This window comes from Choloepus didactylus, chromosome 25 (assembly GCF_015220235.1).
Source record: "Choloepus didactylus isolate mChoDid1 chromosome 25, mChoDid1.pri, whole genome shotgun sequence".
In the NCBI taxonomy this organism is placed as follows: domain Eukaryota; kingdom Metazoa; phylum Chordata; class Mammalia; order Pilosa; family Megalonychidae; genus Choloepus; species Choloepus didactylus.
The window spans coordinates 6996090-7068178 of record NC_051331.1 but is presented as its reverse complement, the minus strand read 5'-3'; the positions used below and the strand labels follow the sequence as shown (position 1 = coordinate 7068178).

At 40.4% G+C, this 72089-nt stretch overlaps 2 protein-coding genes across 6 annotated transcripts; one reads left to right on the top strand and one right to left on the bottom strand.

Moving 5' to 3' along the window:
- Window positions 1-22965: 22965 nt before the first annotated feature.
- Window positions 22966-50910, bottom strand: LOC119520522 (zinc finger protein 14-like). Of its 5 annotated transcripts, none has more exons than XR_005214190.1 (5): window positions 50812-50910; window positions 26955-27081; window positions 26346-26529; window positions 24154-25968; window positions 22966-23378 (listed from the first exon to the last, which is right to left on the bottom strand). XR_005214190.1 is itself a non-coding variant. In XM_037818439.1 (5 exons), exons 1-5 carry the CDS (start codon window positions 50812-50814, stop codon window positions 23374-23376), a joined length of 1617 nt encoding a protein of 538 aa, XP_037674367.1. In that variant the 5' UTR covers window positions 50815-50910; the 3' UTR covers window positions 22966-23373. The 5 variants fall into 5 exon arrangements, 4 of the variants coding, with proteins under 4 accessions (XP_037674367.1, XP_037674363.1, XP_037674364.1 ...); XM_037818439.1 differs by having other exon boundaries at window positions 24671-25968; XM_037818435.1 differs by having other exon boundaries at window positions 22966-25968.
- On the top strand, window positions 34065-35180 carry LOC119520525 (THUMP domain-containing protein 1-like). Its single transcript, XM_037818442.1, is given in 2 exon segments — window positions 34065-34242; window positions 34245-35180. Coding segments are annotated over 2 exon segments (885 nt in total). The 5' UTR covers window positions 34065-34076; the 3' UTR covers window positions 34964-35180.
- Window positions 50911-72089: the final 21179 nt, after the last annotated feature.

The window sequence follows — 72089 nt, the reverse complement described above, 5'->3', positions numbered from 1 at the left end:
GATGCTACAAAAAGGAAAACTACCAGCCAATCTCCCTAATGAATATAGATGCAAAAATCCTCAACCAAATACTTGCAAATCAAATCCAAAGACACATAAAAAAAATCATACACCATGACCAACTGGGGTTCATTCCAGGCATGCAAGGATGGTTCAACATAAGAAAATCAATCAACGTATTACAACACATTAAAAATTCAAAAGGGAAAAATCAAATGATCATCTCAATAGATGCTGAAAAAGCATTTGACAAAATCCAACATCCGTTTTTGATAAAAACACTTCAAAAGGTAGGAATTGAAGGAAACTTCCTCAATATGATAAAGAGCGTATACGAAAAACCCACAGCCAGCATAGTACTCAATGGTGAGAGACTGAAAGCCTTCCCTCTAAGATCAGGAACAAGACAAGGATGCCCGCTGTCACCACTGTTATTCAACATTGTGCTGGAAGTGCTAGCCAGGGCAATCCGGCAAGACAAAGAAATAAAAGGGATCCAAATTGGAAAAGAAGAAGTAAAACTGTCATTGTTTGCAGATGATATGATCTTATATCTGGAAAACCCTGAGAAATTGACGATACAGCTACTAGAGCTAATAAACAAATTTAGCAAAGTAGTGGCATACAAGATTAATGCACATAAGTCAGTAATGTTTCTATATGCTAAAAATGAACAAACTGAAGAGACACTCAAGAAAAAGATACCATTTTCAATAGTAACTAAAAAAATCAAGTACCTAGGAATAAACTTAACCAAAGATGTAAAAGACCTATACAAAGAAAACTACATAACTCTGCTAAAAGAAATAGAAGTGGACCTTAAAAGATGGAAAAATATTCCATGTTCATGGTTAGGAAGGCTAAATGTCATTAAGATGTCAATTCTACCCAAACTCATCTACAGATTCAATGCAATCCCAATCAAAATTCCAACAACCTACTTTGCAGACTTGGAAAAGCTAGTTATCAAATTTATTTGGAAAGGAAAGATGCCTCAAATTGCTAAAGACACTCTAAAAAAGAAAAACGAAGTGGGAGGACTTGCACACCCTGACTTTGAAGCTTATTATAAAGCCACAGTTGCCAAAACAGCATGGTACTGGCACAAAGATAGACATATAGATCAATGGAATCGAATTGAGAATTCAGAGATAGACCCTCAGATCTATGGCCGACTGATCTTTGATAAGGCCCCCAAAGTCACTGAAATGAGTCATAATGGTCTATTCAACAAATGGGGCTGGGAGAGTTGGCTATCCATATCCAAAAGAATGAAAGAGGACCCCTACCTCACACCCTACACAAAAATTAACTCAAAATGGATGCAAGATCTCAATATAAAAGAAAGTACCATAAAACTCCTAGAAGATAATGTAGGAAAACATCTTCAAGACCTTGTATTAGGCGGCCACTTCCTAGACTTTACACCCAAAGCACAAGCAACAAAAGAAAAAATAGATAAATGGGAACTCCTCAAGCTTAGAAGTTTCTGCACCTCAAAGGAATTTCTTAAAAAGGTGAAGAGGCAGCCAACTCAATGGGAAAAATTTTTGGAAACCATGTATCTGACAAAAGACTGATATCTTGCATATATAAAGAAATCCTACAACTCAATGACAATAGTAGAGACAGCCCAATTATAAAATGGGCAAAAGATATGAAAAGACAGTTCTCTGAAGAGGAAATACAAATGGCCAAGAAACACATGAAAAAATGTTCAGCTTCGCTAGCTATTAGAGAGATGCAAATTAAGACCACAATGAGATACCATCCAACACCTATTAGAGTGGCTGCCATTAAACAAACAGGAAACTACAAATGCTGGAGGGGATGTGGAGAAACTGGAACTCTTATTCATTGTTGGTGGGACTGTATAATGGTTCAGCCACTCTGGAAGTCGGTCTGGCAGTTCTTTAGAAAACTAGATATAGAGTTACCATTCGATCCAGCGATTGCACTGCTCGGTATATACCCAGAAGATCGGAAAGCAGTGACACGAACAGATATCTGCACGCCAATGTTCATAGCAGCATTATTCACAATTGCCAAGAGATGGAAACAACCCAAATGTCCTTCAACAGATGAGTGGATAAATAAAATGTGGTATATACACACGATGGAATACTACACGGCAGTAAGAAAAAAAAAAAAGTCTTCAACTGATTGGATTAAATCCATGTGATTACATTCTCTCATTGTGGAAGATACACCCTTCGTTGATGTAATCAGTCACAGCTGCAAACAATTGACTGATGATTTAATGAACCAGCCTTCTGGTTTATTAACCAGCCACAAATGTCCTTGCAGTAACGGTTAGGCCAGTGCTTGCTTGACCAGACAGCTGGGTACCATCACCTGGCCAAGTTGACACGTGAACCTAAGCATCACACTGGGTCATATGATAGTTCTATACTTAGTTTGCTGAGGAACAGCCAAACTGTCCTCCACAGTGGCTGCACCATTTTACAATGCCACTAGCAATGAATGAGTGTTCCCATTTCTCCACATCCTTTCCAACACTTGCAATTTTATGTTTTTTTTTTTTAATAGTAGCAATTCTACTGGGTGTGAATTGGTATCTCATTGTAGTTTTAATTTGCATTTCCCTAATAGTTGATGATGTCAAGCATCTTTTCCTGTGCTTTTTAGCCATTTGTATATACTCTCTGGAGAAATGTCAGTTCAAGTCCTTCACTCATTTTGTAATTGGGTTGTTTGGCTTTTGTTGTTAAGTTGAAGGATTTATTAAATATTCTGGGTATGAACCTTTATTGGATATGTGCTTTCCAAATATTTTTTCCCATTGAGTAGGTTATCATTTTACTTTCAAGATAAAGTCCATTGAGATTCAAAAGCTTTTTTTAATTTCAATGAGGGCCCATTTACCTATTTTTTTCTTTTGTTGCTTTTGCTTTGGGTGTAAAGTCCAAGAAACTACTGCCTAACACAAGATCCTGAAGTTGCTTCCCTATGTTTTCTTCTAGGAGTTTCACAGTCCTAGTTCTTATATTTAGGTCATTGATCCATTTTGAGTTAACTTTTATATGTGGTGTGAGATAGGGGCCCTCCTTCATTTTTTGCATAATGATATCCAGTTCTCCCAGCAACATTTGTTGAAGAGATTATTCTTTCCTAATTGAGTGGACTTGGCAGCTTTGTCAAAAATCAATTGGCTAGAGATGTGAGAATTTCTTTCTGACTCTCAATTCAACTCCATTAGTCTATATAATCTTTCCTTGTGTCGGTACCATGCTGTTTTGACCACTGTACCTTTTAATGAGTATTAAAGTCAGGAAGTGTGAATCCTCCAACTTAGTTCATCTTTTTCAAGATGGCTTCAGCTATTTGGGGACACTTACCCTTCCAAATAAATTTCATGATAAGCTTTCCCATTTCTGCAATGTAAGCTGTTGGAATTTTGATTGGGATTGCATTGAATCTGGAAAACATTTTGGGTAGAATTGATATCTTGACAGTATTTAATTTTCCAATCCATGAGAATGGAATATCCTGCCATTTATTTATGTCTTCTCTGATTTCTTTTAGCAAAGTTTTGTAGTTTACCATTTAACCTTTACATTCTTGGTTAAATTTATTCCTAAATATCTGATTTCTTAGTTGTTATTATAAATGGAATTTTTTTCTTGATTTCCTCCTGAGATTGCTTGTTACTAGTGTATAGAAATGCCCATTTTTATTTGCTGATCTTGTATCCCACCAATTTGCTGAATACATTCATTAGCTCTGGTAGTTTTGTTGTAGATTTTTCAAATCTATATATAGGATCATGCCATTTGCAAATTGTGAATATTTTACTTCCTTCCCAATTGGGATTTGTTTTTTCTTTTTCTTGACTAATTTCTCTGGCTAGAACTTCCATACAATATTGAATAACAGTGGTGTAGTAAGCATCCCTGTATGGTTTCAGATCTTAGAGAGAACCAGCTTTCAATCTTTCACCATTGAGTATGATGTTAGCAGGGGATTTTGATATATATCCTGTATTGTGTTGAGGAAGTTTCTTCTACTCCTATTTTTCTGTTTTCATCAACAAAGGATGCTGTATTTTTTCAAATGCCTTTTCTGCATCAATTGAGGTGATGTTTCCCCATTTATTTTATTAACGTGTATTATATTAATTGATTTTATTATCTTGAACCACCCTTGCAAACCTGGGATAAATCCCACATGAGCAATGTGTATAATTATTTTACTGTGCTTTTGGATTTGATTTGCAAATATTTTGTTGAGGATTTTTGCATCTATATTCTTTAGAAAGTTTGGTCTTTTTTTTGTGTAGTATCTTTATGTGGCTTTGCTATTATGTTGGCCTGACAGAATGAGGTAGTGGTCCTTCCTCTTTTTGCAAGACTTTGAACATGAAAGGTATTAATTTTTCTTGGAATGTTTGGTAGGATTCACCTGTGAAGCCATCTGCTCCTAGGCTTTTCTTTGTTGGGAGGTTTTTGATGACTGATTCAATCTCTTCTAATTGCTCTGTTGAGATCTATTTGTTCTAGTATCCGAGTAGGCTGTTCATGTGTTTCTAGGGATTTTTCTAGTTCATCTAGGATGTCTAATTTGTTGGCATATAGTTGTTCAGAGTATCTTCTTCTGATCTTGTTTATTTCTGAGGGGTCAGGAGAAATGTCCCTTTTTCATTTTTTGTCATTTATTTGTGCCTTCTATTTTTCTTTCTCATCTAGCTAAAGGTTTGTCAATTTTATTGTCTTTTCAAAGACCAACTTTTGGTTTTGTTAATGCTTTCAATTTTTATTCTTTATTTCATTTGTTTCTTCTCTAAACTTTGTAATTTCTTTCTTTCTGCTTGTTTTGGGTTTAGTTTGCTTTTCTTCCTAGTTCCTCCAGGTGTGCAGTTAGATCCTTGATTTTAGCTCTTCATTTTTAATGTAAGCATTTAGGGCTATAAATTTCCCTCAGCATTTCAGTAACTACATCCATAAGTTTTGATACGTAGTATTCTCATTTTTATTCATCTTAAGATACTTACTGATCTTCCTTGTAATTTCTTCTTTGAACCATCGATTAATATTGTGTTAACTTCCAAATATTTATTGATTTTCTAGCTCTCTGCCTGTTATTGATTTCCAGCTTCATTCTATTGTGGTCAGAGAAAATGCTTTGTATAATTTCAAACTTTTTTAATTTATTGAGACTTGTTTGGTGACCCAAAATGTGGACTCTCCCATAGAATGATCCATGTTCACTGAAGAATATATATCCTGCTGTTTTTTGATGCAATGTTTTGTATATATCTTTTAGGTCTAATTCATTTTTCATATTATTCTAGTTCTCTGTTTCCTTATTGATCTTTTGCCTAGATGCTCTATCTATTGACATGAGTCGTGTACTGAAGTTTCCAACTACCATTGTAGGGACATCTATTTTTACCTTTAGTTTTGCCAGTGTTTGCCTCTTGTATTTTGGGGCACTGGGGTTAGGTGCCAAAATGTTTTTGTTATTTCTCCTTGTTATATAATGTCTCAGTAACAGCTTTTGACTTAGTCTATTTTTTCTGATATATAATATAGTATAGCTACCCCAGATTTTTTTTGCTTACTATTTGCATGGGAGATCTTTGTCCATTCTTTCACTTTCAACCTATTTTGTCTTTGAGTCTAAGTTGAGTCTCTTATAAACAACATATAGTTGGACTGTGCTTTTTTAATCATTAACATTCAGTGTTGTTTCTGTAAGAGCAGCACTTCAGCCATTTTGTCCTTTGGTTTTTATATATCATAAAATTTTCTCTCTCCCTTTATTGCAGCCCTTTTTTCTGTGTAGTTGATCTTTTGTGATGTAAATGAATGACCCTTTCTCTTTTCTGTTTCTGTATATTTTTAAATACTTTATTTTGGTTATCTTGGTGTTTGTATTACACACCTTACATCTATAACCTACTAACTTGAAAAGATACCAACTTAGCTTAATAGCATACACATTCTCTGATCCCATATTCCCCAGTTTCCCCTTTATATTGCTTTTGTCCCACATTACCTCTTTATATTTTGCATGTCCATTATCAGGAAATATCACTTTTTCCTGTTCAAATCATATTCTGACTGTTATAGGAATTAAAGAGTAGAGTTACATATTGAGGTTGCAGAACTATCAGGAGAGCTTCACTTTTTCACACTAATCCAGGTCACTCTTTCCTTTTTCTTTCAACCTGAACAATTCCCTTTAGTTATTCTTGCAGAGCAGGTCTTTTGTTGACGAACTCGCTCAGTTTCTGTTTCTGTTTATCTGTGAATATTTTAAACTCTCCCTCATTTTTGAAGGACAGTTTTGCCAGATAAAAATTTTGGACTGTCAGTTTTTCTCTTTCATTACCTTTAATATATCATACCATTGTCTTCATGCCTCCATAGTTTCTGATGAGAAATCAGCATCTAATCTTATTGAGGACCCTGTATGTGATGAATCACTTTTCTCTTGCTGCTTTCATAATTCTCTCTTTATCTTTAGTATTTCACATTCTGATTAGTGTGTGTTTTGAAGAGCTATTCAGGTTTTTTCTAGTGTGTGTTTTGGAGAAGATCTATTCAGGTTTTTTCTATTTGGAGTTCATTGTGCTTCTTGAACATGTATATTTATGTCTTTCATAAGAGTTGAGACATTTTCAGACATTATTTCCTCAAATATACTTTCTGGCTTTTTCCCCTTCTCTTCTCCTTCTGAGATGCCCCTGATGTGTATGTCTGAATGCCTCCTGTTGTCACTCATTAGACACTAATCAATTTTTTCTATTCTCTATCTGTTCTTCTGACCATATGTCCATATGATTTCAATTGTCCTGTCCCCTAGCTCACTGATTCTGCTTCCTCTTCAAATCTGCTGCTGTATGCCTCTAATATATTTTTATTGTTAACTATAAACATTATTTTGCATTAATTATATTTTTCCACATCCCATCCGTTTTTAAGATCTTGTAATAGTGACATACATTTGATTTATTTCATGTAGAAACTTTCTTACATTTATACAATTAACCACCATCATTGCCCATTCTAGGACTCACTAAGTAGAAGAAAAGAAATAACGGGGATTAAACCAGAAATAAATGATACAGAGAACAAAAAAAAAAAAAAATAGAATAAAACGAAAAGTTGGTTCTTCGAGAAGATCAACAAGATTGATAAGCTCTTAGCTAACCTGACAATATCAAAAAGAGAGAAGACCCAAATAAACAAAATAATAAATGAGAGAGGGGACATTACTGCAGATCCTGAAGAAATTTAAAAATCATAAGAGGATACTATGAACAATTCTATGGCAACAAACTAGATAATTTAGAGGAAATGGACAATTTCCTGGAAACACATGAACAACCTAGACTGACCAGAGAAGAAACAGAAGACCCCAGCAAACCAATCACAAGCAAAAAGATCCAGTCATCAAAAAACTTCACACAAATCAAAGCCCAGGGTCAGATGGCTTCACAGGGGAATTCTACCAAACTTTCCAAAAAGAACTGACACCAATCTTACTTAAACTCTTTCAAAAAAATGAAGAAAACAGAACACTACCTAACTCATTTTATGAAGCCAAAATCACTCTAATACCAGAACCAGCTAAAGATGCTACAAGAAGGGAAAATTACAGGCCAATCCTCCTAATGAACATAGATGCAAAAATTCTCAAGAAAATACTTGCAAATCAAATCCAAAGACACATATAAAAAAATCATACACCAAAACCAAGTGGGGTTCATTCCAGGCATGCAAGGGTGGTTCAACATAAGAAAATCAATGTAATACAACACATTAACAAATCAAAAGGGAAAAAAATCAAATGATCACCCCAATAGATGCTGAAAAAGCATTCGACAAAATCCAGCATCCTTTTTTTTTTTGATAAAAACATTTCAAAAGGTAAGAATTGAAGGAAACTTCCTCAACATGATAAAGAGCATATATGAAAAACCCACAGCCAGCATAGTACTCAATGGTGAGAGACTGAAAGCCTTCCCTCTAAGATCAGGAACAAGACAAGGATGCCCGCTGTCACCACTGTTATTCAACATTGTGCTGGAAGTGCTAGCCAGGGCAATTTGGCAAGACAAAGAAATAAAAGGCATCCAAATTGGAAAGGAAGAAGTAAAACTGTCACTGTTTGCAGATGATATGATCTCATATTTGGAAAACCCTGAGAAATTGACAACGCAGCTACTTATGGTAATAAACAAATTTAGCAAAGTGGTGGGATACAAGATAATGCACATAAAGGCAGTAATGTTCATATACACTAGAAATGACCTAACTGAAGAGACACTCAAGAAAAAGATTCCATTCTCAATAGTAACTAAAAAAATCAAGTACCTAGGAACAAACCCAACCAAAGATGTAAAAAACCTATACACAGAAAATTACATACCTTTACTAAAAGAAATAGAAGAGGACCTAAAAAGATGGAAAAATATTCTATGTTCATGGACAAGAAGGCTAAATGTCGTTAAGATGGCAATTCTACCCACACATCTACAGATTCAATGCAGTTCCAATCAAAATTCCAACAACCTAATTTGCAGACTTGGAAAAGCTGGTTATCAAATTTATTTGGAAGGGAAAAGTACCTCAAATTGCTAAAAACATTCTGAAAAAGAACTACAAAGTGGGAGACCTTACACTTCCTGACTTTGAAGCTTACTATAAAGCCACAGTAGTCAAAACAGCATGGTTTTGGCACAAAGAAAGACTTATTGATCAATGGAATCAAATTGAGAATTCAGAAATAGACCCCCAGATCTATGGTTGACTGATCTTTGATAAGGCCCCCAAACCCACTGAACTGGGGCAGAATAGTCTCTTCGATAAATGGGGCTTGGGCTGGGAGAACTGGATATCCATATCCAAAAGAACAAAAGAGGACCCCTACCTCACACCCTACACAAAAATTAACTCAGAGTGGATCACAGACCTCACTGTAAGAGACAGTACCATAAAACTCCTAGAAGATAATGTGGGGAAACATCTTCAAGACCTTGTATTAGGAGGTTGCTTCTTAGACCTTACACCCAAGCACAAGCAATGAAAGAAAAAATAGATAAATGGGAACTCCTCAAAATTAAAAGCTTCTGTACCTCAAAGGAAGTTGTCAAAAAGGTGAAGGGGCAGCCAACTCAATGGGAAAAAAATATCTGGAAACCATGTATCTGACAAAAGACTGATATCTTGCATATATAAAGAAATCCTACAACTCAATGACAATAGTACAAAGAACCCAATTATAAAATGGGCAAAAGATATGAAAAGACATTTCTCTGAAGAATAAACACAAATGGCTAAAAAACACATGAAAAAATGTTCATTTTCACTAGCTATTAGGGAGATGCAAATTAAGACTACCATGAGATATCATATCACACTAATTAGAATGGCTGCCATTAAACAAATGGGAAACTACAAATGCTGGAGAGAATGTGGAGAAATTGGAAGTCTTACTCATTTCTGGTGGGACTGTATAATGGTACAGCCACTCTGGAGGACGGTCTGGTGTTTCCTTAGAAAACTAGATACCGAGTTACCCTATGATCCAGCAATTTCACCTCTTGGTATATATCCAGAAGATCTGAAAGCTGTGACAAGAACAGATATTTGCATACCAATGTTCACAGCGGCACATTCACAATTTCCAAGAGATGGAAACACCAACTGTCCGTCAACAGATGAGTGGATAAATAAAATATGGTATAAACACACAATGGAATATTATGCGGCAGTAAGGAGGAACAAAGTCGTGAAACATATGACAACATGGATGAACCCTGAAGACATAATGCTGAGTGAAATAAGCCAGACACAAAAAGAGAGATGTATGTTACCACTCATGTGAACTCTGTGACAAATGTAAAATAAATGTTTAATATTGTAGAATGTAGGGAACCTAGACAGCAACTAGTGAATGGGGAATGATAATCTAATAAGAACAGATAAGATATGGAGAGTAATCTTAATGATACAGGATTGCTCAGAAATGACTATGGTTTATTAATTTTCTTGGGGTATGGAAGGAACATGTTGGAGGCAATGCAGTTATTTTAGTTTTTTTTTCTTTTTCCTTTGTTTGAAATGTTTTTTTTTTTAATTTTTGATAAAGTATAAAAAATGGGCAAAAGACTTGAATAGACATTTTTCAAAAAGGTAAACACAAATGGCTTAAAAGTACATTAAAAGACACTAAACTTCACTAGCTATTAGGGAAATGCAAATCAAAGCCAGAATGAGATATTATTTCACACCTACTAGAATGGCCACTATTAAACAGAAACCCTCAAGTGCTGGAGAGGATGTGGACAAACAGGAACACTTATTCACTACTGGTGGGAATGTGAAATGGTGCAGCTGTCATGTAAGGTGGTTTGCTGGTTCCTCAGGAAGGTAAACATACTTACCTTATGATCCAGCAATCCTGCTAGTCAGTATATACCCGAAGAACTGAAAGCAGGGATGTGACAAGACATTTGCACTCCAATACAATGTTCATAGTGACATTATTCACAATTGCCAGACGATGGAAGCAGCCCAAGTGTCCATCATCCAATGAATGGATAAACAAAATGTGGTGTTTATACACAATGGAATATTATTCAGCTGTAAGAAAGAATGAAGTCCTGATGCTTGCAACAACGTGGGTGAAACCTGAGGACATTATGTTGAGTGAAATAAGCCAGGCATAAAAGGACAAGTATGTGATCTCACGCGTTTGAACTAAATGTAATGACAAACCCATGGAATTAATATATGGCATGTAGGTTACCAGAAGATAGAATGAGGATAAAGAATGGGGGAACTGATGTTTAATTTGTGCAGAATTTTTAAATAAGGATAATTGTAAATGTTTAGAAATGGATAAAGGTGATGGTAACACATTGTGTGTGTAAGTAACAGCACTGAATCGTGTGATTTTGATTGAAAGGGGAAGTTTAGGGTTCCTTCACTAGAAGGAAAGCTTGTGGGTGAAACAAGGGACTGAATAACATAGTGAACCCTGTTGTGGATAATGACGGTGGTTAATAGTATAATACAAGAATTTTCTTTCATGGATTAGAACAAATGTACATCACAACTACAAGATGTTGGTAATAGGGTGGTATATGGGGAAAAATGCAACTAATGCAAACTATAGACTCTAGTTAAGAGTAATATCTTAATGTTCTTCTATCCATTGTAACACTGGTACCACACCGAAGATATGTGTCATTAATAGGGGCTTATAAGGGGCATAGGATTTTGTTTTTTGAGCTATGAAAATGTTCTAACATTGATTGTGACAGTGTAAGCACAGCTCTGTGATTATACTGAGAGCCACTGACTGTACACTTGGAATGGACTGGTATGTGAATAAAACTGTTTTTAAAAATGGGCAATGGACTTGCACAGACATTTCTCCAAAGATATTCAAATGGCCAATAAGCACACAAAAAGATACTCAACATCATTAGCCAGAGAAATGAAAATTAAAATCACAATTAGATAGCACCTCACGTACACTGGAATAGCTATTATTTTTAAAATGGAAAATAACAAGTGTTGGTCAGGATAGGAATCTTCATGCACTGTTGATGGGACTATAAAATGGTGCTGTCACTGTGGAAAACAATTTGGCAGCTCCTCAGAAAATTAATTAGAAAATTTCTGTATGACCCTGCAATCCTGCTTCTAGGTATCTGTGCAAAAGAATTGCGAGCAGGGACTCGAACAGATAGCTGCACGCTGACATTCCTAATGGCATTATTCCCGCTGCCCAAAGATGGAAGCAATCCATCAACAGATGAATGGATAAACAAAATGTGGTATACAAATACAATGCTTCATTATTCAGCTATAAAAAGGAATGAGTTTCTTATAAATGCTACAACATGGATGAACCTCAAAGACATCATGATGAGTGAAATAAGCCAGACACAAAAGGGCAAACATTGATGGTCTAACATAAATGACATAATTAGAATATGCAAATTCATAGGCAGAAATTAGAATACAGGTTACCAGGGGTCAGGACGGGGGAAGTGAATGAGGAGGTAATGCTTAATTGATACAGTGTTTCTGTTTTGGGTGACGGGAGTGTTTTGAAAATGGATGGTCATGATGGTAGCACATTGCGAATGTAATTAACACTCTGAATTGTATATTTGAAAGTGGGGGGAAAAATGAGTCATGTTATTTATTTTACCAGAAAAAAAAATTTAGGAACCATAGGGCTATACAATACAGTGAACCCTAAAGTAAACTATGGACTATATTGTTAATAGTTTAATTATGAGAATATTGGTTCATCAGTTGTAACAAATATACTACAATAATGCATTATGTTAATAGAGGCAGATGTGGGGGGGTGGTACTGGGCAGTCTGTCCAAGATTTTTCTGCAAACCTACAACTGCTATAAAATATATAGCAGAGAAAAAGAAAAATAACTTTACCTGGAAAAACCCACAGCTAATATTATATTCTATGGCGAAGGACTGGAAAGTGCCTTCGTACACTCAAGAAGAAGACACGGATATCTGCATACAGCACTGCTATCCGACCTTTTAGTAAAGTTCTAGCCAGTGTAGACAGGCAAAAACAGAAATCAAAGGCACCCAAAGTGGAAAGTAAGTAAAGCTATCTCTATTCATAGATGATATGAGTCTATATTTAGAAAATCCCAGAGTCCCCCAAAAAGTGACTGGAACTAATAAACAAATTCAGCAAAGTGGCAAGGTATAAGATCAACATGCAGAACCCAGTTGTGTTTCTATACACCAGCAACGAACAATCTGAAAAGGAAATCAAGAATACAATTCCAGTTCTGGGGGCAAGATGGCGGCATAGAGAGGAGTGGAAGCTAAGTGGTCCCCCTGGAACAACTACAAAAAATCAGAAACAATTAGGAAATAATCCAGAATAACTGCAGGGGGACAAATGAGACCATCCACTCATCACACACCAATGTGAATTGGGAGGAATGCCCGAGAACACAGCATAAAATCTGTAAGTAAAACCTGCGGATCCAAGTCATGAGACCCCCTCCCCCATAGCCCAAGCTGCAAAGCCTCGTGGTGCCAGAGAGAAGCTCTCTCCCAGCAAGCGAATATAGCTCAGCTGAGCTCCAACTGGGGTTTTAAGTAGTGAGTGTGAACTGCTCACTACAGGTACGCAGCCCCAAAAAACAGACAGAGGCTTTGGGTGACGACTGACCTGGGAGAGCTGGAGGGTTGCCTTGGACTGGGTCTGAAGGGGACTAGCTGTTTCTTTTTTGGCTCAGTGGAGAAAGCCCCAGTCATATTCAGTTTCCAGGGCTGTGACTCGGGGAAGGGTGGAGACAGCACAAGCAGAGAGAGAGACCACTGAAATGCTAATGACCTCCACCTGGGGGGTCTGTCTTCTCTAGGAGGAAAGGGGTGGGACCCTTTCCATTCAGAACCAGACCCCAGAGCCTGGGGGAACACGGCCATACCTCCTCACACCAGTCAAGAATTATAGGCTAACAGGCATCACCTGCTGGGCAGAAAAGCACAGTGACCCGAGGCATCAAGGGGTGGAGCAATTTTCTAAGACACACCCACAGGGAAACCAGATACTGAATATTTCTTCCCTCTGGGACCTGAGCCTGTTCTGGTCTGGGAAAACCTGATTTGGATAACCAAGGAAACCACGCCTAGACAACAGAAAATTACAGCCTACACTAAGAAAAACAAAGTTATGGCCCAGTCAAAGGAACAAATGTACACTTCAACTGAGATACAGGAATTTAAACAACTAATGCTAAATCAATTCAAAAAGTTTAGAGAAGATATTGCAAAAGAGATAGAGGCTGTAAAGGAAACACTGGGCATATATACGGTAGAAATCAAAAGTTCAAAAAAACAACTAGTACAATCTATGGAAATGAAAGGCACAACACAAGAGATGAAAGACACAATGGAAACATACAACAGCAGATCTCAAGAGGCAGAAGAAAACACTCACGAACTGGAGAACAAAACACCTGAAAGCCTACACGCAAAGGAGCAGATGGAGAAAAGAATGAAAAAATATGAGCAACGTCTCCAGGAACTCAAGGATGAAACAAAGTACAATAATGTATGTATCATTGGTGTCCCAGAAGGAGAAGAGAAGGGAAAGGGGGCAGAAGCAATAATAGAGGAAATAATTAATGAAAATTTCCCATCTCTTATGAAAGACATAAAATTACAGATCCAAGAAGCGCAGCGTACTCCAAACAGAAGAGATATGAATAGGCCTACGCCAAGACACTTAATAATCAGATTATCAAATGTCAAAGACAAAGAGAGAATCCTGAAAGCAGCAAGAGAAAAGCAATCCATTACATACAAAGGAAGCTTAATAAGACTATGTGCGGATCTCTCAGCAGAAACCATGGAGGCAAGAAGGAACTGGTGTGATATATTTAAGATACTGAAAGAGAAAAACCACCAACCAAGAATCCTGTATCCAGCAAAGCTGTCCTTCAAATATGAGGGAGAGCTCAAAATATTTTCTGACAAACAGACAATGAGAGACTTTGTGAACAAGACACCTGCCCTACAGGAAATACTAAAGGGAGCACTACAGGGTGATAGAAGACAGGAGTGTGTGGTTTGGAACACAATTTTGGGAGATGGTAGCACAACAATGTAAGTACACTGAACAAAGATAACTATGAATATGGATGAGAGAGGAAGGTGGGGAGCATGTGAGACACCACAAGAAAGGAGGAAAGATAACGACTGGGACTGTGTAACTTGGTGAAATCTAGAGTATTCAACAATTGTGATAAAATGTACAAATATGTTCTTTTACAAGGGAGAGCAAGCAAATGTCAACCTTGCAAGGGGTTAAAAATGGGGAGGCATTGGGGGAGGGATGCAACCAGCATAAACTAGAGACTGTAACTAATAGAATCATTGTATTATGCTTCCTTTAATGTAACAAAGGTGATATACGAAGGTGAATGCAGAGAAGAGGGGGGGATAGGGGAGGCATGTTAGACACTTGACATTGGTGGTATTGTCTGATTCTTTATTCTACTTTGATTTAAGGTTATTTTTCCTTTTGCTACTTCCTAGCTGTCATTTTTTTTCCTCTTTCTTTTGCCTCTCTACCTTCTTTGACTCTCCCTCCTGCCTTGTGGAAGAAATGCAGATGCTCTTATATAGATAGTGGTGAAGGTGGTGAACACATAAATGTATGACCATGCAGAGAACCATCGATTATTTACTTGGGATGGAACGTATGGTGAGTGAACAAAACCATATTAAAAAAAAAAATGGGTTGATGACAAAACCTCGAGGGCAATATACTGAGTGAAATAAGCCAGACACATAAAGACAATTATTACAGGGTCTCACTGATAGGAACTAATTATAATATGTAAACACATAGACATGAAATATAAGGTACCAAGATATAGGACGAGGCCTAAGAATGGGGAGCAGTTGCTTAGTATGAGCAGAATGTTCAATTAGGATGAACTTAAATGTTTGGAAATGAACAGGGGTGTTGGTAGCAAGATGTGAGAATAACTAACAGCGCCGAATGGTGTGTGAATGAGGTGGAAAGGGGAAGCTCAGAGTCATATATGTCACCAGAAGGAAAGTTGGAGGTCAAAAGACGGGAATGTATAAAACTGAATCCTATGGTGGGCAATGTCCATGATCAACTGTACAAATACTAGAAATCACTTCATGAACCAGAACAAATGTATGACAATACAATTAGAAGTTAATAATAGAGGGGCATATAGGAAAGAACTATATACCTATTACAAACTATATGCTGCAGTTAGTAGTATTTCAACATTTTTTCATAAACAGTAACAAATGTACTTTATCAATACTATGAGTCAACAATTGAGGGGGGTTGGTTAGGGATAAGGGAGGATTAGAGTTTCCTTTTCTTTTTTTCTTTTTTCATCTTTTACTTTATTTCTTGTCTGCAGTAATGAAAAGTTTCTAAAAATTGAACAAAAATTAAGTGTGATGGATGCACAGCTGTATGAGGGTACCCAGGGGCAAGTGATTGTACACTTTGGATCTTTGGATAATTGTATGGTATCTGAACAATCTCAATAAAAATGAAAAAAAAAAAGCCAAAAAAAAAAATACAATTCCATTTACAATAACATCTAAAGAATAAAATATCTAGGAATAAATTTCACCAAGGATATAAAGGACTTCTACACTGAAAACTTAACATTGCTCAAAGAAATTAAAGAAGACCTAAACGTATACAGCAAGATTTGCCATGTTGATTGGGAGACAATATTGTTGAGATGGCTAAAGGATTGGAAGAGGATTGAGAATCATTGCTTAATAGGTACAGAGTTTCTGGTTGGTATATTGAAAAAGTTTCAGTAAAGAATGGTGGTGATGGTGGCAAAATATTGTGAATATAATTAAAATCACTGAATTGTACCCAGTTAATTAATTGTACCCAGCTACTTATACATTTATTTTAACCAGTTAAGTGGTTAAAAGGGGAAATTTTCACATTTTATGACTATATTGGTATAAAGGTGAATATAACCCAAAAAATAACAGAAACAAATGAAAGCAAAACAAAAAAATCAATACTCCAACCCTGTGTAAGGAGATGGTGATGGTTTAGAAGACCCAGGGCCATCTTTTGCCTTTTGTGGGAAACTGAGATCTTACTGGATTTGTCAATACCAAGCAAAGTTTCTTGTTATTCTCACACACACACACACACATTATCACAGTAAACTTTAACCTGACCCACTCCTTCAAAACCATCACTACATATATGAAAGTTATTTAGCTATTCAAATTAAAAAGAAAATTAAAAAGTACACCTTGATATGTCACATATGTAGGTCTAACTTGAAATTAACATCAAATGCAGGGAACAGAAGGAGGTGTGAAATAACATCAGGGCTGTTGTAACTATAAAAATTTTGTGCATGCTGCCTCGGCCTCCATCTTACTTTGGCTAAGCCACTTGCTTCAACACTGACCTCTGGCCTAGTTAATAAGCAACTCTCCAGCCCTGGGGCATAAGCTCCCCCAGAGACAAAACCCACATCTGCAGCCACCACCCACACAGCTCATCCAAAACCCACAGCTCACCATCCTCACAGCCCTTGGACCCCCAGACCCTTTCTCTCTCTGCACATATTTGCTTTAAACTAACAAATCCTTGACTCCCACGGAAAATCTAATCTCCACCCCGGACCACATGAAGGCTAAAGCCACGGGTCCCTCTCGCTCTGCCCGTGTACTCCCCACCTGCTGCTTGAGCTCCCGTGGACCCCTCGTGGGCTAGCCCTCTCTCTAGGACCTATGATTAACGCACTATCTTTTCTCATGCGTTATGTCCTCAGTTTCCCGTTGTTTCACACCTGACCTCTACCTGGACCCAAATTTAAAATCCAACTTAACTAATTCAGAACAAGGGCAGTATAATTAACAGACATACCCGTTCCTTGAAATTTTGAATCTATTACATTAAGCAAATTACAAAGAAAAACATGTAATGTAGGAACTATACATTAAAATATATCAACAGACACAATGGCAAATCAATATATGTGATATATGTGAATCTTATTAAATCCCAATTCAAATGATCCAACAGCAATCTTTTTAAATTGTGGAGTTAAGTAGGGAAAATGAATGCTACTTATATACTTGAATATATTAAGTAATAACTGTTTATTTATAGCTATGATAGTAGCATTGTAGTTATGTTGGGAAAAATATATATTTCAAAATATTCATGAATATAATGATGTATCAGAGAAGTGCTTAAAGGAACATATACTTTTTATTATGCCATTCTCATTTTACATAAGAAGGGCTACTTAGGGAAAGGAATTTGGGGGTAGATTATCCTTAATTATGAGATATAATGAAGTCCCAGCTCTCAAACAATATTGCAATTGTATTGATTATTGATCCTTTGTTTTCCATCCTCTGTGAAACAATCTAGCAGTGTCCTCATGGTGGGAAAATTGTAATTCTTCTCCCCTATGCAATAGGCTACTTGACTTAAGTCAGCGTCACGGGGAAATGGTATTGCAATTACCTGTGCAACTGGCTTCTGTCTTTTCTTTGGCTCATCCACCCATGAGGACACTTTCCCCAGACGCCTGCTGTCCATTCAGCTTCAGTTGCCTCAGTTGTCCTACACTTTCTGCTGAAGCGAAACCACCACAGTGGATGTGGAAACCCACCCCCTGTAGTAGACATATCCAAGCCACCCCCCAGATCACAGCACATTAGAATATATGCTTAACTGCAGCAAGCAACAAGCGAATACAGTTGTTTACACAAATTTTCTTAATGTCAGAGGAAACATGCCATAATTAAGGGAAAAAACACTGGCTCTCTTAGGTCAGAAAAGCTCTGGTAAATCAGAGAAGGGAGAAAATGTCTAACACTGGCAAGAGATCAAGGAAGTCCATGCAGAAATCATTCCTAGGTCCTTACATTTCCTTTATTTTAGTCAAATAAAAATAAGAATCTGAAACATCTGAACACAATCTTCCTAAAATAATGAATTGAAATTAAACTAATTTTCCAAAGATCAAATATATTCAAACTAAAAATAAGCAATGTTTATATTCCTGCCATGTAATGATTTCTTTTTGGTGTCTGTCAGGGGTTGAGTTTGTCCCCCAAAAAAAGATACGTGACTGTGACCTCCTTGAGGACGCATATCTGTGTTTGCAGATACTGGTGGTAATGGCCAGAAGCCAGGAAGAGGCAAGGAAGGAGCCTTCAGAGGGGCTGCCTCTGCTACACCTTGATTTTAAACTGCAAATTCCAGAGCTGAGAGAATAAATTTGTTGTCCTAAGCCACCTAGTATGTGGTGTTTCATTACAGCAGCTCTAGGAAATGAATATAATTACCTAAGGAAAAAAACAGCCAATCACAGGGCATTGTGGGAACAATCTGACACTCAGTGCACTTGGGAGATTGATTTCTGGTGTCAGTTATGTTTTGCCTTAAATGTTCTGTCACATGACGATTATCCTTCACGAGTTTGAGCTACTGCAGGTATTAGAAAACTAGAGTAAATATCAATACATTTGGAAAGGTATTTAGCTGAGAGAAAATTCTATGAAGAAGCCGAAACTGCTGGCAAGACGTGTTGGGGAATCATGTCCCACAAAAGGCAGGTTCACGTCCTAACCCCTCATCCTATGGGTGTCAAGTCATTTGTAAATAGGGTCTTTGAAGATGCTGTTATTAGATAAGGTGTGGCGCAAATTGAATGAGGACAGGCTTTGATCCAATAAATTCCTGCTTTAAAAGTCAACCCTTCGTGGGATTTGTCCGAGCAGCCCTGGCAAACTAAGACGGTATATACTATGCTGTTTATGTAGGACTTTGTACTCTGTGAAATAGGGGAGCTCATACAAAATTAATTCAAATACTTGCAAAGCTTCTGCTTTTCAATATATTTTGGAAGAACTTAGTACTGCAATAACTAACCTACAATAATTAAATACAATAATTAACCCACTAAAGGTTAAATACAACTCACTTGTAAGCCCACCTGGACCTGCTGAGGGTTTCAGTTAAACAGCACACAGACTGGAAACTTCCAGAAAGAGCACTGCCACACCCTGAGACACACACTCAAAGGCACTCCTGCCAAGAGTAAAATAGGCCACCAGACACAGGAACCCAATCAGATAGACACACAGAGCCCTGCAGACAGACCTACAAAATCACACCATGTCCCCGTGACATGCGGGTTGACACACACAAACTCAAAGACAAACCCTGAGTGACAGTGACCCGAGACTCCAGCAGATGCTCTCAAAGAGACACACACAGCCCAGAGCCCCTACAACCCTCCCCAGTGTACTTTCCCTCCTTAGACCCAACCACCACTTGATACACTGTATATTCTACTTCTACTTTTGTTTCTTATCTTCTAGAATGTCAGCTTCAAGGGGACAGCTTTGCTCACTGTGGCACCTAAGAGAGGGCACGATACACGAGAGAGATATTAACTTACTGAATAAAACTGGTTCGAACACACACAACACACTCCAAGGTTTTACACAAACTTCATCCTAGGCAAAAACCCACTGGAACCATGGATGACTGTATGCTATGTGAATATGTTTCAATAAAACTGAATTTCTTAAAAAAAAAAAAAAAACACTGGATCTTCAGAGTGAATTTTCCTCTCCCCGATCCCAATGAGACAGAAGGGTGTCTCCTGACCCCTAACAACCCCCCCCCCACCATCCCAGGAGGGTCCTTCCGCTGTCCTGATACAGAATTTTCACACCTCCTGACCCCATATGCTACAAAAAGCTGCAAAATGAAAACCTGAGAAGGTGAGAATCAGGGTCCAACATGGCTGGCATTATGATGTTCCAGCTCTTCTGGCTGGTACAGAATTCTTCCAGAAATGCACCCCAAACTGTTTCATCCTTTGTCACTTTGCTTTCAGTGACAGCAGCAAAAATGTCCATCTCCTCGTTCAACCGCCGTGTCCTGTGCTGCGGTCCCCTGGTAACCATCACAAAACTAACGGCTCCTCATCTGCCCGCAGCCCCCACCATGGGTGCCAGAGGGATGCCAGGCAGGAGTCTGTGGGTGCCCCTGGCAGGCCAGGGCAGGCATCCCCTTTGTGACATCAGTTATGAGACTTGTGCAATTGTGCTGGTGGGTGGTGAGCCCCTGATTATGGGGCAGTGAGGGCTGCTGTGGCTAAGGGGTGTGTGTCCCCCTGACATGGGCCCTCCAGCTGCTTCTTTGCCCTCTCATCGCACAGCCACCTGGGGAAAATGCAGAGCAACTTTCTGTAAAATGTTACCAGGTGTGGATTCCTAAGAATGTTTTCCAGCAAGAAAGCACAGAACTGGGCTTGTGATGGGAACGTTTCAGCTGGAAATGGCTTCCAGGAAGGCCATTTCCAAATGTTTAATTTTGTCTGAGTTCTGTGGTCCTGAAAAAAAAAAAAAAAAACAAAAAGAGTCGACCGAGACTGGGGAGAACGATGGGGTGTGTCACATTTCTGAACCACACTATTCCCAAAGATGTTATCCAAGAAACCTGGTTTAAAGTCAAAAACAGATTCCATGAGTTTTCTCACTTGTCTCCAGATGTGCGTGAGATCAGGGCAGGTGTGGCCATGGAGGGGGTCTCCTAACTTCAGCCTGAGATTTAATAAAGGTCTGTTGGGGTACAAGTCCTCCCCCAGTTCTCCAAACCCTCTTCTTATCCCGAAGGTGGTGGAAACAATTTATATTCCTATGTAGAAGTCAAGGTTCAGGACAGTATGGTTTCTCTAAGTACATGAAAATGTTTCTGCTGTGCTTTCTATTATTTTAAATACACATACATGCTATTTTAAGTATAATTCGGAGATTTCACAAATGTATAATTATTCCACCAGCCAGCCAGAACACTACCAACACAGAGAGGGAGCAAGCCTTCTAACCTCTGAAACCGTGATCCAATAAATCCAACCCATCGTGTGGTATTTGTCCTAGCAGCCAGGAAATGAAGACACCTCTATATCCAGAGTCTAAAGTGCATTATTTTGCATCAAGTTGTGTACCTTTTGAGTCAAGAATATCTGGCCATATGTGGGATGTTCATAAATACTAGCATCAAGTAAAGCATATGGTGTCTCTGAGCAAGAAATTTGATTTGAATAGTGATCCTGATTTTGTCCCTTGCTAGGTTTGGGTTCTCTAGTAATCTACCTAACCATATAAGCTTCTGTTCACTTATAAAAGGAGATATTGAAAATATTTATCTTACAGAGTTTGTTAGGACTAATTGAATTTATATATTTTAACTTTATGGGAGTTACTTTATGGGAAACACTTTAAAACACTGTTCAACATATAGTAAGAAATATTTCACTATTTAGCTAGTAAACGAGAAAGTTAACAGCAGCCCAGACTACTAGGAGTTGGCCCGGCACTCACTGTTGGATCACATTTTACCCTGTTGAAGAGAAGCACCATCAGATAAGGCTACTCAGTGATTGTGATGGATCAAGACAAAAACAAGGGCACTCTGCAATGTCTCTAAAAAGCACTAAAACAGAACAGTCCAAACCAGAAAAGTGACCAAACATACCCCCCTTCTTGCTAAAATGACAGGTGCTTCCTTACCAATTACTTTCAGCTTGACAGCACTCTTTCAGCCTTTTAGATAAGAACTATTATGATCACCAATCAGAATTACATTCGCCTCCTCATAGCATCCAATACAGAGAAAAGTCTTGCTTCCTTTAATATTTAACCAAAATCACCTAAAACAAGCCCAAATTCTGTAATAAGACCTTTGAAACACTCTCATGGATATATCCTTTATAATTTGTGCTCACTCGATTGATACAATTCAAGACACCCCTCCATTTTACTACACAGGTGATGCTGGTGGTCTTTGGCTAGAGGGCACTGATTTAAGTTTTTGCTACTAACAATGATTAAGTAGTTGTTTTAAAGAAAAAAACCGTAACTACATAAAAATTAAAAATTAAATAAAAAAAAAAAAGAAGTTGTAGGTGCCTGGTAATATTAACTCAGTAGGTATAATCCTTAAACTGATGAAATTACAAAATTGATGTGACAATCCATATTGCAGTGGGATTATGTATCACCTAAATAAATGAAAAACAAAATATTTGTAATATGTAATTTGTTTGGAAACAGTTAATAGGAAACATTTACATAAAGTATTGTTTTACCCAAAAAAAAAATGGGACACTGCTTTTAATCAGACAGAATCAAATACAACAGTTGTATATATACTGAGGGATTACATTCAACTGTGGGTAATAGGAAACTCCCAGAATCTTTTCCTGATATGAGGAAGGTGGTTATTCTCACATGGAAGGACTCGGTCAAAGCACTCACCCCATAACACAGTACAGGAGTGAATTCCTATGTGGTTGTATTTGGCTGCACCACTGTAGCAGTCAAAGGGAATCAGGAACACAGAGCCACTAGGAGTTTTAACAGAATGTGGTATTTATTACACAAATTAGACTTCATATAGTTACAATCCAAAAAGAAGGGAGACAGAAACTGAGAGAATATTCGCAGCTATAACAGTCAAAATCAGTGGCCTGATGGACACATTAGGAATTCTAGACTTTGGTATTTATCATTGATGTGGAGTTTCTGGAGGTGTCTTTGGAAATCTATACCTCTGAGACAACGTAAATCTGGTAGTTGGTGTTGGGTTTGGGGAAGCTCTTGATTGGCAGAGCCAAGAATCAGTAAAAAAATGAGCTAGAAGCTGGTATCCACGACATGACTATGTATCTGTCTTGTGTCCCTGTGTGGTGGCTCCAAAACCTCAGTAGTGGCTTTCTTACTTCTGCCTTCCAAATCTTATCCAAATCAGGGCATTGGTGAATTCTAACCTGAAACCACAAAGGAATTTGAGAAAATGTAGTTCCCAACATTAACCATGTAGACATAATATCATCCAGGAGATCCATACTCAACTCTAAATTTTGTCATATCACAAGTTTCACTTAAAAGAATGAACAAATTGTCCAAATCCCAGCCAGAAGCAAGGACAAAGGCAAAAGATGAAAATAACAATTCACATGTGACTATACCGTGATACACTTTTCATACGTACAATTTCAGGCCAATTATTTACTAGCAAGGAAAGTAGAATAAGACTGTTTTAATAAAAAAGAAAAAGAGAAAAACAGCTCTTCTCAGTAAGAAATAAGGATAAAATACATATAATTGGTAAACGATATCTGCCACACGAGGCAAGTAAGAAAATCTCAACAAAGACCAAATGTAATGTTACTATGGCCCCTTATTTGCGGAGCAGTTAAAAAATGATTTAAAAATTAAATCTACTTTGCATTTAAAAAATGCACTTTAAACTACCAATGGCTCCAACAGTTAGGTAAATTTTTTTATTATCCAAGTTATAAAAAATAAACTCTGACCCATTAAAACATTTGTTGTATTAGTAAAAGTTCATTTAGAAAATTGTCACCCAATGTTTTACTTCCAAAAGTAAGAACTGGAAATTCATAGTCTAGGAATTCAATTTCAAAATGAGGTACTGTGTCATGATAATGTCATTTATAAATTTCATAAGATTTCTGTCATGGTTTGAACTTTCTGGGCAATTATACATGAATTAATTAGCACGGAGCATTCCCACATTACTTTTATTTTCAGGTCTTCTTTCCAGTGTGAGTTCTCAGATGTTTTTGTAAGAATGAGAACTAAAGGCTTTCCTTCCTTTTTTGTTGTTTTTTGTTTTAAACACAGGGTTTTTATCAAGTATGAATCCTCATATGCTTTTGTAAAGATGAAGGCCACTTGAAGGTTTTCCGACATTGTTCACATTCATAGGGTTTCTCTCCACTGTGCGTTCTCACATGTTTCAGCAATGATGAGGACCAACTGAAGGCTTTCCCACATTTTTCACATTTATATAACTTCTCTCCAGTGTGTATTCTCACATGTCCTCGAAAAGATGCAAGCCAACAAAAGGCTTTCCCACAATACTTACATACATAGGGTTTCTCTCCAGTGTGAGTCCTTTCATGATTTCGAAATGAACTAGGACAGCTGAAGGCTTTCCCACATTGTTTACATTCATAGGGTTTCTCTCCAGCATGCATTCTCAAATGCCCTTGAAAATACGCAAGCCAACGGAACGCCTTCCCACAAAACTTACATTCATAGGGCTTTACTCCACTGTGAGTCCTTTCATGTCTTCGCACTGAACTGGGACAACTGAAGGCTTTACCACATTGTTTACATTTGTAGGGTTTTTCTCCGGTGTGTGTTATCATGTGTCTTCTAAAGGCTGACAGACAAATGAAGTATTTCCCACATTCCTTACATTCATAGGGCTTCTCTCCAGTGTGAATTCTTTCATGTATTCGAAAGGATTGAGGATAACTGAAGGCTTTCCCACATTTTTTACATTCATAGGGTTTCTCTCCAGTGTGAGTTCTTTCGTGTCGCCGAATGGAAGTGGGACAACTGAAGGCTTTCCCACATTGTTTACATTCATAAGGTTTCTCTCCATTGTGCAGTCTCACATGTCCTTGAAAAGATTCAAGCCAACTAAAGGTTTTCCCACAATACTTACATTCATAGGGTTTCTCTCCAGTGTGAGTCCTTTCATGTCTTTGTAATGAACTGGGACAACTGAAGGCTTTCCCACATTTTTTACATTTGTGGAGTTTCTCTCCAGTGTGCATTCTTACATGTCTTTGAAAGGATTCAAGCCAACTGAAGGCTTTCCCACAATACTTACATTCATAGGGTTTTTCTCCAGTGTGGGTTCTTTCATGTCGTCGAAAAGAATGAGAGTAACCAAAGGCTTTTCCACATTGTTTACATACATATGGTTTCTCTCCAGTGTGAATCCTTTCATGTCTTCGAAAGGAAGTGAGACAAATAAAGGCTTTAGCACACTGTTTACATTCATACAGTGTCTCTCTACTGTGTGTTATCATGTGTCTTCCTAAGGTTGAAGGATAAATACATTCTTTCCCACATTCCTTACATTTATATGGCTTCTCTCCACTGTGATTTCTCCCACGTCTGGTAAGATGGGAGAACTCACTGAAGACTTTTGCATGCTGCTTGCATTCATAGATTTTATACACGGTGTGAGTCCTCATGTGTCGAGTGAACCAATAGAAATGAGTAAAAATTTTTCCACAAGATTTACAGACATAGGATTTCTTTCCACTGTGAGTTCCCATATGTGCTCTCAAGTAGGAGGGAGAACTGCAGACCTGCCCACATTCCTGATATTCATGTAGTTTGTGTCCAGTATGAGGTCTGATGTGCTGTTTAAGGAAGGCATGATGCATGAAGACTTTTCCACATTCACTGCTTTCATATGGATGTTTTCCAGGAGTTTTCTTGTACAGATTAAGGTCTGGAATCTGGTTGAACGTTTCCTTACATTGATTATCTTTACTGCTTTCAAGAAGTCTCTGCACCATATGATTTCTGCTAAAAATGAGAAATACATTATAAATGGCTTCCTTATTCATGACTTCATATTAATAAGTTTAAGAATTACATTTTTACCCTTTTTCATTGGAAGTATATGTTTTCTGTCATGTCTGAATTATCTGAAAGTTCAATAAAGCAAATACTTTAGAAGGCAAGACAATACCCATTATTAAGTATTTCTAATATATAGTTCTCCCTAATATTATTTCCAACCAAATTACACCAAACATCTGTGTCACATTTAAGAAAACATTTTTGGTGAAAATCCTGAGAATAAACAAGTTTGAAGCTGGGCTAATGTGTTTGTTTCTTTGTATAATTTCGTGACACACAAAGATTCTTTCAGAATACTGCTTTCTCTGAGGGCAACTTACCTCAGATGTCTCCCCTTGTTTTTGTGCTGATTTTCATAGTTATGTTTTTTCCAAGTTTTTCCTAAAATGCATACGCAGGAATCATTTCTTGTGAACGTTGCTGTTATCTGTTCCTTGGACATGTTTTGCCAAAAAATATTTCCCTGAGAAACTGATCCATTGGCTTTAAATTGAGTCTCATCATCTGAAACAAAACAAGTGAACAATTCTTAAATAAGAGAAGGTACATGTGAGAAGAGAAACACAGAGGTGCTTAGCTGTTTCAGAGCGTCACCAGTAACAGAAACAAGGGGTCCAAATGGCAAGCAACTTAGACACAGTTAAACTATCATGTTAAAAAAAGAATAACCCTTGCTATGCCCCAAAATGACCCATGAAGACAACTCACTGATGACATTAAAGGAGCTTTGAATCTCAGCCAAGACAGAAAGGTTAAAACACAGATGTTCACTGTTAAGGAAACGTTAGATGCCAGATCCATGACCATGATCGTGTCTGTCTTAAGTACCCATGTATTCCTTTTCCACATTCCAAGGCTTGGAACAGTGCTGAGGAGGGAGCAATACTTTTTCTCTAAATAACTAAATGAAGGAATGCTCTCATCCTTACCCACTGAGGAGAGGTTCCTGAAGGTTTCCAGCATCACATCCCTGTAGAGGTTCCTCTGAGAAGAATCCAGCAAAGCCCACTCCTCCAGGGTGAAGTTCACAGCCACATCCTCAAAGCTCACTGCGTCCTAAAACATCCCATGTGTGCAGGAGGATGAGACCGACAGGACATAGGATCTATACGCAGTTCACCGAAAGTTCTCAGAAGAGGCTATGGACTGCCAACATTTACTCTGTGACTTGGTCATCAAAACTGTTCTTTACTGTCCACACTCAGTTCCTCGTGGATTTAACAGCACCACAAACATGCTGAACATCTCTCTACATTTGTACCATGATCTTTTCGAGTCTTATTGTTCCATAACAGAATGGCCCAGAGCACGCTGAAGAATAACAGAAATGCTATAACAATGGAACAAATATTTGCATTTTAAGACCACCAGTTCCTTGGGGAAAAAAATCTTTCCCTTCTTACTAACCACCAGCTCACGCAGCACTACATGAACCTGGATGGGGTTTCAATTAATGAATAATCATTGAAGGACAGAGAGCTTTTTCTTCTATTCCACTCACCAAACTGAGGGGTCAGGAGACCTGTGGAAATGCAATCTGCAACAAGGGGACAGTGAGCCACTTTGTCCTGGAGTACTCCAGGCCTTCAGAGGCAGATAGGTCTAGCTGGCTGAACAGAAATACATCTGCAGCCCTCTGTTGGCCAAAAAGCCTGATAGCCCAAATCATAAGCTTAACAGTAAACCGTGAGCTAAAGTATTCCCCTAAGCCCTGGTCTCTGAAAAAATATCATCAACTCACTAATGTCCGCCTGCAGGAGACGGAGTCAAGGCTGCCATACAGCAATTCTAATGCTAGAATTGACCAGTATAGTAGAGCAGCAACAGAATAGGAAGACCCCTCTTGTTGGTTGCTGGGGATTGAATCATGTACCCATAAAACATGTGTTCAAGTCCTAATCCTTGGTCCCTGTAGGTAGGAACCTATTTTTAAATAGCATCTTTAATATTTTAAGGTAAGTCTGGGTGTGGATGTGAACCCATTTATAAAAGGACCTTTGAAGATGCAATGATTAGGAAAGGTGAGGCCAAACTGAATGAGGGTGGAACTTGATTCACTATGGCTGAAGTCCTAAAAGGCAGAGGAATTTGGGCATGGAAGTAGAAGCCAGAGAGAGATCACCATGTGACAGAGGGTTGACAGAAAGCCATTGCCAGAACCAGTTGACTGTGGAGAAGCATAATCTTGTTGACAGCTTGATTTTGGATTTCTAGCCTCCAAAACCATGAACCAATAAATTCCTGTTGTTAAAGCCAGTCCATTCTGTAATAATAACCCTTACAAACTAAGTGGTGCAAGAGGTGAAAAGAGCTGCTTGAGTCAGCTTTAACTACTCTGTGTATAGCATGTCTATAGTGATGTCTTATAAATTTATACAACCCAATGTGCAGAAAAGAGTTAACCTAGCAGGCTTGAGGCTGCTTATCATTAGAAAGACCTGCTTGGAAAATTGGCCCTTCACTTGTGCCTGGTAACTGGGGTTGCAGGAGGGATCCTACCAACCTGACTGGTAAGAGAAGCTCACTGTACAAACAGTGTGCAAACAATACGGTGTATGCTAAGCCCCTTCTTTCCATCTGGGAACATAAGAACATGCTAGAACATTCTGAGCATTGAGTCTCTAGTGACCCTTCCTGGTAGACGACATTTCACATGTGTTGTCATAACTCATTGCTGGGGAGATTTAAGCCAGTCTCGTGTCTGTCTCTTTCAAACTTGCAACTAGTTTCCTCTGGATTTTGCCCCATATGCTTTTTCCCCTTTGCTGTTTTTCTTTGCATCCTTTCACTGTGATCAGTTATGAGTACAACTACATGCTCACTCCTCAGAGTCCTCCTAGTGAATCACTGAGCCTAGAGGTGGGATTGAGGACCCTCAACATACCTGCCAAGGACATATTACCTTGTGGGGAAATATCTGGCCACTGTAAGGACTTTGGCTTTGACTCTGTGTGAAATACAGAACTATTTCAGACTTTGGAGCAAAGGAGTGATCTCATACGATAGCTTTAAAGATCCATGGGTTATACTGAGAATAGGCTATAGGGGGCAAATGTGGAAGCCAAGGGATGTCTTAGGAACTCAAAGCCCTACCCAGGAGAGAAGAAGGTAGGCCAGCCTAGGAAGTTGCAGTAGACTACTATGCAGGGTTAGTATTCTTGTTATCATTTGAAGACGTATAAAATTTCCTGATGAACTGAATATGGAACAAAACAGAACATGAGGAGTCAAGGACAACTGAGATTTTCACACAAACTAGAATGCTGGAACTTCCATCAACGAGATTTAGATGGTCACATGGACTCAGGTCTTGGGGAGAGAATGAGTAGTTCACCATGGGGTATACTGAGATGGAGGTGAGGATAAGACTTATGAGTGAATACGCATGGAAAAACCCAGAGGACCTAAAGGTAAACATTAGAAAACACCCAAATAGCCACTAGCAGAATCAATGAATAATCATGTTACTAAAAGCAAATACAGGAGAGGAATAAAAGTGAATTACTACCCCCTGGAATAGTCTGAAATAACTTTGAAGAAAGGAAACTGGACATAAAATAGAACATACAGTATTATGTATTAACATTAACATTTGATATGAAGCATGCAAAATCAAAATATATTTATTTTGGGATGCATCCACAGGTGATAAAACTATAAAGAAGAGCAAGGAAATTCAGATAACTCAGACAATGGTTACTACATGTAGGGAGTAAGGAGGCCTACCACTGGGATTCATTAAAGTGGGATGGCGGGCGTGAAACCTTGTTCTATAGCTAGGAATGAATTCCATTTCACAGGTGTTTATGTTTTAATATTTCCATAAACTATACATGTCATGCATTTTTCAATATATATGGTATACTTTACTACAGAAACTCTAAAATCAATTAATATATTTTACTTGTAGTCATCTGAAGAGTTGTAGAACACCATTTAATCATACCCAAGAACAAAACATGAGCAAACACTTAGCATTTGGGAATACATGGTAATGTGCATAGCCTGATACAGGACATACTGAAAAGAGATTATTCAAAAAGGAACACAGAAATAGGTAATGTTCATTTTTTCTCAAAAAAAAAACCACTAGTAACAACACAAAGGAGCCCATGACCTCACTGCTACTCACCAAACACTAGAGATTGAATCCAGGGCCACTAAGAAATGAGCAAATACGAAAGGAATGTAAGTAAAGAAAATCTTGTCTTTATAAATAGCTCAAAGAGTTGTTCAAATAGGAGTCCAAGAGAACAGAAAGATAATCTTAGAATAAGATCTTTGGCAAGATTCTAAATTTAAAAAAAAATTGAAAATTTCATTATCCTTCTATATGAAAGCAAAAAGCAAGTTAGAAAAATAATTTCAAAAAACTAGCACAGCAGCCTAACAGTGTGGGGAGTTCTGTCGACAATTTCTCCAGTGAAACTGGTGAAACTTATTTAAAAACAATCATTCAGAGCCTCTGGAAATGGTTCTAAGGAGAAACTGCAAGGGAAGAGGCATCTATTCAAGAAAAGCTATGAAAGTTTTGTTAGAAAAGAGAGTGTTTGGTATTTTAACCAAGACAGCCCACTTCATCCCCCCCCCTGCCCAGCTCAGGGAGATGGAAACCCCCCTCCAGACTGCTGCAGTCAAGAACACAACTTAAAATAGAGTATTTTTTAAAAAGAGAAACAAAACCAAAAGTTGGTTCTTTGAAAATATCATTAAAAATGAAAAACCCTTAGCTAGAATGATGAAGGAAAAAAAGAGAGAAGACACAAATAACTACAATCAGAAATGAAAATGGGACATTACTAACAACCCCACTGAAACAGAAGACCACAAGAGGATACTATGAACAACTGGACACCAACAAATTAGATAACCTAGATGAAATGGACAAATTCCTTGAAACACAGAAACAATCACACTGACTCAAGAAGAAAAAATAGATTAGTAAGGACTTTGCATCAGTAAGGACTTCTGGCTTCAAAGGAGGCTTTTTCCATCATCCCAAGAAGAATTAACACCAGTCCTACTCAAATTCTTCCAAAAACTCATAGAGGAGGAAACACTGATAAAAACTACATAACAAAAGGTCAGCCTCACTGGTAATGAGCAAAGAGCAAAATAAAATCTCAAGTAGACCCTGTTTCATGTCAATTAGAAGGGCAAAAACTAGTTATGATAGCCCCAAGTGCTGATATTCATTTTGAACGTGGAAGGGTATATTGATACTCTCCATTTGCCATTTCCTAGTAAATCTGAATTTGGCAATGATATCCAGCGTATGGAGAATTTTTGTGCACTTGCACATGGAGACTGGAACAAGAAAAGGAGAAGTAGTATTTTTCACAAGAGCAAAAAATTAAACTTGAAAAAAATCTAAACACTATGCTTGGATGGCCTACAGCCTCAGACACCAGCAGGTGTGAAACATATGGAGGCAAAGAAACCACAGAAAACCCTTTTCAGGGTAATTCCACTTATAAAAATTTATTGTCAAGTTCAGAGGCAAAATTAAATAGAACACCTGCTTAATGAAAAACAGATGGTAAAGATGTGAAGAATAACAAAAGAACCAGGATAGTGGGCATCCATGGGGCAAAATGGAGATGAGTCCAGGGTACAGCACATCAGGAATCTCTAGGTATTGCCCAAGACCCATTGATTAATCTGGATGGTTATCCAAGTATGTTTTCTTTTGTAATTATTAAAATTCACCCTAAAATATTTTATGTACTGCTTTGTCACATGATAATATATAATTTTTTTTTATTATCACAATAAGAAATTAAACCATTGAGGACTGTGTGAAGATGAGGTAGGAAGTTCGAGGAATTAGTCTCTCCACCAAATAAACTACTGAACCTGCAAGAACTGTCTGGATCAACTATTTTGGAACTCTGGAGTCTAGTGGAATACGGCAGCATCCAGGGAAGAGCTAGATAAAAAGGCTGGTAAACTGGGGTTAAGTCTTGATGAATTTTACCTTCTGTCTGCACTTACCAACACCATTCACCTACCAGCCCCATCACCCAATGGGGTGGCAGGCAGCAGCGAGGGCTGCAAACCAGGCTCCTGGTGCAGGTTGTGGTGCCAGGGTGGGGTATAAGGACCTAGTCTGCCAAAATCGGGGTACGTGGTCTGACTGCTGATCACTGCTTTCGATCAGCTACTTCGGATTGCTGGGGGGGCTGGAAAGGAGGGTGGCCATTGTTTCACTCCACCCCAGACAACAGCATCAGAGACTTAGAAACTGCACTTCTTTTTTCTTTCCTTTTTCTCTTTCCATTCAACATTTAACACTTGGGAGCAAAAACAGTTCAGAAAAATCACAAATTGATGGCCCCAGCCCTCAACAAGAAAAAACAAAAACAAAACCTCTCAATCCCAGACAAGTGAGAGAACTAGATTTCCAGAGATATAACAACACAATATTCAAAATGCCCAGTTCTAAATAAAAAATTACAAAATACATGAAGAAACAGGAAAGTATGGCCCATTCACGGGAAAAAACAATCTGTCAGAAACCATCCCTGAGAAAGCACATACATTAGAAGTATTAGACTTAAAGATTTGTCTTCATCCTAAAGTAATTTGGGTGAAGAATAAAAATATATCTTTGGGCCCCCCCCCCCAAAGAGCTGGGGGAGGATGCAGAGGTGTTGGGCTTCCTCACCTGGATTGTTGCTGATGTTCTCACAAACACCGGGAACTGACGGCTTGACGTGCTGAGCCCTCTGTCTTGGGGCTGGCCCCTATGAAGCTTGTTGCTGCAAGGAGAGGCTAACCCTGCTTATAATTGTGCCTCAGAGTCTCCCTCTGAGTGCCTCTTTGTTGCTCAGATGTGGCCCTCTCTCTAACTAAGCCACTTTGGTGGGTGATCTCGCTGCCCTCCCCCCTATGTGGGACCTGACTCCCAGGGGTGTTAATCTCCCTGGCAACGCAGGATATGACTCCCGGAGATGAATCCAGACCCAGCATCGTGGAATTGAGAACATCTTCTTGACCAAAAGGGGGATGTGAAATGAAATGAAATAAAGCTTCAGCGGCTGAGAGATTTCAAATGGAGTCGAGAGGTCATTCTAGGGGACATTCTTACACACTATATAGATAACCCTTTTTAGGTTTTAATATATTGGAATAGCTAGAAGTAAATACCTGAAACTACCAAACTCCAACCCAGTAGCCTTCACTCCTGAAGATGATTGTATAACAATGTAGCTTACAAGGGGTGACAGTGTGATTGTGAAAACCCTGTGGATCAAACTCCCTTCATCCAGCGTATGGATGGATGAGTAGAAAAATGGGGACAAAAACTAAATGAAAAATAGGGTGGGAAGGGGGGGTGATTTGGGTGTTCTTTTTTTTATTTTTATTTTTTATTCTGATTCAGATTCTTTCTGGTAGAATAAAAATGTTCAAAAATAGATTGGGGTGATGAATGCACAACTATAAGATGGTACTGTGAATGGTTGATTGTACACCATAGATGATTGTTTGGTATATGAATATATCTCAATAAAACTGAATTTAAAAAAATAAAGTGTCTTAAATATGTCCAAGGAGTAAAAGGAAACCACAAGGAACTAAAGGAAACCAGGAAGACACTGTCTGAACAAAATAAATAGGAGTTTTTATAATTGAAGGAACCAAGCAAAGTTTCAGCTGCAAAGTACAGTAACTGAAATGAAAACTCACTAGAGGGATTCAACAATGTATTTTAAGAGGCAGAAGAAAGAACCAATGAAATTGGAAGACAAGAACATTGAAATTATTCAATGGGAGGAGCAGAAGGGAAAAAGAAAGAAGAAAAATGAACACAGCCGAGGGACCCATGGGGTACCAGCAGGTGTACAACCTGTACATCAGTGGAGTCCCAGAAGGACAAGAGAAAGGGGCAGAAACATCACTTGAAGAAATAAGGGCTGAAAACTTCCTAAATGTGATTGAAGATACAATTATAGGCTCATCTGACGTAACCAGCCAGCGCCAGCAGAAGTGAGAACGCTGGGAAGGGCGAGGAGAAACGCTTTTCTTGTTCGCTTCAGCTCGTACGCATCATGGCGACTCCTGCCCAACAGCCTCTTCAGCCTAGCGGTGGGAAGCGCAAAGGGAAGGCGCAGTGTGCTCAGGCCAAGCGGACTCGGCGCTGCGACGCCGGGGGTCCCCGACAGTCGGAGCCTGGGCTACAGGGCATCCTTACTACCTGCAACATGAACGAGCGCAAGTGGAGAGTGGAGCGAATAATGTAGTCTTCATCAGGACACTTGGAATAGAACCTGAGAAACTGGTGCATCATATTCTCCAGGATATGTACAAAACCAAGAAGACGACGACTCGGGTTATTCTACGAATGTTACCCATCTCTGGCACATGCAAGGCTTTCTTAGAGGATATGAAAAAATATGCAGAAATATTTTTGGAACCCTGGTTTAAAGCTCCAAATAAAGGGACATTTCAGATAGCATATAAATCTCGAAATAACAGTCACATGAGTAGAGAAGAAGTTATCAAAGAATTGGCAGGAATAGTTGGCAGCCTCAATTCGGAAAACAAAGTGGATCTTACCAACCCACAGTACACAGTGGTAGTAGAAATCATCGAAGCTGTCTGTTGCCTGAGTGTTGTGAAAGATTACATGTTGTTCAGAAAATACAATCTCCAGGAAGTGGTAAAGAGTGCCAAGGACCTGTCACAGCTTAACCCAAAGCCGACAGTGCAAGCAGGAAATAGGAAAGAAGCTAAATTGGAATCTGGTGACAAATCAAATCAAAGTGATGCAGCAGAAGGAAAAAATAACCAGCAGGTGGTACCAGAGAATAGTGAAGAGGTGGGACAGACAGAACCAAAATCTGAAACACAGTTAGTGAATGAGGGGGGAACTAAGCCTGAACTTGCAAGTCAAGTCACAGAAGAATTCAAGTCAAATGAAAATGACCTCTCATAGGGGATTTTAAAAAAAGCTGGTGTTGGAGGTGAGTTTCACAACTGGGGTTCTATGTAAAATTATGACTGAAAATATTTTTGAACTTTGTGTGCTGCGCTTATAAATAGTGAACAATGATTGAGCAACTCTGTTAATTTTGTTAGCAATCTTTCAGCCCTTTGTGGCAGTGTGTGGTAGGCCCATATGCATTTGGTGGGGTTTATTATTGGTGAACACTGTTGTTAGACGGAGGGTAGGAGGATGGGAGACTAATGTTGATTTCTCCCTCATGATTACCTTCTCCAGCCCTCCTCATACACTGCCCACTGACTTTTGGGAGTGAGCAAGCACTATGTAATAGGAAATTAGAGGGAAATTTTCATTCCAGGGAAGGAATTTTTACATGCCACAACTCAGATGTCCCTACCATTTTGTTGTAAATCTTTAAAAAACATGGATTGTACAGGTTAGAAATGAATTGTTTTGTGAAGTTTTTTGTATTTTTTTGTGGATTTCCTTAGTTATGCCCGTTTTATATTTTATTAACATTTGCTTGTTAAAAACAACTAATGGCTCAATGCTGCTGCACTATTTGAAGGCAGGTGTACAACAGAAGAGGACCATTCTAGGCTCAGATCTACAGACATTTCTGATGAGCTTAGTGATGAAGAATTACAGTGTTCTGAGTTACTACAGGATACTAGTGTAACAGAGCACACAAAATTTGTCTTCACAACGAAAACTACTTATCCAAGGTTTTTTTGGTGTACTTCAAGCTGTCCTATTCCATTGTGCATCGTCTGTGGCATATACTCACATATCTAATAGTTGTAACTATAAATCACAGGCATTTGACAAGTAAAGATGTTGAATATTTTAAATGGTTATTGGGATGTCAAAACAATAAAGTTTTGTTTAAAAAGTTACAGTCATTGAAAAGGTTTAGGAAGCAGGTTACTTAGTTGCAGAACTTACCCTGGAAAAGAAAAATTTACATACATAGTTGGTGAGAATCTACTAATGTCAACATTAAAATGTCAGGGCAAGATGCTGTATAAGAAAGTGAAAAGACTTTATTCTCAATTCAATAAATTGACTTACTGATGATAAGTCACAAGAGGTTTGGTGTAATTAAAAAGGAACAGCTTCACTATCTGGGTTGATGAGTCAACAGATTTCACCAATATTTATCCTGCTATTGCATTTGTAAGATTTGTAAATGATGGTGACATTCAGGGAAACTTTTTCTGCTGCACAGAGCTGCCAGAAACAAATGACAATATATATTTAATGTAGTGTCCTCATATCTGGAAACCAAAGGTCTGTCATGTTTACTGTTGGTGCAGTGGTTGGCTCCATGACAAGTATTGCCTCATGAAAAAAGAAAATCCTAATGTCGATGTTATAGCATACTGCTTTCTTCACAGAGAGCTGCTGCTATTCATAACAGAGATGATGTTCCCAACAGTGCTACAAAAATAGTTACCTTTGTTAAAGACCTGTTCATGCCAGAATATTAAAACAACAAAAACAACTAAAACGTGGACAGAGCACATAAATCTTCCACTACATACCACATCATACATCTGATGGCTGATGAGAAGAAGAGTTTTGAACAGGGTGATTGAGCTAAAAGGTGAATTACTAGAGTACTTAAAATAGTAGGCCAGTTTTAAAGTGACAGGATTCTGAGATCTGAAAGGACTTTTGAAAAACCACATTGTCAAGGGAGCTCTTGAAATGTCTGCACGGCCAACCTGACTTGAGAATGAAGAAGGATACCAACAATTCTCAAGCCTTACTAAAAGTCACCTGAAAAAAACAACAAAACCAAATTAAACAGTACTTCCCTTTCTTTTTGGCAACACTAGTGTATGACTGGGTGAGGAGCTGTTTTTCTAAGCTTTTTACTCAGCCTGAGAATTTGTCTTTGAGAGAAAAGGAATAACTCGGTGAGCTTTAGTCTGATAATTTCTGAATTTCTGTGAAACGAGTATTCTTGTATCTACAACTTGGTGCTCACAGTAATGTACCATGTGGGTCCCCTAAATTTGAAAGTTATTTTAAGGGTTCCTCCAGAGTAAAAAGATAAAGGCTGTAAGAAACAGATACCAAAGAGGGCTGCAAAATAACTGTCCAGATGGAGAATATTCAGAGGCTATGAAATTAGCTTTTGGAGATGGATTTATTAAATTTTAAAGTGCTAGCAAGCACTGGAAACGTGAAGCCTTCCTCCACAAATGGCTATGTTAAATGGCTGTTAAATTCCCAGTGACATGAGAATATATTTTTATCCTCTTAGTGGCCCTGCTTTGAAAGCCAGACTAGAAGGATTTGGGGTGGGGGTGGGAGCCAAGAAAATAGGACCTTGCTAATGCAGATGAGGGCTCCTTAGGCTAGAACTTCCTTAATACATCTTTTAATATTTAGAATGCTAATTCTTAATGGTGTTGAAGTCATTCTGAAAGAATTACAAGAGCACTATTAGTATCATTTGGAGAAACAGGAAGGGTAAGATTTTGGTGCTTTTTTCAGCAGACTTGCTCTACAACAAAGATACTTTTATTTTGATAGTGCAAGACAAAGGGATTCTGGTATTTACTTTGATTGTGCAAGACAGAGACTTGGAATAAAATTGGCCATATGCCTACAGAATATTTAACAATGGAGCTGGGTCCTTTTACTGTTTGAAAGCTGCTCTCTATAGAAATAGTCTAATATTATAGGTTGTTTTCAATTCCTTTTGTATTTATTGGTATTTGGTAAAACCTGGATGTGACACAAGCTGTTCTCCCCCAGCTATACAGTTCTGTTGGAATCTGAATTCATTCATTGAAAGATTTGTTTTTAGGTTTATAAACTGTTTATTTTCACTGACATTTGAGCATGTTATTTTATAAATAAGATTTCACAGTGGTAATTGAGTGCTTTTAATTTTCCTTATAATTTTTTAAACTAAAAAACCAATTGAGTTAAGAAAAAACTCCAGTTTTGTGATTTAGTTAACTTGTTTTGCTTTAGAGAGGAAAGAGTGTTAAACTTAGTATATTTTAAAACATGTTTTGCAAAGGTTAATCATGATTTTCAAATGTTAACTTGTATTTTACTTTTGGTACGGCCAAATGTTCAGTGTTTTTTTCAAAGTTCCTGATATTTTCAGAAAAATTAAAATAAATTTGTTCCCTAAAAGAAAAAAGATACGATTATACACATCCAGGAAGCTCAACAAACACACTATAGTGAAACTGCCAAAATCCAAAGACAGAGAGGATTTTGAAAGTGAGAGAAGTGACTTGTCACATACAAGGAATCTCCAATAAGACTAACAGCAGTTTTCTCATCAAAAAACAAAACAAAACAAAAACACACACACAAAAAACTATCAACCAAGAATTCCACATCCAGCAAAATTATCCTTCAAAAATGAGGAGAAATTAAGACATTTGCAGACAAACAGAAGTTGAAAGAGTTCATCACGAGAACACTAGTCCTACAAGACAAGCTAAACGGAGTGTTCCAGACTGAAATCAAAGGACACTAGAGAGTAACTCAAACCATAAATAGAAATGTTGGAAAAGGTAACTACATAGGTAAATATAAAACCCTGTGTTATTGTACTTTTTGTTTGTAGCCGCTTCCCCCCCCCATATGACTTAACAATCAAATGTGTAAAATAACATTTTCGATCTACATTAATGGGCATAAAATGCATAAAGATGTAATCTGAGACAATAATGATATAAAAGGGAGGGATGGACGTACATAGGAATACAGACTTGAGTACTACTGAATTAGATTGGTACTAGTCAAAACAGGTTGTTTAAGATGTTAATTATAATTATAAAGGTAACCAGTAAGAAAATAACTAAAAACTATGGAGAAAAGGAAAGGAGGAGGAAATCAAAACAGTAAACTATGGGAAAGCAACAACAGCAACAAAAGCAATAATGAAGTAACTGAGGAACAAAAAACATACAGGACATACAGAAAACAAATAGCTAAATGGCAGAAGTAAATCCTTCCTTCTTGGTTATTACCTTAAATGTCAATGGATATACTCTCCTTTTAAAAGGCAGATTAGATGAAAATTCAGATTGGATGAAAAAGCATGATGCATCTAAATACCATCTACAAGAGACTCAATTTAGATAAAAATATACAAGGAGAGTGAAAGTAAAAGGATGGAAAAAGATATTCCATGCAAACAGGAACAGAGAGCTGCAGTGGCTATATTATTGACAGACAAAATAGACTAAGTCAAAAAAGATTACAGGAGACAAAGAAGGATATTATACATTCATAAAGATTCAATCCAGCAGGAAGATAAACCACTTATAAATATATATGCACCTAACAATAAAGCCCCAATATGTATGAAGCAAAAGTTGACAGAACTGAAGGGAGAAATAGTTCTTCAATAATTGGAAATTTCAATTCACCAATTTTTAATAACTGAAAGAACATCTAAACAGAAGATCAAGAAGGAAACAGAGGACTTGAACAACACTATTAATCAATTAAATCATTTGGACATAATGTTGAACACTCCACCCAACAGCAGAACACCTTCTCCTCAAGTGTACAGATATGTTAGGGCACATATCAAATCTTAATAAATTTAAAATATTGAAATCATGCAACATATCTTCTCTGACCACGATGGAATAAAGCTAGAAATCAATAAAGGAAAAGTGGAAAATTTATAAAATGTGGAAATTAACACATTATTAAACAACCAATGAGACAAAGAGGAAATCACAAGGGTAACAAGGAAATATCTTGAGATAAATAAAAACAAAAACACCACTTAACAAAACTATGGGATGTAGTAAAGGCAGTGCTAGAGGGAAATTCATAGCTACAAAGGCCTACATTTAAGGTTATAGTCTAACTTCATTTTGAGGAACTAGAAAAGGAAGAACAAAGTAAACCCAAAGCTAGAAGAAGGAAGAAAATAGTAAAGATCAGCACAGAGATAAATGAAATAGACTATAAAACCAACAAAGAATATAAAAAAATTAAAAGTTTGGGTTTTTTTACTAGATCAATAAAAGACACACCTTTAGGCAGACTCACAAAGAAAGAGAAAAAAGAGGGCACAACTAAAACCAAGAATGAAAGTGGGGACAATAATACAGACCTTACAGAAATAAAAAGAATTATAAGAGTACAATGAATAATTAGATGCCAACAAATAAGAAAACCTAGATGAAATGGACAAATTCCTAGAAACATACAAATCAGCTAATCTTTCACACACACAAAAAAAGAGAATCTTTACAGACCTAAAACAAACATAAAGAGATTGAATCAGTAATAAAAAACCTCCCAAAAAAGACAAGTCCAAGACCAGATGGCTTCTTGACTGAAGTCTACCAAATAATTATAGAAGATTTAACACCAATCTTTCTCAAATGCCTCCCCAAAATAAAAGTTCCAAGGATGAGAACAGCATTACCCTGCAACCAAAGCCAGATCAAGACAGTACAAGAAAATTATAGACTAATATCCCTTACAAATAGAGATATAAAAGTCCTCAATAAAATACTGGCAAGTCAAATCAAACAGTATATTAAAAGGATTATACAGTACAACCAAGTGGGATTTATCCCAGGAATGCAATGATGGTTCAATAAAAGAAAACCAAACAATGTAATAACCATTTTCATAGAATGAAGAGGGGAAAAACATGATCATTTCAACTGATGCTGAAAAGGTGTTTGAGAAAAGCCAGAATCTTTCATTGTGAAAAAAAAAAACAGAAATAGAAATTTCTCAACATGATAAAGGGCATAAATGACAAACCCACAGCAAATATCATACACTCAATAGTGAAAGACTGAAAGCTTTCCCCCTAAGAACATCAAAAAGACAAGGATGCCCGCTGTCACCACTGTTATTAAACACTGTGCAAGAAAAAGGAAAGGCATCCAAATTGGAAAGGAAGAAGTAAAATTATCCCTATTCAGAGATTACATGATCCTATATATAAAAAGCCCCAAAGAATCTACAAGAAAGCTACCAGGATTAACAAACAAATTCAGTAAAGTTGTAGGATTCAGGATAAACCACAGAAGTCAGCTGGGTTTCTATAGACCAGTAATGAATAATCTGAAAAGGAAATCGAAACAATTCCACTTACAATGGCATCTAAAAGAATAAAATACCTAGGAATAAATGTAACCAAGGAGGTGAAAGACTTTCACTGTCAAGACTTTTACAGTTTCTGAAAGAAATTAAAGACCTAAATAAATGGAAAGACATCCAGTATTCATGGATTGGAAGACTTAATAATAGTGTTAAGATATGAATGCTGCCTAAAGCAATCTTCCAATTCAATTCAACCCCTATAAAAATTTCAGAAGCCTTTTTTTCCAGAAATAGAAAAGCTGATCCTCAAATTCATGTGGAATTGCAAAGAGCTCTGAATACCCAAAACAATCTTGAAATAGAAGAACAAAGCTGGAGGATTTACATTTCCTGATTTCAAAACTTACTACAAGCCTACAGTAATTAAAACAGCATGGCACTAGCACAAAGACAGATACAGAAATCAATGGAATAGAATTGAGAGTCCACAGATAAATCCACACATCTATGAATGGATGGCAAATCCATTCAATGGGGAAAGAATAGTTTCTTCAACAAATGGTGCTGGGACATATAGAAATCCACATGCAAAAGAATGAATTTGGATCCCTACCTTTCACTTTACACATGCAAAAAAGTATTCAAAATGGGTCAGCAACCTAAATACAAGAACTAAAACCACAGAACTCTTAGACGATACCATGGCTGGGGGTGGCTGAAGCAAGAGCACAGGAGTGGACCAAGATGTGCTAGCAGTGGATCTTCTTCAGTTAGACTTTCTTGTCTTCTCGATATTTTCTAACCTTTGCATCAACTAGTTATTTAACAGAGAAATTTATATACAATATATTTTACATTTTAGTAGTTTTTATTTTAGTTAACTAACATTTACATTTTTAATTGAATATTTAATCCAATTTTAAATTAGAAATGGTTGCCTAAACTATTCTAAGAGTTACTCCTTTAAACATGAACATTTATGAAAATGCAACTCATAAAAAAGATTTTTTTCAAAATCTCTGTAACTAAACTGACAAGTGGCATCACAGTTTATACTTCCTGTCTATCTCATACTGGAGACTATTCTCAGGAATGAGTAGCATATTTAATGCATTAGGGGTTTGGGTCTAATTTGTTAAATATATTAGGATTTTCAAGGATTTATATAAGGTTTTAGTAATTTTCCCCCATCAGTTAAAATAGGAATTCAACTGCAATAGGACAGCCTTTTAAATATCAATGTTCTCTGCGGACATTCACATACCAAAATCTGATCTAGAAAATGAAAAATGGACCTGAGAACTTAAATATACCATTTCTTTTATCTTGAAGTTCACTCACCAAAAAGGAACAAAAATTCAGTTTGGTTCCAGAATTCTCATCTTCCCATTTTATAGCTCAAACGTCCTGGATTTTCACCCAAGGAAATAAAAATCTTCCACACTCAAACAAGACAATAAAATTACCAAATGCTCAGGGAAACTACAGTTACACAGCAGCAATATTAGATAAAGGAATCAAAAGGGAAGAAAGGCAAACATTTGACTCAGCTCGGATAAAAGGGACAGCTTCACCCACAGCTCACAAGGTAAACCCACCCTCAAAAGGTTAAACACATTCCCAAGCTTGGGGTTCAGACTCTCACCCCTGAGATGCTACCCCTGTGGTGGGTCAGTTTCCTGGGGATGGAAGGGAGGGGACCTGAGCAGCCCCAGGATCTAACTCGGGGAGCTCCCCACCCTCCTCCAGGATTGAATTCTCACTAGAGGGGAAAGCCCCAACTGGATTCAGTTTAGGCTCTAACCCAAATAAACTCTGAAATTCATAAACCCTTTCTCCAGGAGACAGACCCCAAGGAAGTCTTTTACTAAGTCACACACTAACACAGTAGAGGCAAAAACCAAGACATCCCTGAAGATCAGGAAAGTGATTAAACTAGAGGAAGGGGTAGCAACAGACAAGATGGAATTTAATGAAGGATTATGAATACTGAATCTCTGTGTAATTTTCTTTTTCTTAGTTGTTAGGGTATTAAAATAGCTATAAGGAAAGAACTGAAATGGTGGAACTGTAACCTATAACTGAAGGAAAAAAAACAAAACAAAACCCAAGCCTACTGTCTGGACACAACCCTAGAAAACCACAACACCCACCTCAGAAAGAGAATCACCCCCTGTGATGGTGTGCTGGTTTGGAGCTGTTATGTACCACAAAAAAAAAGGCCATTTTTTTTAATCCACTCTTGTGGGTGCAGACCTTTTGTTGAAGGGACCCTTTGATTAGGTTGTTTCAACTGAGATGTGATCCAGCCCATTCAAGGTAGATCTTAATCCTTTACTGGAGTCCTTTACGAGGATAAAAGGCAGAGACATTTGTAGAGAGCTGAGAGAGAAATGCCCCGGAGATGCTAAGAGAGGACTCACAGACACTCACAGAGAAAGCCACTGGAATCAGAAAGTGATGATACCTGGGAGCAACGGACCAGCAGATGCCAGCCGTGTGCCTTGCTATCTGACGGGAACCAGCAATCCGAAAGGATGCCAGCAGCTTTTCATCAGAGAAGGTATCTTCCTCTTGATGCCTTAATTTAGACATTTTCTTGGCCTTAGAACTGTAAAATGAAACTTCAATTCCCGTTGTAAAAGCCAATCCATTTCTGGTATACTGAATTTTGGCAGCTTTAGCAAACTGAAACAGATGGCTAGCCTTATTTGTCACCTTGGCTAGGCAAATGTACCCAGCTCTTTAATCAAACACTAATCTAGGTGTTGCTGTGAAGGTATTTTGTTAATGTAGTTAACGCGAAAACAGTTGACGCTAACGAGATTACTCTTCATAATATGGGTGGGCCTCTCTCATGCAATTAGTTAAAGGCCTCGAGTGCAAAAACTGAGGATTCCTGGAGAAGCAGAAAGGCTGCCTGAGTTTCTGGTCTGCCAGCCTGCCCTATGGATTTCAGACTTACCAGGTATATATCTCTGTTTCTCTGGAGAACTCGGACTGATACTCCCGGAAACACCATCTGCAGGTGGCTCTTGACCAAGAAAAGAGCCTCGACATTGTCTTAGCTTGACTAATCTTTATCCCTGACTCCAGGCCCCTGACCTCTTTCTCACCTGGCCCTTACACTAACAGGTGTCTAACCAGGGAGTCCCTTATCTCCCTCTCTTCCCTGTGTCCCTACAAGATCCAGGTGGTCTAATCACAGCAAAAGAAAACATTCTGAATCTACTGGCTCTAATGCAACTCAGTAAATCCCTCACCTATCACCATGATCAACCTCCGTAACATCCTCAATACTTCTCCACCAGCTCACCCCAGCCTTTAAAACACCTGCTGTCCTTTGTCTCAGAGGAGTTGAGTTCTAGCTCTCTTTTACCTGCAGGAGCCCTTGAATAAAGTCATTCTGGCCTGTCTTAACAGTGTCTGGCTCAATCTTGTCCTTGACAATCTCCAGCTGTCCTGCGCTCTGCAGTTCCTCTCAGGATGAAGGCTCCTTCTGGGCAGGGGGAATGGGCTCCACAGAACAAACCTCCCGGGCCTTCACTGACCTCCCTCAAGATTGGCCTCAGCCTGGAGTTAAGGCCTCAGGCCTCTGCAGCTCAGTCAAGGTTATTCACAAGGTCTGGGCATGACTGATATTTAATGAGACAAACCCAGGGTTTGGAGAATCTTGCAAAATCATTCAAACCCAGTATATATGCAAAAGGGAGGAAAAGAAAATTGCAAGGCATGTTTTATAGGTCAACAAGAAAACACATAAGTATCTATTCCTTTCCGAAAATAAAGGGGTTGCTTAATCATTGCTTCTTGGCAACAATCATTTGAACATATCTAGATGTAGCAAGTCTCATCTCATAGTAAATTAAAATCCAAAGTCCAGAGAACAGAAAACTAAAGAGAGTTATCCATGGACACAAAACCCCCACCCTGCAATCAAGAGGAATGGGTATTTTAGTGAATTTCTGTAATTCAACTATTTATGCACCATGATATTTTTTGGTGGAATTGTATTCCTTTTTCTGTAGGCATAAAAAAAGAGGGACTTTCAATAAATTAGATAACCTAGATGAAATGGGAAAATTCTTAGAAACACCCCAGCTTCCTACACATTGACTCCAGAAGAAACAGAAGATCTCAACAAACCAGTCACTAATAAAGAGATTCAATCAGTAATCAAAAACCTCCCAAAAAAGAAAGCCCAGGACCAGAAGGCTTCACAGGGGAATACTACCAAATATTCCAAGAAGACTTTACTCCAATTCTGTTCAAACTCTTCCAAACAAATCAAAGAGCAGAGAACACTCCCTAACTCATTCTACAAAGCCAACATCACCCTCACACCAAAGCCGGATAAAGATACCACAAGAAAAGAAACCTGCAGACCAGTATCTCTTACGAATACAGATGCCAAAAACCTCAACAAAATACGAGCACACCAAATCCAACAGCATATTAAAAATATACACTATGATCAAGTGGGATTTATCCCTGATAAGCAAGCAACGGTGGTTCAACATAAGAAAATAAATTAATGTAATACACCACATTAACAGAATGAAGAAAACACATGATCATCTTGATGCAGAAAAAGCATATGACAAAATCCAGCACCTCTTCCTGATAAAAATACTTAGAACACTAGGTATAGAAAGAAACTGCATCAACATGATAAAGGCACATAAGAAAAGCCCACAGCTAACATCCTACTTAATGGTGAAAGACCAAAAGAAAGCTTTCCCTCTAAGATCAGGAGCAAGACAAGGATGCCCACTGTCACAACTTTTAGTCAACATTGTACTGGAAGTTCTAGCCGGAGCAATTAGGCAAGAAAAAGAAATAAAAGGCAACCAAATTGGAAAGGAAGAAGTAAAACTCCCTATTTGCAGAATGACATGATCAGAAATTCTAGAAAATGCTATAACAAAGCTCCGAGAACTAATAAATGAATTCAGCAAAGCAGTGGGGTACAAGATCAACACCCAAAAATCAGTTGTTTCTATACATGAGCAATGAACACTGGAAGAAGAAATCAAGAAAAAAATCTATTCACAGTAGCAACTAAAAGAATCAAATAGGAATAAATCTAACCAATATAAATGACTTCTACAAAGAAAACTACAAAACATTGCTATAAGAAATCAAAGACATTAAAAAAATGGAAGATCATTCCATGTTCATGGATTGGTAGAATAAGTATCATTAAGATGTCAATGTTAGCCAAAGCAATTTATAGATTCAGTGCAACCCCAATCAAAAGTCCAACAACCTTCTTTGCAGATGGAAAAGCCAATCATCAAATTTATATGGAAGGGCAAGGGGCCCCGAATAGCTAAAGCCACCTTGAAAAAGAACAAAGTGGTAGGACTCACAATTCGCAATCTTAAAACTTATTACAAAGCCACAGTAATCAAAACAGCATGGTACTGGCACAAGGACAGACATATAGACCAAAGGAATAAAACTGAGAACTCAGAAGTCAACCCTCACATTTATGGCCAACTGATTTTCAACCAAGTGGCAAAGACCACTCAATTGGGAAAGAATGGTCTCTTCAAACAAATGGTGCTGTGAAAACTGGATCTCCATTTTCAAGAAAAAAAAAAAAAAGGATCCCTATCTCATACCATATATAAAAATCAACTCAAAATGGTTCAAAGACCTTAATATAAGAGCTGGAACTATCAAACTCCTAGAAGAAAATGTAAGGATGCAACTTGAGGACCTTGTGTTAGGCAATGGTTTCTCAGACTTTACATTCAAACCCAAGAAACAAAATAAAAATAGATAAATGGGATCTCATCAAAATTAAAAACTTTTGTGCCTCAAAGGACTTTATTACAAAAGTAAAATGACAACCTACACAATGGTAGAAAATATTTGGAAACCACATATTCGATAAAGGATTACTATCCAGAATATATAAAGAAATCCTTCAACTGCACAACAAAAAGATAAACAATCCAATTAAAACGTGAGCAAAATTGGCAGGTGATCTCACTGCCCTCCCCCCTGCATGGGACCTGACACCCAAGGGTGTAAATCTCCCTGGCAGCGCAGGATGTGGTTCCTGGGGATGAGTCTGGACCTGGCATCGTAGGATTGAGAATATCTTCTTGACCGGGAGGGAGATGCAAAATGAAATGAAATAAAGCTTCAGTGGCTGAGAGATTCCAAATGGAGCCGAGAGGTCACTCTGGTGGACATTCTTACACAATATATAGATAACACTTTTTAGGTTTTGATATATTGGAGTGGCTAGAGGTAAATACCTGAGGCTACCAGGCTCCAGCCCAGTGGCCTTGACTCTTGAAGACGATTGTATGGCAGTGTGGCTTACAAGGGGTGGCAGTGTGATTGTGAAGAGCCTGTGGATTGCACTCCCTTTATCCAGTGTATGGATGGATCAGTGGAGAAATGGGGACAAAACCTAGGTGAAAGGTGGAGTGGGATGGGGGGTGATTTGGGTGTTCTTTTTTAATTTTTTGTTCTGATTCTGATTCTTTCTGGTGTAGAGAGGATGTTCAGGGATGGATTGGGGTGATGAATGCACAGCTATAGGATGGTGCTGTGGGCAGCTGGTTGTGCACCATGGATGATTGTGTGGTACGTGAATATATCTCAATAAAACTGAATTAAAAAAGCAAATAGATATCTGGGTCAGGGGAACCCATAATGTTAAGTGAACTCATCCATTGACACATACGATTTCAGAAACTTTAAAATGTAAAAAATAAAAATCTGCATCTTCAAATAGAGGACATAGGAAATGGTTTCTTACACTCCAACAGACTGTGCACTTGGTGGGGTCAGAGACAGTACAGTTTTGGTCCCCTCCTATGCTCCTGCCCACCCCCACCCCCACCCCTGAGGTCACGCCTGTTGATGCCCTGAATGAATGTTTCATTTGGAAAATCTTCTAGAAGCTCCCTTGGTTACCATGGTAACCCAAAATTGGTTTCGCAGTCCTGTACCAAGGGGATCCCTGCTGGGGAAGGCTGTCTGCCGGCCTGGACTCTGAACCGTGCTGCATACAGACATCCTTTCCTGGACAGGCAGAACAATGACAGAAATAAAACATTTGCAATGAAAATCACAGGAGTGATACCCTTGCTAATAAAAACACAATGTATTTAAAATTAAAAAAAAAAAAGTGAGCAAAAGACTTGAACAGATATCTCTCCAAAGAAGATATGCAAATGGCCAGAAAGCACATGAAGTGGCTCAACATCAGCCATCCAGGAAATGCAAATCAAGATTACAATGAGATATCATTTCACACCCATTAGAATAGCTACCATTTTAAAAAATGGAAAATAACACGTGTTGGAGACAATATGGAGAAAGAGGAACATTTATTCATTGCTGGCAACAATGTAAAATGGTGCAGCGGCTGTGGAAGACAGTCTGGTGGGACCGCAGAAAGCTAAGTATAGAACTATCATGTATGGCTGGGCAAACCCACTACTAGATTTATACCGAAAAAATTTGAAAGCAGGGACTCGAACAGATATCTGCACACCAACGTTCATAGCAGCATTATTCACAACTGCCAAAGATGGAAGCAACCCAAGCGCTCCTTAACCGATGAATAGATTTATAAGATGTGGTATATACCCACAGTGGAATATTATTCAGCCATAAAAACGAATGGGAAAAAAAAAAAAACAAAAAAAAAAAAACGAATGGAGTCCTGATACATGCAACAACTTGGATGAACCATGAAGACATCGTGTTGAGTGAAATAAGCCAGACACAAAAGGGCAAATATTGTATGATCTCACTGATTTGAAACAATTAGAATAAGCGAACTCATGGAGTCAGAATCTAGAATACAGATTACCAGGGGAAGAGTTTAGGCTTAAAATATACAGGGTTCCTGTTTGGAATGATGGAAATGTTTTGTAACAGATGCTGGTGATGATAATACAACATTCTGAACACAATTAATAGCACTGAAATATGTACCTGAATATGATTAAAAGGGGAAATGTTAGATTGTATACAAGGTAACATAATTTAAAAAAAAACTTTTTTTAATCTATAAAACAACATTACACAGTGAGCCCTAAGTTAAAACATGGAGTTTAATTAATAGTACAATTACTGAAATGTGCTATTATCAATTGTAACAAATGTTCCACTCCAATGCAGGGTGTTGGTGGTGAAGTGGTATATGGGAATCCTGTATTTTATGCATGGCTGTTTTGCAAACCCTAAACTGAACTGAACAAAACTAAACAAAACTAAAGGACTTTCTGTAATTTCCTGAGCTTCTTTTCCCCAGCAGTATGCTCATGGCTAAGTGCTGGAATTCCATTTCTTATCACCCAAAAGAAAAGAACAGACCTGAGAAACCTCACACACACGCTCTGGGGAAGAAAAAAGGTTAAAAAAATAATAATAATTTTAAACAAACGGAGTGTAAGACTGGAATATTTTATTTTTTCCTGAAATTCACCTCGTTCTTGCCTCTTTGGCAATATTTTATCTTATCTTTCAAGCTCTGTTAATTAAATATATTTTATACTTACTAGAAACCTGAAGCTGAATAAAATATTTCAGGTGACAAAACGGGGTGGGGTAACCCCACCCCAGGGGACCTCCCCCCTCCCACCCTACACCGAGTGTGCCCCACCCTGGGTCTGAAGTGCATTTTGCTTTGCAGGATGTTATAACCCCTCACTGGGTTAGTTTTTTCTTCTCTTTTCATCGTCTGTAAGTACCCATGAGGCAGGAATCATTTGTCTTTCCCCCTCCATGACAGCATCCGGGAGAGGAGAAGAGGGAACAACCAACGTGCGTCTCCAAGAAATGAAATCTGGGTTTGGAGAAAAGATTTCCAGAGTGCCCCCAAGAAGTTAGCTTTTCAGATAAAGTGTGTATCCAGAAATTGCAGCAGCTCTCCTGGGACTCCCACCCCTACCCCTGGCTGTCCTCTGGTGGGAGACGACCCCGGGGATGGTGACAGTCATTAGACTCTCCAAGAAAGAAGGCAGCTCTGGGCGTCCTGGGTCCACGGCGGCAGTTCTGGGATCAGGACCCGGAAAGGGTAGGGGGGGTGGTCTGAAAGGGCAGGTCCACCAGTGACGCCCCCAAAGAGGGACCCACAGGATGTGTGCGCCCAGGGAAGATACCGAGAGGAGAGGCCCAAGGATTCTACACCAGGGGGTGTCAAGGAGTTATTCTCTGCTTTCCTCTCATGTAAAATGGTGACAAGCAAAAGCAAATCTTTAAGAAAGGGCCTTCTGTGGAAAGTTAAACCAACGCCTGCAGCTTTTGCAATGCAGCACGGGGAAGAGGGATGGTAATGGACTGGGGGGGGAAGGTGGCTTTGAAGGCCGCGGGGAGCGGCTGGGATTTTCGGGACTTAACGCCAGCGCTGGGAAGCGGTGACCTGGGGCTGACCTCGCGGATTTGAGAGCCCGCTCCCCCTACAGCTGGAAGGCTCAGGGGAAACCGGCTCCCCCCGGGGAGAGAGGGGGCTGGGGACCCCCACCCACCACCCCGCCGAGCTCACCCTCCGCGGGCCCTGGGACCCCTCCCGATCGCGGACCCCACTCTCCGAGGGGGGACCCTCCCCTGAGCCTCCGGTGCTCACCCCAGGGCCTCGGGAGACGCGGGGGGTCCCGGCCCCACCCTGCGGGTGGAGGGGGCTGCAGGCCGAGCGGGGCCCGAGACCCCGGCCTGGAGCGCGGAGGGGACCCGGGCTCGCGCGCCCACAGCCGGTTCCCGCGCTTCCCACCCCAGGCCCGGGACCCCCGGCCCCGCGCACTCACCATCGCCGCCTCCCGAGACTCTCCCCCGGGGCGTCCGCCCGACGGCTCTGCGGCCGGCGCAGGGGACAGAGCGCAGGCGCCGCGCGGGGACCGGGAAACGCGTTCGCGCCCCTGATTGGACAGTTCTCCAAGCCCCGCCCCTGCGCCCTGATTGGGCAGCGCTCCAGGCCCCGCCCCGACATGCCAGGATTGGACAGTGTTCCTGGCCCCCGCCCCCTGGGGCCTGAGTGACAGGAGGGCTGGAGGACACGTGGTTGAGCCCAATCAGAGGGGCGAGTTCGCAGCCGCGGTCGGTTCCTGGAGCTCGGCTCCCCGCCCCGGGGATGTTTGCACTTAAAAGAAAATTTACTCCCCGGCTCCCTGAACGGGCCCATTCGTCTTCTCTCAGTCTACTCATATTTTCAACCAGCAAAATAGAAAGCTTACACATTCAAACAAGGGAAGAAAATTATGTAATGCATGAAAAATACGGAGTTATATTGCAGCAATATTCTATAAGGGAAGCAAAGGGAAGGAAAGCAAACATTTGAACCAGCCCAGAGAAGCAGCCTGCTTCATCCAGTTCACGAGGGAATCCTCACTGAGGTCAGATAACAACTCCGAACCTGAGGGCCAGACGGCTCTGACATATCCCCCCAGGGTGGATCAGTCCGGGGAACGAGGCAGGGAAACCTGCGGGATTTGTCTCTGGGACCTCAGCGTGCCCTCATGTCCCTTCCTCACCGTACGGAAACTCTCCTTCAGAGTCTTAATTTGCACGAACCAGGAGGTTTTCACCTGGATTCAGTTTAGGTTCTGACCTAAGTAAATTCTCAAACGCATAAACCCTTTCTCCAGGAGACAGCCCAAAGGGGCCTTTCCTAAAGTCTGACTTTCCCAGGCTTTCTCAAAGTATACAAATGGCGGTCCGACTCCACCAACTCTGCATGCCAGAACCAAAACCCTGTCCAGAAAGGGCCCCCAGACAACCACAGTGACAGTCTGGGAACCAACCAACCCCTCACCAACCACATCTGCTTTCCAAAGCCCTGTGGCTTCTCCCGGTGCTCACAGCTTCCTCTGAGTGGCTGCAGGCCAGAAAAAGCCAAGGGGGACTTAATGTACTGTGCCAGTTTGAATGTATTATGTCCCCCAAAATGCCATTATCTTTGATGCAGTCTTGTGGGGGCAGATGTATTGGTGTTGATTCAGTTGGAACCTTGTGATTGAGTGTTTCTATGGAGATGTGACCCACCCAACTGTGAGTGACACCTTTGATTAGGGTGTGACCTCTTGGTTGAATATTTCCATGGAGGTAGGGCTCCACCCATTCAGCGTGGATCATTATTGGATCACTGGAGTACTTGAAAAAAGCCACACAGGCCCAGATGCTGCTGCAGCCTAAAGAGGAACGTCCTGGGAGAAAGCCATTTTGTAACCGGAACTCCAGAGCAGACGCCAGCCACGTGCCTTCCCAGCTAAGAGAGGTTTTCCCAATGCCATTGGCCATCCTTCACTGAAAGTACCCGACTGTTGATGCCTTACCTTGAACATTTTATGGCCTTAAGACTGTAACTGTGTAACCAAATAAACCCCCTTTATAAAAGCCAATCCATTTCTGGTGTTTTGCATAATGGCAGCATTAGCAAACCAGAACATTTACCTTCCTTTGCAGGCTCAAGTTTGGCTCCTTACTCCAGGAAGGAAGGGAAAAAGAATAAGGAAAAGCTCTGCCTTACAGTAGAATGCAAAATAATAAATGGAAAAGATGAGGGGGTTAAAAACTCATCACTTCCTAATAGCATACTAATAATGGGTGTGTGCCAGTTTGGATGTATTATGTCCCCCAAAACGCCATTATCTTTGATGCAATCTTGTGGGGGCAGATGTATTAGTGTTGATTGGATTGGAATCCTTTGGTTGAGTGTTTCCATGGAGATGTGACTCTATCAACTGAGTGAAACGTTTGATTGGATAATTTCCATGGAGGTGTTGCCCCACCCATTCAGGGTGTGTGTTAATTGGATCACTGGAGTCATATAAAGGAGTTCACAGACCTCAGAGCAACTGAGAGTGACATTTGGAAGAGGATCTGCAGCTAAGAGAGGACGAAACACCCCAAGAGCAACATTTTGGAGAACACCGTTTTGAAATATAACCTGGGAGCAAGCAGACACCAGCCACGTGCCTTCTGAGCTAACAGAGGTTTTCCGGACACCAATGGCCATCCTCCAGTGAAGGTACCCTCTTACCTTGGACACTTTATGGCCTTAAGACTGTAACTGTGTAACCAAATAAACCCCCTTTATAAAAGCCAACCCATTTCTGGTATTTTGCATAACAGGCAGCATTAGCAAATTGGAACAGGGTGCTATCAAGAATCACCAGTGGATGTTAAAAACACATTTGATGAGGCATAGGATAGCCACATAGCTTCAAAGAAGAAAGGGCAGGGCACATCTAATGAAATGAAAATGTTATTAAATATATACATATCAGAACAAAATAAATGACATGAAAATGGGGAGAAAGAAAATAGGGGTAATGTGAGAGAGGAAAAGTAAGAAAAATACAAACATTATCACAGTCCTTGAAGGAGAAAAAACAAAACAAAACAATGGAACAGAGCTAAGGTGATGCATGAAAAAATACCAGAAATGGAAAAGGACCCCAATCTATACATCAGAAAGGATTCTGGGTGCCTGGGAATATTAGCCCAGAATGATTCCTTCCAACACACATCCAAAAAAAAAATTAGATTTTAAAGAGAAGGTAAAATCTTCAAGACTAAACCCCCAGGCAAAAAAAAAAAGATCAAATAACTAAAAAAGCAAAAGAATTAGACTGACCTTCAGCTTTTCAAAACCAACATACAAAAAGCTTACAAAGGAAGAGCCTTAAAAAAAAAAAACATAATAAAAATGTGAACCAAGGATTCTACATCAAGCCAACATGTCCTTAAAATATCAAGGGTATAAGAAAACATTTTTCCACATTCAAGAACTTAAGGAATTTTGCACCCATTAGCCCTTCCTGAGCTCTCCGAGAAGACAAGCTTCATGCAACCAAGTGACAACTGGGAAAACTTAGGCAAAAGGTCTGATAGTGACGATATAAAAATATAAAAGCATACATCTAAGTATACATCCCTACATCAAAGGTAGGGATGAGGGTGAAAGAGTAATATCCAAAGGTTACACAGTCTGACAAAGCAGAAATAATATAATTAAAACTGAGAGGAGAGGTGAGAAGTGCAGTTAAGTCTCAGTAGATAAGATAACAGCCAGTTAATGATGGTCATTCTTGGTGTTTAAAAGTCAGGAGCTCAGGCTCTACCAGGGTCAACAGCAAGCCAAGGCTCTTTTTAATACAGAGAAGTGTTTTCAAAAGAAGAGAGAGTGGCCTGGCTCTAAATTTCTAGGGTTCCACACTATGATTCTCCAATTTCGGATTTCCGAAAGCTCCGTACATCATTCTCAATGTGTCACTGGACCTGCTTTGTCCTAAGACCCAGGTAGAAGAGAAGTTACACTGCAACTTGCACCTGCTGCAGAACTCTTTTTTGTCCTGGGTCCTACTCAAAACTGGCCTCTTATCAGTCACCTGGTAAATGAGTTTCCATGTCACATCCCAGTGTGGTCTCCACAATCGAAAGATTCTCACCAACCTTGGAACTCCTTTCTTTTGGTGTGCAGTGCCTGTTACAGAGGGTATCTCATCTTTTTCTCTGACAGCTGAAATCCTAGAAAATTCACTAATGCATTGGCTCATGAACTTTGACAGCATTTGTATCCCACCATCTGACATGTCTGTACTCAAAGATCAGCACTGTTGTCCCAGCCCTAAGATTAGACGGTCAAAGTACACCGTTGTCTCTGCCGAGTGAAGAACATTTTCTTCTGATTATCTCTACAAACAGAGATGGGCAAAGAGCGTTTGCTAAATCATCAGCTGCATACCAGATGCCAAAAGCCTTGTTCCTATAAACCACTAAAGATGCGACATTTGGAATATAGCCATGAGTAGCATTCCACCCAATTAAGTTTGTGATATTCTAAGCTCACTCTCCATAGCTTTTACAACAACCAAACATGCAAGTTGAGGAGGAAATGCCCCTTACTTCTCGCAGATCTTCAAGGGTAGTACTAATCTCTGAAATTCCCCCCATGGATGAGATATCTTGGCTGGGGAAAAGTTCTAGAAGCATCCATTTGGACTTCCTCCCAAAATATGCCTGAACCAATAGGTGAAGACAACAAAATTGCTGCTTAATAAGTACATCTCTTCCCACTATACTTCCTGGGCCTGAGAAGCTAACCATGGTACGATGTGCTTCCCAAAATTTTTTTAAAGTCCCCCTTTCAAGATAGTAGCTAACTAGGGCTAGACAGGGAGGCCCAAAAATGGGGTCCCTTGCTTGGCCAGAGGCTTGTATAAGACCTCATCCTCAAGAGACACCCCTGAAAACGTTTGTCCTTCCCACTGCGGTGGCAAGGATCAGCCATGGACTCTAGGGAGGGAGGGGAACGTGGTCCCATCACAGCCCACGTGGGAAATGGTTATTTTATTCACATTCTGAAAAGTATCAAAGCCCTCCTCCATAGATGGAGACAGGCTCAGCCAGGCAATGAGGTCAGAGGAAGGTGCTCTGTGATTGGCTGAAGCCAAGTGGTCAGATGCACCTCCCGAAATGTTTTCAGATGCCCTCTGGATAAGAGGGCCCTGCCCAGATAACTGGAGATGCCCAAGGAGGGTTCCATGGACCCAGCTGCAATCCCATATGGGGCTTAGTTGCCATATGCACCTCCCTAAGTTGTTCTAGATCTCCTTCTGGACAGAGGATAGGCCAGGGCCATCCAGAGAGGCCTAAGTCCCATATACATTCCTGTTTCTGGAAGCACCCCCCCACAAAATAGTTTCCTAAGACCTCCCAAGAGGCCAAGAATCCACCCCAGTGCCTGACTGGAGGCTTGTAGAGGATGCCTCTTGCAGGGTTTGACCACATGGGTCACTGGGATATATAATATACTCCCCGAGAACTTGTCTAGGTCCCTCTTTCAAAGTGGGGGGAACACCCCCTTCAGACATGGAGGTGCCAGGAGGTTGTCCCAGTTCATCACGTGCACCTCCCAAAAATGCTTTCACTTCCATGGCTTGAGGGGAGGGCCCTGGGCTGGAGATGCCCTGGGAGGACTTCACTGGATGCACCTCTCCAAAATTTATCCAAGTCTCCTGGATGAAGAACCAATCCAGTTTGGCAATAGAGTACCACAGGATCCCACGTGGGGCTCGGTCATTGGAAGCACACTCCCCACCCCCAAAATAAAAACATCTAAGTCCCCTGGAAAAGTTTTTAAGTTTCCTCTGGTGGCAGACACTGGCCCAGTTCTGCCAGGGGCCACAGTCTTGGTGGTGGTCCCACACGAGTCCCAGGTCTTGGTAAGACCTCCCAAAAACTTTCCTAAGCCCCTTTCCAGAGAGGCCAGGACCTGAAAGGGCCAAACAGAGGAGCCCATGGAGGGTCCTCAAGGCCCATCATGGCTCTCCAGGGGGTACAGTTTTAGATGTGCACTAGAAAATTTTTCTATGTTCCCCTCTGTTCTGGTTTGCTAATGCTGCTGTTATGCAAAGTACCAGAAATGGATTGGCTTTTACAAACGGGGTTTATTTGGTTACAAAGTTATAGTCTGAAGGCCAAGAAAATGTCCAAATGAAGGCATCACCACAAGTATACCTTCCAATGACGTCTGGAAAACCCGTTAGCTGGGAAGGCACGTGGCTGGCATCTGCTGATCCCAGGTTGTGTTCCAGCTCCTCTCTCAGCTCCCGTGCTTTCTTCAAAATGTTGCTCTTGGCTGCAGGGCACTGAGCTCCTTCTGTCTGAGCTTTTATAGGGCCCTGGTAAACTAATCAAGACCCACACTGAATGGGCAGGGCCACACCTCCATGGAAATAATCTAATCAGAGTATTACCCACAGTTGGGTGGGTCACATCTCCATGGAAACAACCTAATCCAAAGGTTCCCACCTAATCAACACTAATACATCTGCCCCCACAAGATTGCATTAAGAACATGGCATTTTGGAGGACATAATACATCCAAACCGGCACGCCCTCCAAAGGATGGGACCTTTCATCTTGGCCATGAAGGCCAGGGAGGGCATCCTAGGACTGCCGCCATCCACCTAGGGACTGGCATATGGAGGCGCCTTCTAGAAATATTCAGTCTCCCTCTAGCGGGGACATGGGGTGATTGGAGACTGGATCAAGCCATCCAGGGAGGACTGGGGAGTGGACCTGGCCCCAGCCATGGACTCACTTAGAGTCTAGTCATCAGAGGCAACCCATGAAAACATCTCTAAGTCCCCCTTAGATGGAAAGGACCATGTAAGTCTCTCCCCAGAGAATGTAACCAGCTCGGGTCAGCCCTGGGGGTCCAGGGAGGGTGCCCCAGCTTGACTGCAGTTCCACATGGGGCCTGGTTGCCGGACGTTCAGTGCCCCTTCAAAGGGCAAACCAGCCAAAGTCAGCCAGGGAGGCCCAAGGATGGCCCCCTGGGCCTGGCTGAAGTCCCCTCTGGGACCTGCAACTCCTACAAGATACAGGCAAAGAGGTTTCTAAGATTGCTTCAGTGACAACAACCCACCCTGGTGGCCCATGAAGTCCAAGGAAGGTGCTTCTGGAATAGTCATGGTCCCACGTGGGCCTGGTGTGCCTCATGCACCAATCAGAAATGTTTCCAAGTCTCCCAGAAGAGGAAGGAACTGCCCTGGGCTTTCCAGGGAAGCCTTGGAGGGTGCCCCATCCTGGCCTCCGACTCCCATGGGGCCCGTCATCAGAGGTCCCCCCCAAGAAGGCTTCCAAGCCCCCTCTTCAGAAATGCAGGACCAGCCAATGAGGTCCGAGAGGGGACTTGGGCACAATCACCTTCCTACGTAGACTCTGGTCATCAAGGCACCTCCCCAAAACATTTGTTTGTTTGTTTTAAATGAAATATTACTGTTAACTATAGTCCCTAGTTTGCAATGGGTACATTTTTCCCTATATACTCCATCTATTACTAACTTCTAGCAATGGTGTCATACATTTGTTCTAGCTCATGAAAGAGCTTTTTAATATTTGTACAGTTAATCATGGACATTATCCACCACAAGATTCACTGTGTTATACATTCCCATCTTTTAACCTCCAGCTTTCCTTCTGGTGACATACGTGACTCTAAACTTCCCCTTTCCTCCACCTTCACAACACCATTCAGCACTGTTAAATATTCTCACAATAACAAGCTACTGTCATCTCTGTCCATTTCCAGATGCTTAAGTTCACCCTAGTTAAACATTCTTTACATATTAAACAACCGCTCCCCATTCTTTAGCTGCATTCTGTATCTTAGTAACCTATATTCTAGATTTTATGTCTATGAGTTTACACATTATAATTAGTTCATATCAGTGAGATCAAATAATATTTGTACTTTTGTGTCTAACTTATTTCACTTAACATAATGTCCTCAAGGTTCATCCATGTTGTTGCATGCTTCATGACTTCATTCCTTCTTACAGCTGACTAAATATTCCGTCGTCTGTATAGACCACATTTTGTTATCCATTCGTCAGTTGACAGACACTTGGGTTGTTTCCGTCCCCTGGCAATCGTGAATAATGCTGCTATGAACATCGGTGTGCAAATGTCTGTTTGCAGCCCTGCTTTCAGATCTTCCGGGTATATCCCGAGCAGTGAGATGGCTTACAGTTTTAAGGCCATGAAAATACACACATCATCAAGGCAATGCTTTCTTCCCAAAGACAGGCTGCTGGCGATCCTTGGCTCCTCTGACTCGTGGCAAAGCACACAGTGACATCTGCTGGTCTCTCCCTTCTCTGCTGGGTTTTGTTGATTTCAGCTTGTTTCCATGGCTTTCCTTTCCCCAAAACATTTTAAAGTCCCCCATCTGGAGGGGGAGCACCAAGCCTGGGCTGGATGGGGTGGCAGGGGAAGGGTAGACCTGTCCTGCAAGGCTCCTGTACTGGGTTGAAATATAACATCCCCCCAAAATTCAGTGTCCACCCAGTACCCGTGAATGTGACTGTTTTTGGAAATAGGCTCTCTGAAGTTAGGATTAGTTAAAATGAGGTCTGTTGTGGTTTACTAACGCTGCTGTTATGCAAAATACCAGAGATGGATTGGCTTTTATAAAGGGGGTTTATTTGGTTACAAAGTTATAGTCTTAAGGCCATAAAGTGTCCAAGGTAAGGCATCGACAATAGGGTCCCTTCACTGGAGGATGGCCGATGGCATCCGAAAACCTCTGTAAGCTCAGAAGGCACGTGGCTGGTGTCTGCTTGCTCCCAGGTTGCGTTTCAAAATGGCTTTCTCCAAAATGTCAGCTTTCAACGGCCGTCTTCAAAATGTCTCTGTAAGCTGCTCCTCGTCTGGGCCTGTGTGGCTCCTTTTAAAGTACTCCAGTGATCCAATAAAGACCCACCCTCAGTGGGTTGGACAATGCATCCATGGAAATAATCCAATGAAAGGTCTCACCCACAGTTGATTGAGTCACATCTCCATGGAAACACTGAACCAATAGGTTCCAACCTAATCAACACTAATACATCTGCCCCACAAGATTGCGTCAAAGAACATGGGCATCTGGGGGGACGTAATACCTCCAAACCAGCACAAGTTCACACTGGATTAAGGTGGGTCCTAATCCAATATGACTGATGTCTTTATAAGAAGAAGGAAATTTGGACACAGACACAGACACAGAAGGAAGGCAGACACGCAAACATGGAGGCAGATATTGAAGTTAAGCCACCACAAGCCACAGATGTCCAGCAAATGCCAGATGCTAGAAGAGGCCAGGAAGGATTCTCTCCTTCAGGTTTCAGAGGGAACATGGCCCTCTGACACCTTGATTTCAGATTTCTAGCCTCTAGAATGGAGAGATAATAAATTTCTGTTATTTTAAGCCCCCACCCCACCCCCCCAGTTTATGGTCCTTTGTTATAGCAGCCACAAGATTCTGAGACTGTGTCCATTCATTGATAAGTTTTCTAAGTCTCACTCCTGGGACTGACCCAGGCCACACGGGTTTGAGGAGGGTCCTCTAGACCTGGTTGCAGTCCTGCATTGGCCATGGTGGCCTACAGCACCTCCTAAAAATCTTTCTAAGTCCCTTCCAGAGGAGGGCCATGACCCAAGCCAGCCAGAGACATCTGAAGAAGGCAAGCTAGGTTCAGTTGCAATCTAACATGCAGCTTGGTCACCAGATAAGCCTCTGAAATTTTTCTCAATCTCCCTCTATACAGAGAAACAACCAAGGCTGCCCAGACACCCCAAAGAAAGCCCCCAGGCCCACCGCAGTCCCCTATGGGCCCTTATCTTCAGATGCACCTACCAGAAATGTTTCCTAATCCCTTCTGGTAGATGGGCAGTGGCCTGAACCAGCCAGGAAGGCCTGTGGAGGGGCACCCCATGTCCCCCCATGGCCCTGAATGCTGTCTGGGTTTAGGAAACACCTCCCAACAATTTTTCTGTCACCCTTCCAAGTAAGGGAACTACCTGGTAGACCAGTTGGCCCAGGGAGGTTGTCCAAGGCCATCCAAAGCCTCACCAAAAATGTTTCTAAGACTTCTCCAGAAGCTAGGATTGGCCTAGGCTGACCGAGGAGACCAGGAAAGACCCCTGGGCACGATGCATTCCCATATGGGTCATGGATATAGCCTACACCTCCAAAAAAATGTTTCCCAGTTTCCCTCCAATGGAGAGGTGGGGAGAGAATGGATCAGGCCAGCCAGGAAAGCCCAGGCAAGGTGCATGGATCTGAGTTACCAGATATGTCCCCCTCCCCAATTTTTCTGTATGCCCCTATGACCGCATCAGCTGGCAAGAAAGACCTGGCGAGACCTCCCCAGCCCTGGGCACACCCATGTTACTCCTGGTCATTGGAGGCACATCGCAAAAGTATCTAAGCCCCACTCTGGAAGCTGGGACGAGCCTGGGCCGAACAAGGAAGCTGGGTGGGGAGGGACCCCCAGGCCTGCCCACAGCCCCTCACTGGGTCCTGATCATGAGATACCCCTCCCAAAATTTCTTGTGGGCCCTCTTTCAGAGTTCTGGACAGTCCCAGGTGGCCTTGGTAGTTCCTGCCACCTTGTGGACACGGTTGACCAAGCAGACCCCATGAATCCTGGCTCCTTGGCGATGGGGTCAGCTCAGGCCCCAGTGACCTGGCTATGGTTCTAGGAGGATGACCGAGTGAGTGGATCACCCTGTCTACCAGGGAAGGTTCCTTCCCACACGATTGTACCAGATTGTGCCACCAGATGGTGCTGACAGGCTGCTCTTTGGTGGCTTTCACTGGTGACGCACTGGACACACTCAGGGAGACTGGAGTCCACTAAACGTCCAGCGTCCAATCCCCATCCCATGTGAGCCATGCGTGTGGGCCTGTGCTCCAGCCTTTGCCCCCCCATCCCCGCCACTGACCGTGGTGTAGCCTCTGGTGAACGGCACTTGGTGGAGGCAAGAGTGGGTGGAACTCTGGGTCCCTTACCCAGTGTGCTCCCCACCTCTGACACCCACAACCACACCTGACGGGTTGCATGCCAAGTGTCAGGCGTCCTCCCAGGACCCAGCCACAGCTTTGCCCTCCCCCGAGGCTTCTGAGATGAATGCGGGCCTGTCATCTGATGTCCTCACCTGCCTTCATCAGTGATATGTCCTCATGGTCTCCTGGGCTGGACCTAAGCCCCGCCAGAAGGGCTGCAAACATTTATCGCTAAATTAGATGAGTTTTCTCACTCTGGTGTGCCCTCACCTTTCCTTCTGCCAGTGGTGGGGCACGTTAGGATGGGGGTGCAGCTCCAGTTGTGTCAAGAGAGGAGTGCTTGGTTGTGCATTCATCACCACAACCAATTTTAGAACACTTTCTTTACTCTGAAAAGAAAAACCCCATACCCCTTAGCAATCACCTCCCAATCCCTCCATCCTTTCCCAGTGTTCAGGTTTGCTAATGCTGCTGGAATGCAAAACACCAGAAATGGATCGGCTTTTATAAAGGGGGGTTATTTGATTACACAGTTACAGTCTGAAGGCCATAAAGTGTCCAAGTAAGGCATCAGCAATAGGGTACCTTCACTGGAGAAAGGCCATTGGTGTCTGAAAAGCCTGTTAGCTGGGAAGGCACGTGGCTGGCGACTGCTCCAGAGTTCTAGTTTCAAAATGTCTTTCTCCCAGGACATTCCTCTCTAGGCTGCAGCTTCTCTCCAAAATGTCACTCTCATTTGCTCTTGGGGCGTTTGTCCTCTCTTAGCTTCTCCAGAGCAAAAGTCTGCTTTCAACGGCTGTCTTCAAAGTGTCTCTCATCTGCAGCTCCTCTCTCAGCTCCTGTGCATTCCTCAAAGTGTCCCTCTTGACTGTAGCAAGCTCGGTCCTTCTGTCTGAGCTTATATAGGGCTCCAGTAAACGAATCAAGGCCCATGCTGAATGGGTAGGGCCACATCTCCATGGAAACACTCAAAGAATTACAATCTAATCAACACAAATACCTCTGCCACACAAGATTACATCAAAGATAATGGCATTTTGGGGGACATAATACATTCAAACCAGCACACCCAGTATGGCCAGTTGGTTGTTGACAAGGATAACAAGTACATGCAATGGGGAAAGAACAGTCTCTTCCACAAATGGTGCTGGGAAAATAGGATTTCCATAGCTGGATCCCTACTTCTCACCATATTAAAAAAAAGTGAACTCAGAATGGATCAAAGACCTAAATATAAGAATAAAGCCATAGAATTCTTAGAAGGTAAGGTGGAGACAAATTTTCATGACGTTGAACTTGACAATGAATTCTTAGATACGACACCAAAATCATGAGCAGCAAAAGAAACCATGGATAATTTGGACTTCATAAAAATTAAAACCTTTTGTGCATCACAGGACATTATGAAGAAAGTGAAAAGACAACCTACAGAATGGACGAAAATGGTTGCAAATCACGTATCTGATGATATAACCAGGTGTATGAAGCACCGCACCTACTCAGATTATTTATACAAATTGGAGCAGTGTTGGCCGATATACCTCTGAAGAGCCTTGCTGTATTACTGAACTATTTCCTAAAGTACTTGGCAAAGAATTCTGTGATTTTGTTTGGTGCCAGCGATTATTAAGTGGCTCTTCCTAAGAACCAGTGGAAAGCTGTGGCAGACTGCTGGCACTCACTTATGTTTGGATAACTCTAAACATATTTTTGTTCTTAGTCCTTGTCTTATACAAATGATGCACTTTGAAAATGTTAGCATATAATAGAATTGATGTGTTTTTTTCCATTTGATTTTTAACAGAGAAAATAAAAGAGAAAGTAAGAAATAACTTTCTCTCTCTATCTACCTCCCTCGCTGTGCCGGTTTGAATGTATTATGTACCCCAGAAAAAGTCATATTCTTTGATGCAATCTTGTGGGGCAGACATTTTAGTGCTGATTAGGTTGGAATTCTTTGAGTGTTCCCATGGAGATGCGCCCCACCCAACTGTGGGTGATGACTCTGATTGGATAATTTCCATGAAGATGTTACCCCACCCATTCAAGGTGGGTCTAAATTCAATCACTGGAGCCATATAAATGAGCTGACAAACAGAAGGAACTCAGTGCAGCTGTGAGTGACATTTTGCAGAGGAGCTACAGCCAAGAGGGACACTTTGAAGAAAGCGCAGGAGCTGCAGATGAGAGACAGTTTGAAGACGGCTGTTGAAAGCAGACTCTTACTCTGGAGAAGCTAAGAGAGGACAAATACCCCAAGTGCAACTAAGAGTGACATTTTTGAGGAACTGCAGCCTAGAGAGGAATGTCCTGGGAGAAAGCCATTTTGAAACCAGAACTTTGGAGCAGACACCAGCCACGTGCCTTCCCAGCTAACAGGGGTTTTCCGGACATCATTGACTATCCTCCAGTGAAGGTACCCGATTGCTGATGTGTTACGTTGGACACTTTATGGCCTTAAGACTATAACTGTGTAACCAAATAAACCCCCTTTTATAAAAGCCAATCCATCTCTGGTGTTTTGCATTCTGGCAGCATTAGCAAACTAGAACGCTCTCTCCCTTCCTTTCTTTCTTTCTTTCTTTCATGTCATTTCAAAATTGCTACCGGTATTCAGTGAACAGAGGAAAGTCACACTGCAGAGTGTTTTATCACCTAGTTGACAAAGCTGCTCTCAAATGCTTGTAGTTCTTTTCCTTTGACAATACACACTTTAATAATGTGTGTTAATACTCTATGACAAAATGCTCTGATTCTTAGCGCCAAAAGTTCAATTTGGTGTATGTAACTGAACACATTCATTCATTTCTGCTCCTTTTTGTTTCTTAAAGAACCCATTCTCCTACAACCCAGAACCCATGAATCTTGAAAACAATTGTATAAAAATGTAGCTTACCAGGGGTGACAATATGATTGGGAAAGCCATATGGACCACACCCCCCTTTGTCTAGTTTACAGATGGATGAGTAGAAAAATGGGGGAAGAAAAAAACAAACCAAAACAAAACAAAACAGACAAACAAAAAAGGCACCCAGTGTTCTTTTTTACTTTAATTGCTCTTTTTCACTTTAATTTTTATCCTTATTATTTTTGTGTGTGTGGTAATGAAAATGCCAAAAATTAACTTTGATGATGAATGCACAACTATATAATGGTATGGTAAACAATTGAATGCACGCTTTGTTTTGTGTGACTGCATGGTATGTGAATATGTCTCAATAAAATGAATTCAAAAATTCAAAAAAAAAAAAAAAGAACCCATTCTTTGCCAAGTCATCCATGTTGTTCCTTTGGAATTTTATCTTTGCTCAGATTGCTGAAGAATGGTGGCTTGTGTCTAATAAGATACAATGCATTGTGGAGCTACAGTTTTCTGGAAAAGTCAATACTTTAGAAATTGGTTTTCAGATCTTCAACAAATTTTTTCTTTACATTAAAAAAAAAACACAATGAAATACCATTTCATATCCACAAGGATGGCTATTTACTTAAAAAAACAACAAAAATAACAAACGTTGGAGAGGATGCAGAGAAATTGGAACCTTCATACATTGTCAGTGGAAATGTAAAATGGGGCAGCCACTGTATGATGGTTCCTCAAAAAGTTAAATATAGAATTATCATATGACTCAAAATCCCACTCCCAGGTATATTTCCAAAGGAATTGAAAACAGGGACTCAAACAGATATTGTCACGGGTTCATCTCTTTACACCTCAAACCTATGATCTCCGTTAGAAGAGGCCTGAGCCTAATTAGGTCATAATTCAGTGGGTATGGGCTTCATCAAGTAACTTCCCACTCAATTAAGAGTATGGGGACACACAATAGCTTAAAAGTAAAGAGCACTCAAGACAAGAATTCAACTTTAACACATTTTTAGTAAAGGAGCACTTAAGGTAAAAGGAACAATGTAAAAAAATGTAAAAATTAATTGATACGTTACCAAGCCTGGGAGCCCCCCTTCTCCAGATGCAGCTGGATACGAGATCAGAGAGCTTCCCCTTGTCTGAGTTACAGAGAATTTATAGCATTTTGATTTAGAGTATCTTTAGTTAAGTCATATTCTATTTTTACATTAAATGGTGCATCATGAACAAGAGTGATTTTCCAAGTGAAGTGTCTTATTCCGCATGTGGTTAAAGATCAAAGAGAATATCCACATTATCAGAGACTTAGCCTTGAATGCCTGAAAAACTCTACTGATAATATTTTTACTAATTAAGCTATGACATCTGTAAAAGCAATATAACATACTTTTACTTGTATGAAGTCTAAAACTTAGGAAAGAGATTACTATTCTAACTTGTTAATATAGTTTTCTCATTTTATTCTATGAATAGTTCAGCTGTTACATCATAATGATAAACATACATTTGATTAGGACTGTGTTCTAGTTTGCTAATGCTGCCAGCATGCAAAATACCAGAAATGGATCAGCTGTTATAAGGGGGTTTATTTGGTTACAAAGTTACGGTCTAAAGACCAAAAAATGTCCAAGGTAACACATCAGTAATCGGGTACCTTCACTGGAGGATGGCCAATGGTGTCTGGAAAACCTCTGTTAGCTGGAAAGGCAGGTGGCTAGTGTCTGCTCCAGAGTCCTGGTTTCAAAATGGCTTTCTCCCAGGACGTTCCTCTCTCAGCTCCTGTGTGTTCTTCAAAGTGCCCCTCTTAGCTGTAGCAAGTTTGCTCCTTCTGTGTGAGCTTTTATAGGGCTCCAGTGAACTAATCAAGGCCCACACTAAATGGGTGGGGCCACACCTCCATGGACATTATTTAATCAGAGTTATCACCTACAGTTGGGTGGGTAGCATCTCCATGGAAACACTCAATCAAAGAATTACAATCCAATCAACACTAAAACATCTGCCTACACAAGATTGCAACAAAGATAATGGGGTTTTGGGGGACATAATACATTCAAACTGGCACAGACTGTATTCAACCTTGCTACATAATTTACGACTTCTCTATGATTAAAGTAACAGCTGCAGCCCATCCTGTTTTCACAGAGGACCAGATGATTACATGTTATCTATATGTAAGAAGGTTGAGAGGGCCTTTTGGCTTTCTTGAAGATATTCACAGTTCTCTTAACTGTTTAGCTTCCCCTTCAGCATAGTTTTATAATATGGGACTTGAAGGATATGAATCATATGTCCCAGTTATTATAATAAGGTCTTTTTCTTTTTATCATTTGGAAACTGTACTTGAGTGTTTTTAGGTAAAAGTTCTGTTAAATACGCTTCTATATCAGAAGGAATAACTGGTTCTTCACTATCAGAACAGAAAACATCAGGTGGTCTATGAGAGCAGCATGGAGAGGAGTCAGTGTCCTCATTATCAGATTCCTCAGTAGAGATATTATCCTGCAACAACAGTTGTACAGAGATGTTCATCACAGCATTATTCACAATAGCCAAAAGGTGAAAGCAGCCCAAATGTCCATCAGCATATGTGCCAGTTTGAATGTATTATGTCCCCCCAAACGCCATTATCTTTGATGTAATCTTGTGTGGGCAGACCTATCAGTGTTGATTAGATTGGAATTCTTTGAGTGTTTCCATGGAGATGTGCCCCACCCAACTGTGGGTGATGGCTCTGGATAATTTCCAGGGAGGTGTTGGCCCCGCCCATTCAGGGTGGGTCTGAATTAAATTACTGGTGCACTATATAAGATCAGACAGAAGGAGCAAACTGCTACAGCCAAGAGGGACACTGAAGAAAGCACAGGAGCCGCAGATGAGAGACAGTTTGAAGATGGCTGCTGGAAGCAGACTCTTTCTCCAGAGAAGCTGAGAGAGGACAAATATCCCAAGTGCAACTAAGGGTGACATTTTTGAGGAACTGCAGCCTAGAGAGGAATGTCCTGGGAGAAAGCCATTTTGAAATCAGAACTTGGGAGCAGATGCCAGCCACATGCCTTCCCAGCTAACAGAGGTTTTCCAGACACCATTGGCCATCCTCCAGTGAAGGTACCCAGTTGCTGATGTGATACCTTGGACACTTTATGGCATTAGGACTGTAACTGTGTAACCAAATAAACCCCCTTTTATAAAAGCCAATCCATCTCTGGTGTTTTGCATTCTGGCAGCATTGACAAACTAAAACAGCATATGAAAGTATGAACAAAATGTGGTGAATACACACACTGGAATATTATTCAGCTGTAAAGAAGAATGAAGTTCTGGTACATGCTGCAACATGGATGAACCTTGAAAATATTATGCTGAGTAAAATATACAAGACACATTAATACTGTTCATTCTATTCACATGAAATATCTAGAAATAGCAAATCTGTAGAGACAGAAAGTAGATTACAGTTGTTTCTTGATGGGTATAAAGTGCAAATTTTTCATGTTTTGACCAAAAAAAAAAGCTATTTTTAAAATAAGAATAATGGCAATGTATTATGGGGTTTAAAATTCATATAGAAATGCAAAGAACCTGAAATAGCCAAACAATTCTGAACAACAATAAAATTTGGAGGACTTAGTACTACCTAATTTCAAGAAATTTCTTCCGGTTTGCTACAGCTGCCAGAATGCAAAATACCAGAAATGGATTGGCTTTTTTAAAATTATTATTATTGTGAAATATAACATATTTACATAGAAGTGATGACTTTCCAAGTGCAATTTAAAGAGTAGTTAGAGAGCAAATTTCAAAGAATATTATGGGTTACAGTTCCACAATTTCAGTTCTTTCCTTACTGTGAAATATAACATATATGTCAAAAGGTGATAGCTTTCAAAGTATGATTTAACAAGTAATCATATAGGAAATTTCCAAGAATGTTATGGGTTACAGTATCATAGTTTCAGTTATTTCCTTATTGTGAAACATAACATATATATACAAAAAGCTGCTAACTTTCAAATTACAATTTAACAAGTAGCTATAAAGCAAATTTCAAAGAATGTTATGGGTTACAGTGCCACCATTTCAATTCTTCCCTTCTAGCTATTCCAATACCCTAGCATTTAAGAAAAAGGAAATTATAACGAAATTCAGTATTCATAATCCTTTGTTATTGTGTCTGTTGCTACTCCTTCCTCTAGTTTAATCACTTTCCTGATCTTCAGGGATGTCTAGGCATTGACCACCCTAACTTGTTCATGTTGAAAAGCTTGTCAACATTATGGGAAAAGGGAACACAACAGGTTGATGTTCTTCAAGAGGTTGCCTCTGGTTCTTGGGACTTAGCTGGCATAGAAGCTCTCTGGAGGATTTAAGTTTCTGAAGAATAAACTTAGTGAGTGAAACTTTTATAAGTCTTAGATAGAGACCCAGGTATTCTTTAGGATTTTGTTGACTTGGGCTTATCATACTGTGAATATCTAGGATATCTAGCTGAAGCTTGCATAGGGGTAACCTCCAGGACAGCCTCTCGACTCTATGTGAAATCTCTTAGCCACTGTTCTAGTTTGCTAATGCTGCCAGAATGCAAAACACCAGAGATGAATTGGCTTTTATAAAAGGGGGTTTCTTTGGTTACACAGTTACAGTCTTTAGGCCATAAATTGTCCAAGATAATACATCAGCAATCAGGTACCTTCACTGGAGGATGGCCAATGGTGTCTGGAAAACCTCTGTTAGCTGGGAAGGCACGTGGCTGGCGTCTGCTCCAAAGTTCTGGTTTCAAAATGTCTTTCTCCCAGGACGTTCCTCTCTAGGCTGCAGTTCCTCAAAACTGTCACTCTTAGTTGCACTTGGGGTATTTGTCCTCTCTTACCTTCTCCGGAGCAAGAGTCTGCTTTCAACGGCCGTCTTCAAAATGTCTCTCATCTGCAGCTCCTGTGCTTTCTTCCAAGCATCCCTCTTGGCTGAGCAAGCTCGCTCCTTCTGTCTGAGCTTATATGGTGCTGAATGTGTGGGGCCACACCTCCATGGAAATTATCCAATTAGAGTCATCACCCACAGTTGGGTGGGGAATATCTCTATGGAAACACTCAAAGGATTCCAATCTAATCAGCACTAAAACGTCTGCCCACAAGATTGCATCCAAGAACATGGCTTTTTCTGGGACATAACACATTCAAACTTGCACAGCCACTGAAACTTTATTTTGTTGGCTTTCTTTTCCCCCTTTCAGTCAACAAGACATTCTCAACCCCTTGATGCCAGGGTCAGTCTCATTTCCAGAATCTGTGGTCCATGTTGCCAGGGAGACTCACTCACCTGGGGGGTCCTGTCCCATGTCAGGGGGCAGTTGATGAATTTATTTGCAGTTTGCTTAAAGAGAAAAAGTCCACATTTGAGCCACAAAAGGATTGGCTTTTGTAAAGGGGGTTTGTTAGGTTACAAATTTATGGTTCTAAGGCCATAAAAGCATCCAAATTAAGGCATCAACAAGAGGATATCTTCACTGAAGAAAGGACAATGGCATCCAGAACACCTCTATCAGCTGGGAAGACACGTGGCTGGCGTCTGCTGGTCCTTTGCTCCAAGGTTCTGGTTTCAAAATGGCTTTCTCCAAAATGTGTCTGGGCTTCTGTCTCTCTTAGCTTCTCTCTGTTAGCTCCTGTGCATCCTTGCTCATTCCCGCAAGGTGTTTCTAACTATCTAGGGGTCCTCTATTAACTTCTCCGGGGCAAACTCTGGGCTTCATCTCTTAGCCCAGCATCTCCAAACATCTTTCCATCTGCATCTCCAAGCGTCTGGGCCTGTGTTGTCTTCTGAGCTCTCTTAAGGACTCCAGTAAACTAATCAAGACCCACCGTGAATGGGCGGGGTCACACTTCCATGGAAATGATCTAATCAAAAGGTCTCACCCACAGCTGGGTGGGTCACATCTCCATGGAAACACACCTAAGTGGGTCAAAAGAACATATGCTGGGCAGACTGGTGAGCTGTATGTTTTAGTTACTCCTCCAGGAAAGTAGGTAGAAAGCCAGGAACTGCGTGGACTGGACACCACAGAGCAATCCGTCTTTGGGCATACTTCATACAACACTCATGAAAATGTCGAACTGCTGAGATCAGCGAAATCTGTAAGTTTTTGCGGCCAGGGGACCCGCGCCCCTCCCTGCCAGGCTCAGTCCCGTGGGAGGAGGGGCTGTCAGCTCCGGGAAGGAGAAGGGAGAACTGCAGTGGCAGCCCTTATCGGAAACTCATTCTACTGATCCAAACTCCAACCATAGATAGACTGAGACCAGACACCAGAGAATATGAGAGCAGCCAGCCCAGCAGAGAGGAGACAGGCATAGAAAAAAAAAAACAGCACGAAAAACTCCAAAATAAAAGCAGAGGATTTTTGGAGTTCTGGTGAACACAGAAAGGGGAAGGGCGGAGCTCAGGCCTTGAGGCGCATATGCAAATCCCGAAGAAAAGCTGATCTCTCTGCCCTGTGGACCTTTCCTTAATGGCCCTGGTTGCTTTGTCTATTAGCATTTCAATAACCCATTAGATCTCTGAGGAGGGCCCTTTTTTTTTTTTTTTTTAATCCTTTTTTCTTTTTCTAAAACAATTACTCTAAGAAGCCCAATACAGAAAGCTTCAAAGACTTGCAATTTGGGCAGGTCAAGTCAAGAGCAGAACTAAGAGAGCTCTGAGACAAAAGGCAATAATCCAGTGGCTGAGAAAATTCACTAAACACCTCAACTTCCCAAGAAAAGGGGGGTGTCCGCTCACAGCCACCATCCTGGTGGACAGGAAACACTCCTGCCCATCGCCAGCCCCATAGCCCAGAGCTGCCCCAGACAACCCAGTGTGACGGAAGTGCTTCAAATAACAGGCACACACCACAAAACTGGGCATGGACATTAGCCTTCCCTGCAACCTCAGCTGAGTGTCCCAGAGTTGGGAAGGTGGAGCAGTGTGAATTAACAAAGCCCCATTCAGCCATCATTTCAGCAGACTGGGAGCCTCCCTACACAGCCCAGCAGCCCAGAACTGCCCTGGGGGGCACTCACCTGTGACATAGCACAGTCATCCCTCAACAGAGGACCCGGGGTGCACGGCCTGGAAGAGGGGCCCACTTGCAAGTCTCAGGAGCCATACGCCAATACCAAGGACTTGTGGGTCAGTGGCAGAGACAAACTGTGGCAGGACTGAACTGAAGGATTAGACTATTGCAGCAGCTTTAAAACTCTAGGATCACCAGGGAGATTTGATTGTTAGGGCCACCCCCCCTCCCTGACTGCCCAGAAACACGCCCCACATACAGGGCAGGCAACACCAACTACACACGCAAGCTTGGTACACCAATTGGGCCCCACAAGACTCACTCCCCCACTCACCAAAAAGGCTAAGCAGGGGAGAACTGGCTTGTGGAGAACAGGTGGCTCGTGGACGCCACCTGCTGGTTAGTTAGAGAAAGTGTACTCCACGAAGCTGTAGATCTGATAAATTAGAGATAAGGACTTCAATAGGTCTACAAACACTAAAAGAACCCTATCAAGTTCAGCAAATGCCACGAGGCCAAAAACAACAGAAAATTATAAAGCATATGAAAAAACCAGACGATATGGATAACCCAAGCCCAAGCACCCAAATCAAAAGACCAGAAGAGACACAGCACCTAGAGCAGCTACTCAAAGAACTAAAGATGAACAATGAGACCATAGTACGGGATATAAAGGAAATCAAGAAGACTCTAGAAGAGCATAAAGAAGACATTGCAAGACTAAATAAAAAAATGGATGATCTTATGGAAATTAAAGAAACTGTTGACCAAATTAAAAAGATTCTGGACACTCATAGTACAAGACTAGAGGAAGTTGAACAACGAATCAGTGACCTGG

Coding starts and splice junctions, on each gene's coding strand:
- LOC119520522 (XM_037818435.1), bottom strand. Junction 26,530..26,954: donor CAGGAACCTCTCCTCAGTGG/GTAAGGATGAGA, acceptor GTTTTGTTTCAG/ATGATGAGACTCAATTTAAA. Junction 25,969..26,345: donor AACAAGGGGAGACATCTGAG/GTAAGTTGCCCT, acceptor TCTCATTTTTAG/CAGAAATCATATGGTGCAGA.